Raw genomic sequence first — 72,089 nt, 5'->3', positions numbered from 1 at the left:
CCCGGCAACGGCGCCAAAAACTTGATGCGAGCAAAAGCAGGGCTGTTGTTTTCGTTTTACTAAGCTTCAGGTTTTAAATTTATAACCTCTAATTGTCTGCAAGTGCACAGATGTGCGCTGTAGTATTTAGGGTATCGATCCACAGAGACTTAGTTGTTTCAGTACGAATTCACAGCAATGCTTAAATCAGATTAGAACTAAACAATTTGGGTTTTGGTTTTGGGTTTTGGTTGTCAGTAAATCTAAACTAGAAAGAAAGTAAAAAGAAATTTAAAACGAAAGCAAATAAAAGCAAGTAATAAGCGAATGAAAGTAGAATGGAAATAAGGAATTCGAAGGTTGTAAGCAATTAAAGACAAACGTTGGACATCAAGGGGTTTCACAGGGATTCATGGACTAAGCTATGTCGATTTTAAAAAGGTGATAAAGGTAATCAACTACGTATGTTCTAGCACTCAGGCACGGAAGTATGAATAGCCTACTTTCGCAGCACTAAACAACTATCTCTCGCAATCCTGATCAGTAGGTTTCCACTCTGATCCTGGAAAAGAGAAGATGCAATAGCAGGTCAAGACTCATCAACATTCACAACTTATATACAGGTAGGTTTCCACTACTATAAAATCATTGCTCGTTTCACCCTAGTTCAGACAATCAATGAAAGCTTTCGCAACATATCATATCAGATCGACTTCTAAGTGGCCAGCAAAGAATCACGTAGTAAGATTTAAGGCAAACGAAGAACATCTAGAAGATTATAAATCCTAAATCTATCAATTCATAATAAAAGACACATGAAATTCCCTTTGAACAATCCCTTTAAACCCAACTGGGTAACTACTCAAACATATTGTAACAAAGCATCATAAACGAAATTGAAAGTGCATGAAATTAAAGAAAAGAGGGAAGAAAAACGAAGAACGGAGAAGCAGACGGAGGCGCGATGACTTCCTCCAGCGGCGGCTCCTCCTTCAAGGGCGGCAGCCTCCTAGGATTTGTTAGGCACACGAACTCTCTCTCTCTCTCTCTCTCCAAGTCTAAATTTTTAGTCTCTATTGGTCTCCTTTCGTTAGAATGACCTAAAGGGGGTATTTATAGCTTCTGGAGTGGTCTTGGACACTTAGGGCTTCAAAAATAACAAAAGGAATTGATCTGGGCTTTAATTAAGTCGTCTGGAAAGTGAACGTTGCCTGCCCGCGGTCGTGATAGTCCCACCTGCGGGGAAATAGGTGTTGGCCACGGTCCCGGCTTGTGGCACTCTTCCAGAACTGCATTTCTGTCATTCTTGCATTGGGAGTATCTGAAAATCTAACCGTTGGATTGTCTCTAAACCAAGTGCATTAGAAAGATGGTTAGATCGTCTATGTTTTCTAAAACTTTGGGGGTGATCAGACGGTGAGAAGGTCTTCATCGCTTGCCATACTTCTGACGGTCTGCATTTATCCAAAATTGCTCATTTGTTCTGAATTGCATATCTTTTGCCCAAATTTCCTGAAAATTCTTTTGAAACTCTAAAACATTGAAAACACTTTAAAACCATTGAAAACAGAGTTAAAACACCTGCATAAGATATTATTATGATCCATAAAAGTTGTCAAAATACGGGTTTATCAAGCATCTAAGCTCGGCACACTGCCGGCGATGATGTCGAATAAATCAGACATCTCATGGATTGATAACACCTGATTTTGACCCATTTTTACCATTTATTTCAAATGATTTTCCAAAGGTTTTAATTAGTTTTAGGAACTTTTATTATGATTTCCATGTATTTGTAATTTCAAGGCTCTTTTCAGGAAACTTAGGGAAAATGATGGCAAAATGGAAGAAATCCACAGTTTTAGCTCAGAGTCAGACCGTCAGAAGTTCAGCCTCAAATGAACACTTTCTCACTGTCCGATCCAGCTCAAATTTGGGGAAAATCAAAAGGAGACAACCAGATTTCCATAGCACTTTACATCACAAAGATCCAATGGTGCAATCAAAAGATACATGGACAACAAGTTGACCCAGTTCACCAGTCCCGGAAGACTCTCACCCGCGGTAAACAAATGTTTTACCTGTCCTGGAATACTCTCACCCCCGGTGGACCTTAGGACGAGCCACAAGACCCAACATCAAAGCCCACTTCGCCATTTCTCTACAGAGAAGCCCTAAATGAGACCTGGAAGACCTTAGGACCTATAAATACATTGTTTAGCAGCCCTAAACGGGTGTATGATCATGTAATGAGATTCTGAGCCACCAAAATCTGTTTTTCTAGGGTTAGGCGATGGAGATGGGGATTCTTCCCCAGATCCATTGTTCTTTCTCCTTTTTATCTTATTAACTTTTCTGTTTCATTCTTTTGCATTGTTCTATGTCTTTTATCATTCATTGCATCATGTAGCTTAGTCCCAGAGAGTCAAGTTGTTTGAAGATATCGACAAGCGTATATATCGATTTGTTCTTAGCCATATTCTGGATCTCATCTTCTAAGTTGTTCATAAAGCATGAGAGTAGATTCATGACCTATTCTCTGAGCGTAAGATCGATCAGAGCCACGAGAGTGTTGTATCAGATATTCCGTATCTAGCTTCAGAAGAACATAGTCGCTATAGGAGTCGAAAGCAACCTATAGAGAAGATGTCTAATGCATGATCTTAAGTTTAGCATGGGAGCGAGAGTTAATTGCTAGATCTAAGAGATTAGTGGATTAAGGTGACGACAGTTGGTTAATCATGCATATGTCTATTCTAGTTCAATGCAGATTCCCAGAAACAGATGAAGATAAATCACCCTGAAGCTAATTGGAAATGCCATCATACATCGATTAGGGTAAACCAGAGAAGTCTAAATCGCCACCTATGAGTTTAAGAGTCTTTAGTTTGCGTCGATATGCTTCATATGTTCTTTTAACAATTCATCCTGCATTGCATTTCTTGTGAATATTAGATTAGGTTTAGTTTAGGATCTTAACCAAAAACCCCAAAACCTTTTATTGGTTTATGAGTTTGTTTACTTCCCAGTTTGTTGTTTCTCGCAGATTAGACATCCTCCCTGTGGATCGACACCCTAAGTCCTACAACGTACATCTGTGCACTTGCAGACACTAGGGTTTTATAAATTTAAACTTTTGGAGGACTAATGGACTTGTTAAAAAACAATCCTAGGCCCGCAAGCCCATCATGGATCTCCTGTCGAGCAGAAAGGATCTCCTGTCACTGCACCACTTGCTCTGTCCGCAAGTTGGAGATCTCGGTGTGGGCTTCTTCGAGCTGCTGCCGTAAGATCAACGGATCCTCGCGGCCCCGCGTCTTCGGAGCAACCCACCAAAAATTATCATTAATTACATATATTGAATTGAAAAAAATAATAAAAATTTAAAATTTAAAATTTACAAACTAAAGAATTTCCTGTTTGAATATCGCATCTTGTTCGACAACAGTCAAAGGCACGTCTGGTGAGACTTGAGTTTGATGCTCCGCGATCCGCGCCATTGCCTCGTTGTAAATCTGCTCTAATCGTTAATCCACGAAGGAATCGTCTTTCCTTCGGTGTGTCTCCTTAAAGACTCTGGTCATAGGAGGAAGTTCTCCAATTTCATCAGCCTGAAAAATATAAAATCAGAATCATATATATTATTATGTATAGGTAATTATAATTTAAATAAAAAATTTGATTGACTTACCATGTCCAGACGTCTGCGGGCAAAAGAAGTCTGGTCGGATGTATGCGGTGTAACTCTCTTCCTACCATTTAGGCCAACTCCATTCCGAACCGCTGCCCATTTGGCGGCCGTGTCCTGTGCGTGAGGCTCCATCCAGTATACCTTTAACCCGTTCCAACATGTCGTAGACATGGCACTGGGCTTCATGTCATCTCTGATGTCGTCCCACTTGCGCTTCATATCAGAGACGATGTTGCATAAACGCTTTGTCGCCTTCTTCCTGAAGGCCGTCTTCACCGTCTCGGTTATCTCAACGTCCCATTTTGACTTTTGCTGAAAAGGCAAAAAAATATAGAAAAACATTAAATATATTTTTTATATTTGAAATTTTAGCAATAAATAAAATAAAATAAAGTAAAACATTATCGCAAAACACTTGAACCAGGTTTCGAAGATCTGACCTGACACCCTGCTCCAGTTATAGTGGGGCTCGACGAAGTAGCTCCTGATAATATCAGCGATGCTCCATGAAATGCATGTATCGATGCCGAACCTACAAAATAATGTTAAGTTAACAATTAAAATTTTAAAATGAAGAAAACTTTTATAATGAAAATAAGAAGAATTTTTTTTATTGTATAAAAAACTTACCAATAAGTGTCGGGTGGTTGTTTGGGGATCAACTTTGGCAAATTTCTCCGACCTAGTTGGACGAGGAGATCCTCCACCATATATCGAGCATACATATGTGGGTCCTGTTCCTCAGCTGCCGCAGGTGGTGGAGGTGGCGGCGGAGGTGGCAGCGATAGTACAGTTCCCAATGTTACAGGAACGTGCCGGGATGTAGAACTTTCGACATCTCCTGAGCGTTGGTGTTACTAGTCGAGCCACTCATACTAGTACCCTCGCTCAAAAACTGGGTGTAATTTAATCATCATAAAACCGTGGAGCTCCTTTGCACCTTCTACTGTATAAGTCCTTCCTACACCCCCATCATCATAACACCGGGGAGCTCTTTTGCGTGTACAAACTTTTGGAGCAAAGTAGTATGATGTGAAATGGGATGTTTCTTCCGTCAAACTTTCTGCAACAATAGAGCCTTCAACCTTATCTAGGTTTTTGGCTTTTCTCTTCAGATGTTTCATGAGGCGCTCAAACGGATACATCCACCTAAACTGCACTGGTCCGCCTAGTTCTATTTTGCGAGAGAGATGGATTGGTAGATGTTCCACGACATCAAAAAAGCAGGTGGGAATATTATCTCTAAATTGCATAGCAATATAGGAATATTTGCTGCTAATTGTGCAACTACCTCTTCTGATAAAGTCTGTGTACTAAGATCACGGAAAAATGTTCTAATTCCTCCAAGTGCTTCATGAACATTTCTTGGAAGGAGTTCGTAAAGCGAAAGGAAGTAATCATTGCATAAACACATGGCAGTCATGAATCTTCATGCCTGAAAACTTTTTCCTTTCTCAACAGATTTTGCAAGATTAGATACATACCCATCAGGGAATTTCACAGCAGATGAAACCGTGTTGAACAACGATGATTTTTTTCTGCACTCAACTGAAACACCGGAACTGGTGTTTTTCCATTGCTCAAAATATGCAACTCAATTCTATTGCATAGATCAGGCAAGTCCATCAGTGCTTTCACACTATCTTTAGTTCTTCCCAAAACGTTCAACACTGTATGCATGATGTTACCAAAAAAATTCTTCTCTATGTGCATTACATCAAGATTGTGTCTCAGCAGATGATCTTTCCAATACGAAAGTTCCCAAAATATTCTTTTCTTGTGCCAGTTATGCTGAACCCCATATCTATTCCCCCCCCCCCGGTGGAGCCGTTTCTAAACCTCCCCAACGATCTATTTGTGCATCAAGTTCTTCTCCTGTTAGATACATTGGTGGAGAAAGACGAACAGCTTTGTTCTTCTTAAACAAACGCTTGTTTCTTCAATATGGATGGTTGGGTGGTAGAAATCGGTGATGACAGTCAAACAACCAACATTTCCTACCATGCTTAAGTTGAAATGCATCAGACTTATCACGACAATAAGGACATGATAACCTCCCGTGCGTAGTCTAACCAGATAACATTCCATAAGGGAAGTCGCTTATTTTCCACATAAGAACAGTTCGCATCGTAAAATTTTGGCCTCTCGAACTATCATATGTTCTAACTCCATTATGCCACAATTGGTTTAACTCATGGATGAGTGGCTGCAAAAACACATCAAGAGCCAGCTTCGGGTGATTTGGACCAGGGACTAAGATACTGAAAAACAAAAATTCCCTTTGCATGCACATATCTGGGGGAAGGTTATAAGGCCATAAAGAACATTGTCTACCAGACATACCGAATAGACTAAATCCGTCAGTGCAAAGACCCAAATATACATTCCGCGTAGAATTAGCAAAGTCTGGATGTATGACATTAAAGTGTTTCCACGATTTCCCATCGGGCGGGTAAGTTATTTTCCCATATGTTTGTAAATGCTCTGCATGCCATCTCATCAATGTAACTGTCTTCTCAGATTGATAAAGTCTTTTTAACCTTTCAGTTATAGGAAGATACCACATCCGTTGGTACGGTATCTTAATCCGCCTAGAAGTTTGCGGCTTATATCTTGGCATTTGGCAATAACGACATTCCTGAGCTTATCATCATCTCTACAAAAGAGCATACAATTATCAACACATACATCTATAATCTCAGAAGGCAACCCAAGACTATAAACCAACTTCTGTATCTCGTAGTATGATTCGGCAGCCAAATTATCTTCTGGCAAATACTCTTTGACAAGATCAGACCAATCATTCATGCAAACTTCAGATAGAATATGATCATTCTTAATGGTCATCATCCTAGCTGCTAATGACAATTTAGACAGTCCTTCTTTACATCCATCGTATAGTGGCTGTTTTGCAGCATTTAACAGATCATAAAAGTGTTTGGTATCTGTATTGGTTTCCTCAACTATATCATCATCTGTCTCATCCTGAAATCCATCTATAACAATGTCATGCATCCTATCATGATTTGACCTTGATCATGACTACTTTGAAAATAATTTGATGCATTAAAATTATTATCCCCAACGCATTCATCCTGAATATTACTACCTCCCGTATTCCTGCCAGCTGGCTACCAAATACTATCACCATAACCTTCTCCATGTTGATACCAAACACAATATTGCAGCGTAAACCCTTTATTTAGTAAATGCTTCCACACTGTTTCGATTAAGACATGTTTTCTATTTTTGCATTTCAAACAAGGACAAAACATATTTCCACTTTCTATGGTTATTTGCATATTGCCGGCCTGATTCATAAACATTTCTAGCCCGTTCTTGTACTCTGCCGTCAAATCACTTTCCACATTTTCACGCATATACATCCACTTTCGTAGATCGTATATAGACATTTTTAGAAAATTTTAATTTTATTTAAAACTTTGTTATTTTATCATGACAAAGTTTATAAATCTATACTAAAAAACTCAAAGACTCAACACAATTGCGTCTTGATAAGTTATTTTTTTTTTGGTAGATTATGATTGAAGTGAGGAGGTATTTATAGAAATTTGGTATGAGTAGCAACAATTTTGCATTGAAATTTTCCATCCAATTTGCATTAAAATAAAATTTACATCATTATTACATCGAATCATGACGAAAATAAAATTCTTTGTAAAATGATGTAAATTTTACATCGATATTACGACGAATATATTTTTTGTTCTTCGCGAAGGAGTTGCCAAATTGATACTATCACTGCTCTTCGCGAAGGAGTGGCATATCTATTGTTCTCTCTCTCAAATCGATGTTCTTATAAGTTCAATGGAAAATCGAAGTGTTTGTTGTTACTTAGACTATTTATTTTCTATTAGACAATTTATTTTCTATTAGACAATTTGTAAACAATGCTAAAAAATAAAATAAAATGATGTGTGCTTTTAAGTGTATCAACAATGTAAATGTTTAGTTTTGGTCAGGAAAACTTAGTATAACTACGCTCTAGTTATAATGTTTAGTACGGACATTTGTTGTTCTGTTGAACACAAATAATTGTGAACTGAGAAGGAGAAGCAAGAGCGAAAAAGTTGTGAAAAAAAAAAGTGAAAGTAGTACTTTAAAGTTAGAGAATGTCGTGTAAAAGTTAAAAACCCGATGGAATGTTCGTCGGAAAAAGAGAAAGGTGATCATGTGTCAGGTAGAATATTATTATATTAATAGGAAATAAGATTAAAAGAGACTCGTTTCCAGGTGACGTCATTTTGAAGAAGTTAACCAACCCTTAACCACCAATAGACCAATTTAAATCGATTTCATAATTTGGAGATGGCAAAATACGACCACGATAATAATCAGTATTTTAAGTCATTTTCATGCTAACACTTATCAGGGATTAGTAAACAGGATTTTAAAATACTAAAAATAATGAAGAAATAATACGAATCTCACCACAGCCGACACTTAAATGTCAATCTCCTTCTATAGTCACATTGCCAAGCTTAGGCCATCAATGATGGAAAGAATACGTATCATTCTCTTCCTCGAATTTTGTTTGATGAACAAGTTGATAATTTGATTTTATAACCAATTATGAAATGTATAACCAGAATATATTCTTTCAAATTCAGTATTACTGCGAATACGATATATCCACCAAAAGTACAACTGTGTGGACGATGAGTATAACTGGAAAACAAGGCACAACTACGTTTTAAATTCCTAGTTACAATAAACGACATGTGTCCATAATAAAATAAATTAAGTCAGCCACACATGAGTTACGACAGGTGTTCTTTACCTGAACACGTGTCAGGTATAATATTATTATAATAATAGGAAATAACATTAAAGGAGACCCATTTCCAGGTGACGTCGTTTTGAAGAGGTTAACCAACCTTTAACCACCAATAGACCAATTTAAACCGATTTCATAATTTGGATATGGCAAAATACGACCACGATAATAATCAGTATTTTAAAATATGGTCGTTTTCATGCTAACACTTATCAGGGACTAGTAAACAGGATTTTAAAATACTAAAAATAATGAAGAAATAATACGAATCTCACCACACCCGACACTTAAGTGTCAATCTCCTTCTATAGTCACATTGTCAAGCTTAGGCCATCAATGATGGAAAGAATATGTGTCATACTTTTCCTCGAATTTTTTTTGATGAACAAGCTGATAATTTGATTTTATAACTAATAATGAATCGTATAACCGGAATATATTCTTTCAAATTCAGTATTACTGCGAATACGGTATATCCACCAAAAGTAAAAATATGTGGACAATGTGTATAACTGGAAAACAAGGCACAACTAAGTTTTAAATTCCCAGTTACAATTAACGCCATGTGTTTTCACTTGAACGCGTGTCTTATTGGGTGGAACAAATAGACCCCACTACAATTATTTATTATTTCCCGGGTTTATCCACGAAACTCAAATTTGGTTTCCCCCCCCCCCAAAATATACATTTCCAATTTTGAGTTTTCCCCCAAAAACAGACATTTTCAAATTTGAGTTTCCCCCCAACATCAAAATTCAATAAAATATCTGGGTTTAAGCACAAAACAACCAAACCACAAAACACTCAATTTTTTGCAAAATAACAATTTCTTGCAAGAATGCCAAGTTTCGGCTCATCGTCCGACTCAGAGATTTCAACAGGGAGCCCTCCACCCGAATTGTATGAAGATTCTCGAATCCTGCGATTCTGTTATTGTCATCGTAAACCAATCATCAAAACTTCCCACACCGTTTTGGATCCGGGAAGAAGATTCTTCGCTTGCAATAAGGAATACGTAAGGCAAGTTCAGCTGTTGATTGCTTTTAATTTCGTACCAAAAATATTTATACAGTTTGTGTCTTGTAGAATCTCGGATGTCATCTCTTCAAGTGGTGTGATGAGGCGATGCTAGAAGAGATTGCAGATGTTTGGCATGATTTGACCGAGATGCAAGGCCAGAGTGGTTGGACTAGAACCATGAACCGGATTCACTCGACGGAGATTTCCCAGCTACAAGAATCGGTAAACAACCTGAAGGAGGAAATGGTTGAGGTAAGGAGGTCTCATGCTCTCCTTTATGAGGTGGTTTGTGACTGGGTTTTGAAGGAAATGGATAGGGAATTGGAACAGACGCGACGAACTAAGATATTTAAGGAAGTTAAGGACATGGTTGTTCTATCTGTTCTTGCTGTGGCCTCGGTTTCTTTAACTATCTACCTGTTCAAGTAGTTACGATTCATGGTTCTACTCAAGACTTACTCAGTTTTCTGAAAAACATGTGGTTTCATCAAATGATACTGAGTATTACATATTTTCGATTTTCGAGAAAACATGTGGTTACATCAGATGATACCGAGTATTACATATTTTCGAGTTTCGGAAAAACATGTGGTTACACCAAATGATACCGAGTATTACATATTTTTCGATTTTCGGGAAAACATGTGGTTACACCAAATGATACCGAGTATAACATATTTTTGGTTTTCGGAAAAACATGTAGTTACACCAAATGATATCGAGTATTACATATTTTCAATTTTCGGAAAAACATGTGCTTACACAAAATGATACAGAGTATTAGGGTTTCCTTATTAGGGATTCCTTATGTATCGACTGAGATAATATAGTGGATAGAATAACACAAAGAATTTTAATAATAACTTTTTTGTAAATAAATATATTACAGATATAATTTTTTAATAATCAAATATTTTACAACGGAAGATAGTAAAACATAAAATTCATTATTTTATTATTAAAACGCCATGATTTAATTTATGGCGTGTGCGTCGGTCATCAGTCGGGCCTCCTTCTTGAACCTCTCCGGTTCCAAGACGCACATGCGTGCGACATCTACGAGGTAGTTGTCCTCTTCCTCCACCTTAGGGTGAAGCAGCATGTCATGGAGCGCTTAGAGGAGTTCCTTCACCGTCGTTCCAACCTTCCAGGTAGCGGTGACGAGTAGCGGATGGAAAACGCGGGGTTTGTCGATGTTGGGGTGCAGAATCGGCGTTTTCCATGACACCATTGGTGGCCTGAAGGGGTACTCCGGTGGGAAACGTATGGAGATTAAGAAAATTCCCCCTTCGTATGGACTACTAGGGGGGCCCAACAGCGTTGCTTGCCATTCATAAATGTCTTCCGCCACCGGCCCTGCACTGAACCCACTCGCCGAAAACCGTCGCAACTCCCTCAGATGAGTCATGATCCACGCCTTAGGGGTCATTTTGAAGTGATACAGAGAGCAACAATAGCACTAAATAGAGAAAAGATGATTTAGAAGATAGATATGAGTGAGAGAGAGAGAGCGAGTTATATTTATAAAAAGAGAAAGGAAAACCCTGGGGTGCGACTCATATAATAAATACCCTTCAACCGCTCAGCCTTATCGTGTGGAGAAGTTAAAAGTCACATCTTTTTCTCCCCTAATAAACTCAAAAATATTTATATACTTAATATATTGGTAAAAATCAAATACAGTGTTGGTAGTTGTACTAGTCTTACGGCAGTTAATGAAAGCATTAACAGCTGTAAGACTGGTACAACTACCAACACTAATGCACTAATGCAACGATTAAACACGCGACGTGATTATCTTTTAGACAGTTATTATTATATATTTATTTATTCACTGTAGAGGTTATCAATCCCCTGTCTTGTAGTACAAGGGGTTATCAATCCAAACTTGTGTGTGAGACACTAGTCTATGTTTCTTGTGATCTTAAGTCAAGATGAACAGGTAAAGGTTTTTGCTAATCTACTTAACAAGCAAGTAAACATGAAAATGAGGCAAAAGATGAGATTTAAACTAGATGAAGATGCAAGTGATGGTGAATAAACAAGCGAATGATCGGATGATGACAATATATGATAAAGGCAGAAGCTTTAGACAGGATAAAAGACTCGGGTGCTTCCAAGCTAGACTAGCAAGTTAATGAATCAGATTTATCAAGCAGTTTCATTTAACATGAACTCAAAGTATGTTAATCTTCTCATGAAAGTATTAAACATCTAAACTGATCATCTTTCATACCAAAATCCCTTTTGAGAAGCATGAATCAGTCAGCTTTAAGATTCAGTTCAATAAGTCATTTAAGAGAACAAACTATCACTCTCGCGATGAAAGACTCTTAAACCTTTAACCGAGTGGTTCAGACATTTCTACAAACACTTTTGATGCGAGATATGTCTCAGATCTGAACCTCAAGTGATGTGCTTGGATCCAGCCTAGAGATCTCGTCGGTTAAAAAATGAAACATGCAAGACTAGACCCCTAAACTCGCTAATCTATCATGAAAGCACCCTAATCTACCTATCTAAAGCCGCTTAAACGACTACTCACTGATCATAACGAGCTCACTCAGTCCTTTGCAAGACGTGTAGCTAGTCATGATAAGGAGTTTGATGCTGGAGAATAAAAGAAAATAAACAAGAACAAGATTCTAATGTAAAAACTAGATATCAGATTAGATTAATTAAGTTTCACAAAAGAGGCAAGTTCTTAAAGCTAAAAGATGATAAGATAAAAAAAGATTAGGTTTCTGGTCCTAAAATCTATTTATAGTGAAGGGTAAGTGTCGCGGGTCAGCCCGGGACAAACCGGGTACTGATCGCTCTTCTTGGGTTGTTGGGTGAGCACCACGGTGTGTGTGAGAGTGAAGCCGAGGTATTCATGCCGAGAGGTGCACGTGAGCAAAGATCAAGATGAAGATCTCGTGAAGAACACGTCAAGAACATGCATAAACCCTAGTCTTCGATCCATCTTCACGTGTGCTCTCTGACTCACCTTGTTCCTGATTCTGGAATTGTGGCAAGGGACCTCGCCATGTAATGCCGAGGAGCTTGGTATTCGAGGGGTTCAGGAAGACAGAGTCCGGCATGCCAAGGTGCACGTTTAACACTTAGTCGTTTTCATCTTTGCTTCTCTTGCCTGCACGCCTTGATTTCAATCATACCGAGAGGTTGGTACGAGGTCTAGCCCAAGAATGCTTTCAAGAGGTGAACCTCGGCCTGAGCAAAGTCGAGGTAACGATGCCGAGGCTTGTGTAAACACTTAGTGCGTATCGCAACTCATTTGGGCTCATATCGACCAACTTGTCTTGCGGAGGCAATAACTTTCGGCACACGACTCCAAATTGGACATCCTCAGGCGTTCCGGAAAGGGAATTCACAGACCTTGAACTTTTATGAAGACCAGGTAGGCTGGTTCGGACCGAAAGGGCTTCGTCCCACGCACTCTTTAGAACTCATCTGATCGGCTTTCGAATGCATGCGAGACAGGCGTTTCTTCAGGGGATCGTATCTTTCTTCTCACAGGTCCGAATTGGGTGATTCCAACTGTTCTGGGATCTTGACTCGATTATCTCCAACTTTGATGAAGACCCCGTAAGCTGGTTCGGACTGGAAGTTCCCTGGCCTTGATGATCTTTGAGGCGCATGGATGAAAATTGGGTTTAGCCGATAAAAGCTTCCCGCGGTAAGGAAAATGTCCGAGAATCGTATACCGCGGTAAGCTTTTTATCCGGTAAAAACTTCTCGCCTCGGCATAAAACCTTACCGAGTGGAATTTTCATCCGATAACAGTTTTTAACCGATTAAGACCATCCGGCAACGATTTTGGCCGATGTTCTGATTCAGCCGGTACGAGTTTTCGCCGAGAAATTCCTCCAAGCGGTTTTCACCATTTTTGAACCTCTTCTTCACCGTTTTCACTCCTGATCTTCCTCCAAAGCACCTGATAAGGACTTCAAAACATGCAAAACTCTTTGGGACCTAATGCAAATCCTAAAACCTATTTTGATGCCTAAAGACTCAATATACATGAGAAAACACATGATATGGACTCTAAAATGCAGCTTAAATGATGCAAAATATAGACATATCAGAAACGCGTATATACAATAAATAAATCCTCTCACGTGAGTAAATGTTGAGTAGACAAATATTCAGGGAACATTGTCTATACACTAAAAATATTTAAACAATGTTTAGTAATCTAGTAGTCTAGTTGTCTTCCCCAAAAATCTTGAAATTCGTGAAAAGTGAATACTATTGCCCACTCTATAAATAGACACTTGAGATATTGTACTTCAAGAATTCTTTAAGTAGTCTCATCGTTGATAATGAGATTTGGTGTGGTGGAACCTAAGTCGCCACCTTCGCCAACCGATTCTGAGATCGAGCAAGCAGAGCTGTGGGAACAATTACATCTCCTCAGAAAATCAAATGATCAAGTCAAGCAAAATCTTCCAAAGGTAATATATTCTCTCTGTTTAATGGTTTATAAAATATGTCCTGATCATGAGTGAAAATTTATATATATTTTTTTCTTGAGGAGAAGGACAAAGATATCTCAGTCGATAAAACTCCCCACACACGTTGTACAAAACCGGAACACGAATTGATTCTGGATCTGGAGATATGATTGAAGTGCATGCATTGTGGATTCGTGGAGAAAGAAATTTGAAACATGGACACATCCGAATGGGTAAGTAATTAGTCATTTTTTTGGTAAGAACAAATCTAAAATAAGTTGAAATCTATATGACTGGATTATAATCAGTTGATGTTGTTTGGTTTTTTAAATTTTAATTGTAGACATAACTCATGATTAAGTAATAATATTGAACACAAATTTAGGTTATATGATTTTTTAAACATAAAAGAGATTTTTTACGTTTTTGTTTGAAGGGAGAGATGAAGAAGATAAAGAGGAAGAGGTCTGGAATGTCATCAAAATTCACATGAAGCCTCTTTTTTTTTAATGAACAATTCATATATGTAATCTCTTTTTTTTTTCTAAGAACCTTGATGTTTAATTTTATGACATTTGATAATTTATCTTTGGAGAAATTATTTATGGTTGGTTGAAACTTTTCATCAGAAAAATTGACGATAATTTGATGATATATAACATGCCAACATTTTAGTAATCCAGACAAATGTTCGAATATCGCAGTATATGAGTACCTCATCAAACTAAGCCGGGAAACAATAAGGAAGTGCACCCGCGAGCTCGTTGAAGAAGTATATCTTGGTTGGCCAATGGGGTTGCCAGATATGTTCGATGAAAGCCACTGTCGCTTTTTACCACGCCTAAATACTCTTATCCACTGTCCGTGTGGTACAGTTAACCGATGGGAGCGTTGGTGGAATGATGAGTATAAACCAGGGAACATCTGCGACTACTGCTTCTTAACTCGCAAATGCGGAAGGTTCTTCTTATATGTGTACCGGTGAATGTGTCTGATGTTTTCTGTCTTATGTTTTTTGTTTTTTGTACTTCCTTATGTTCTGGATTCCGTATGTGCACAATTCGTAATGTTTTGTACTCCTTTATGTTGTGTACAAACATTATTCTAAAAATTTTAACTCGAACTGCTTAGGCCTACTATTCCACATATATAAGTGGTTACACCAAATAATACTAAGATGGTTACACCTAATAAAATTAGGTTATACAGTTTATATGTGGTTTCACCAATCATACCAAGTTCTCTCAATATCTGGTTTTCAATAATCCAAAATCAATAATAAAAATAGAAGTACATACCATAACACAGTTTAATCCAAATACAAATACATATATCAAATGTCATAGGAGACTTAACGTCTCTGCCTTGTGTTTGGCCCTAGCTTCGATTGCTCTTGTTTCCGTTTACCTGCACCCACTTCTGCGTTCACAACGTCAGCACCGTCTGGTTCTACCTACACATACCAAGTAATACAACATATTGTTACCACGAAATATTAAGTATTACCAAAACAATGGATATTACTCTTCAAACATCAATACCTCTTTACTTCTAAGAAGGTAGGGAGATCGGGCTACAAGCTGGTCACCTCTTTCAACTCCACCTCATTCATCTCTGGCTCTTTCTGCTCCGCCTCCTTCTGCTCCGCCTCCTTCTGCTCCGCCTCCTTCTACTTGGCCTCCTTCTGCTCCGCTTACTTATGCTTCGGCTCCTTCTGCTCTGGTTCCTTCTGCTTCTTCTTCGGCTTCTGCTTCGGCTGTTTCTTCTTCGGCTGTTTCTGCTTCCTTGCTTTCTCAGTTGTCACCAGACTTTCAAGTTTCTCTCCACCTTGTTCATGTTCATGTTCTACATCATTTCGAAAAACTTCTCCTCCCTCATCTCCTGGTCCTTCCCTTTCTCTTCTTGTCTCTTTTACATATTGTTCTACCGAGCAGAGTCTTGTATCAAAGCCATCCTTCGGGCACTGATTCGGAGAAACTGAGCGTCCATACTCTTCTGCAAGCTCTGAAGTAGTTCCACCAATCCAAGAGGCGCCACCTTCTCTGTCCCTACATTATTCTTAGTCGCTGCAGGATGGTTTACCCACTCTTTATTATCTCGGGCATCAACATCGATCTTTCATATCTCTTTCCAAAATATCGGCTTCTTTTCCTCAACTAAACGCCTCGTCCAATTTTCCGGAATGATATCACCGATTTCTTCCTCTTCATTCCTCTCCATGACTCCAGCAAGCATAATTACCTCATCCTCGGATGGTTGCAATATACTCTCGATGACCCTAGTGTTACCCAGTGTTTCATAGAGTTCTGATAAAGGGAAACCTTTTAGGGTGAATGGTCGGAACTTCTGCGTGCACATCCGGGGACAATCCCTCTCTCCTCCTCTAATATCTTCTCTGTATTTGTTCTTCAGACATGAGATGGCCTCAAAAACTAGCAAGTACACATAAACCCAACAAATTACACTTAAGCTCATAGTATTACATAGTTACAAATTCTTTATAATGTGACATACCTCCAAGGGAGTAACAAAGCTTGGAAATGTCCAGGCATCTGTTTCGACGACCCCATTGAAATGCCTCATTGTGTGCTTAATCTCCTTCATATTTACATCGAATGAATTCCTACCCCAAGGAAACCTTTTACAAGCCTCGAGATCATCCACAATCCTCATAAATAAGGGGTCAACAGATGGTGCTCCCTTACCGGTTTTTGTTTTCCCACTAATTATAGAGGATAAGAAGTAGACGACACACATCTTCAACCGATCAGGATTAACTAGCCCTCACATCGACTCTAGCTTTTTCTCAACAGCAGCAAGGGAGGGGACGGTTTCCTGGAAATATCTATTCTTAAACGAAGAACTTCCTATGCTCTCACAGTCCTCTGGGTACGGGAGACAGTTTAATCCACACAAAATGGCACGCTCTCTAAGGGAATAGCGAATTGGTATGACATTCACTACAAACCAAGCTTCCCTCTTCTTATTTGTTTTTGCTGTCCGAAGAAGAAGCAACCACATTCTAAACACTCTTTTGTTACCTAAGTCCATGACTCTTATTTTGTACAGTTCTTATCTAGCATATCTAAACACTCTTTTGTTACCTAAGTCCATGACTCCTATTTTGTAATTACCAACCGAATTGAGAACATATAAATCGATTTTTGGATTCTACACAAAACCAAGTTCAAATCTACAAAGTAATCTAGATAGAAATTAAAAATTAGAGGACGAAGACGAACAAACCTGATTTAGCGAGGCGTTGATTCAAGACAGGCAGCAGAAAATCACTCGTAGTTGTCCTAGAGAATACTAGACGAAGACGAAGACGAGGGGACGATTTCGAAATTTGATTTTTTTTTTTTAAATTTAGGATTTGACTTACCACAATTTTGACCGAAAACCCGATTTATTAGGATTTAACCCGATATGACAGACTGGGTGTGGATCTTCGTGGTTGGGTTAGTAAATATGAAACTTTAGTAAGGATCTCCAAGTATTTGACCGCTTTTCTCCCTTTTTCTTGCTTTAAAATAAATCGGAAACAAATTAAATTTTATGACGAGGAGATTTGAGAATTTCTTTAATGCGGAAGGAGTTCGCGAGATTTTTCCTCAGATATATTGAAAAAGATATGCTAAAAAGAACTTACCTGGATCCAGGATACTGTCAGGAATGAACCGGATCGATTCGGGAAAGTGTGGGAAGACGCGGAAAATGCGGGAAGATGCGGAAAGATGCTAAATTGTGATGGGTGATGGTGGTGTGTGTAGTGTGTCAAATTTTACCCTAATAAGAATCAATAAGCCGCAAGTGCACAACTGATCGATTTAGGAAACGGGAAAAGGATAAACACTAAGGAAAAATCGCTGGAAAAACTAAAGAAAACCTAATCTAAAACTCGAATGAAAATCGGCTGGAATGAAGAAAATAACCTAATGACTAAAGCTTGTATGAAAATCGGCGGAAACTTATAAAGACTAAAGCTGGGTTTTCAGGGAAATGTATCTCCGGGGATGAACGATTGAAAACATTGCTAAAAAGTAATTTAAAAATCCTATTCAAAACTTTTAGAACTCGAGTCACGAACGTATGACTACGCTACTATTGTGGTCATAACCAATTATCTCTCGCAACCTTGACCAGTAGGTTCCACACTAGCCTCGGAAGGGAAAATATGCAATCTTTCTTAAGACTCGTCAACATTCACAGCTCACCCATAGGTAGGTTTTCACTCCTATGGTAGAATTGCTCTTCTCAATCTAGATCTGGCTCGTATTGAAAACTTTCGCCACACTACAAACCTAAATCAGATTATAGTTCATGACGCTACACCCATGCATTATAATAAATTTAGAAGAAAAAGTTCTAGGATTCAGATTTAATAGCTAAGGGAATCCTCATCGAACATATGTAACACCCATCGAAAATTCCCTTAAACCCAACAATAAAACTACTCAGACATGATTAAATAAATTAAAAACATTGTATTGAAAGGCTGTATAGAAATTAATAATGAAAAATAAATAAAGAGGGTTCAAGAGATAGATCTCTATCTCCCTAAACCTAAAAACCCTCTAAAGAAAGAATAGTACATAAAACTTAAAAAGAATTCTTAACCATAAAAGAGCATACGACTTAGGGTTCCTAAAACATGTATTTATAGTGCTCAAGACTTTTCTGGGTGTCACTTAGGGTTTCTCTAAATGAAGGAATCAATTTAGGCTTGGTAATGAGCTTCAAGGCCGAGCAGACCAATCTCTGCAGTCAGGATGAACGGGACCGGTGTAAACTGGGTGCTGGTCGTGGTTAGGATTGCTTGCCTCCTGGTTGACGGGATATCTTGCTCTTCGCGTAACGTTTGATTGAACTGTTGGATTGTCTTGATGTCAAGAGTGCTGGAAAGCTGTTTGTTCCATCTTTAAGATCTCCAAATTTAAGCTGGATCAGACGGTGAGAATGTCTTCATTTGAGGGTGAACTTCTGACAGTTTGACTCTAAGCTGAAAATCTGGTTTTCTGCAAGCGCACAGATGTACGTTGTAATACTTAGGAGTTGATCCACTGAAGACCAAGTAACTGCAATACGAGTTTACTTGAGATGAGAACTGAGCTAAGATGAAAATATGGGTGTTTGTTTGGGGGTTGTGAACAGTGACGAAAATAGCAAATAATAAACTTAAAAACAAGTAAAAATAAGATCAAATCAATACGAAAAGGTGTTGGGCGTTAGGGAATTCGCCGGGAATCATAGAATAGCTAACAAGAGAATCAAACATAGAGTTTTCTATAGATGTGTTCCTGAAATCAAACTCAGACTAACCTACTCACGTAGTATTAATCACAAATCAATTCACTCAGATTTACTAAACTCCCATTCAGTTCTCTAAGTTTCTAGATAAATTAGTTTGATAATTTCACAAAACGCTTTAGATCGACTCACGCCGTCTAAGAAAATTTGTTCATCTAAATAGGGTTAATCGATTCAACAAACACTTTCGGTGAGTAAATCAACCTTATCGCAGTAGCTAGATTATCAATCCAAGCCACATAAACGAAACGCAGATTTAGACGAAGAACTCTAAAGATAAACCCTAATCTAACAAACCAGAAATCAATCCTGAATCCCTTTGAAAAATCCCTTAAAACCCAACAAGGGAATTACTCAATCATAGTGTATAAAAACATCACAGAAGTATTGTAGTTTGCTGGAAATTAAATAAGAGAAAGGTAAAGAACGAAGAACGAGGATGAAGATGAAGATCGATGATGGATCCTTCGGCGACTCCTTCTTCTCCCGAAGATGGCAACTCCGAGGCGTGCGGCTCTCTTCTGCTCTCTCTCCAAGACTTGGTCATTAGAATGACCTAAAATGAGTATATATAGCCTTCTAATTCGTTGGAAACGTCTAGGGTTTGAAGAATGAGTAGTGGGCTGGACTTGGGCTTGAATTAGGTCACTTTTGGACGTCAACGTTGTCTGGCCGCGGTCGCGGTGGTCCTGACCGCGGGGAATCATGGTCTGGCCGCGGTCGCGGCCTATGCTCTCCTTCGAGACTGCATTTTCTGTCTTGAGTGCATCAGGAATATCTGAAGATCTAACCGTTGGATTGTCTTCAAACCAATTGCATTAGAAATCTGGTTGTCTCTTCTATGTTGTCTCAAATTTTGGGGATGCTCAGACGGTGAGAAGGTCTCCATCGAGTACCATACTTCTAACGGTCTGCATTTATCCAAAATTGCTCATTTGTTCCAAATTGCACATCTTTAGTCCAAGTTTCCTGAAAAGTCTTTTAAAACTCTAAAACATATAAATCACTTAAAAACCATTGAAAACAGAGTTAAAACACCTGCATAAGATATTAAAACGATCCAGAAAAATGGTAAAAATCCGATGTTATCAGAAACTAAGCAAGATTAACTAGATGATTAAAGACAAACAAAGCAAAGCAATAACAAGATGATGATGATATGAGTATGATGGAAACTAAGGTTCTAGACATGATAGTTGATCAGAGTGCATTGGTGTTAAACTAGAGAGCTAATGACAAACAATCAAACAATTCCAATCAACTTAGAACTCAAAACTAGAATAATCCTCTCATGAAGGTATTAATCTCTACACTAATCCATATTCAAACCTAATTCCGATTAGTGTAATATGAATCAGTGTGCATTATTGAACAGCTCTTTTTTTGGTCAAATATTAAACAGCTCTAGTATGTCATTTATGCATTAAACAATTATTCCTATGATGAACAAAGCATAAACCTCTAATTTGCTGCTTTAGGCATTTCATCAAACGCCTTTTGGGTGGAGAAATACCTATGATCTAGACCAAAATGATTATCAGAGATCTATCTTTAGGAATAGCTAATTAGAGAAAGAAAAATGCATGATCTAACTCCCAAACTCCCTAATCTAATACCTTTGCACCCTAATCTACACATCTAGAACCTTATGAAAAGACTACTGACTAATCATGGTTAACACACTTAATCTTCTACAAGATATGTTGTTAATCATGATTAGAAGCTTTGAACGACGAAAAGAAATGATAAGATGTAAAGAAAATGCTTTAAATCTGGTTAAACTCAAAGAAGATTCTTCATAAATGATGGGGTTTTCACAAAAGAGGCAAATTTTAAACTAAGATAAATGGTAAGTAGGGTTTTCAGCCCCAAAAACTATCTATAGAGAAAGTTTCGGACCGGGTCAGCCCAGGATAAAATGGGTAATGACCCGGTTTTCTTGGGTAAAAATAGGTGTGCCTCGGGTCAATGTCCAGATCTCTAAGCCGAGGCCTCCAACCCGAGGCAGTGAAATCTGGGTTAAGCCTCAAGAACACGTGCATGCCTGGGGTTGATTCTTCTTGGGGCTTATATCTCGAGGCATGTTTGTTCTTGCTCAGGATATGTGAAGAGAAGAGGCCTCAGGGTAGAATAGGTAGAGGCCAGTGGTCGAGGTTTTGCGCCATTTCGTTCGGCTTTGGCCTCAGGTTGAAATCATGTCGAGGGGTGAACCCGAGGTTCTGCATGTTTTCATTCGGTGCTTGCCTCAGGTTCCCTGATGAGCCGAGGCTCCATGTCGAGGCTGGAAATGCAGAGGTGACTCGGGTTGGTGTAGACCTAGGCATACAGGTCAAGGCTTCATCTGACACTTAGTCGTTTCCAGATCCAAACCCACCATGAAGTATAGAGCTTGACACTTAGCCGTTTTGAAGATGAAGTTGCCGAACGTGTCTGCCTCGGGTTGATCAGGTCGAGGCCTTCATGTTGAAGCGTGCCTAAAGAGAGTTGAGAAGACATGTCTCGGGTCGGATTGAGTTGAGGCATTTTTTTCGAGGCGTAATTTTCACTTGAACACTGACAGCGTCAAGACCACTCAGGATCCAGGAAGGATATGTGTAACTCTTGAACCATTGATCAGAATGACTCGCCAACAACTTCAGAAGGAAGTCAACTCAATTAACTTGAACTTTGGTGAAGACCCCGATTGCATCAGGCGATAGCAAGGTTTTCCAAACGGCTGATCTTTAAGGCGCACCTGAATGATCCGGAAATGGTTCTTAGACATGTTCTTCTCCTACTTGCGATAACTTTCAGCTCACTGCTCCAAATCGTTTTATTCTAGATTTTCTGGAAACTATACTCAATTACCTCAAATCTTGATGAAGACACCGGAAACTGAATCGGCTGGGAGAGGCTTCGTCTCAGGTCATCTTTGGAGCATCTCACATACCGCAGTAAGCATTTTTGGCCAAGAAAAACCTTCCTGCGGTAAGGTTTTTGGCCGAGAAACTCCAAACTACCATTTCCCTCATTTCTTCACCTTTTTTCACCATTACTTCAACTGATTCCATCTTTAAGTCCTTAAACTCTAAAACAAGGACAAAACATGAAGAATCTATCTAAAATGTATTCGTGAGACTCTATTCTTAGACTAAAAATGCATCATAAACATGCAAATATATGAATACATCAACTCCCCCTAACTTATTCTTTGCTTGCCCTCAACCAAACTAGAACAAATGAGAGAGAGGTTGAAGGATTGGGAGTTCATATTCCAAAATGAGAGAGTTGATCACTAAAATAATTCAAAGTTCATTGTCCTAGTTGCTAATTCTGAAATGCAATGCAAACAAGATTACTCATAAAACATTTTTCATACTCATCACAAAGTGAATCAAGCCAAAGAACCAGCCTTCACAAACATTCCTAGTTCTAACCATTTGACATTCATTAAAGTTTCATGTGGATCATGTTCATGCAAATCATGTGAATTCATTTGGCTTGGGACTAGGTTTGGAGATTAAAATGATCTCAATAAAGTCACTGGCTCAATGCAAGGGGATCTCTCAAGAAATAGTAGACTTTAGTAAAATGCTAAGGGTAAAAATCAATGGATGCATACAAAAACCATGAAGTTTCTCTTCTTAAGCTACCCTCTCCCAATGTCATTTTGCCTTTATTAAACACCAGATTTTTTTCACCACTTTTCATTATATCTCTAGGGGAATGCTCTCTTTTCTTTTTAAACACTTGGTGAGATTTTATTTCATTTAGACACTTAGCTCTTTTCTTTATTTTAGCCTCTTTCTTTTTTACTCTTTTCTTTTATAAGAAATTATTTCTGGTGGCTCTAAACCGCATGAGAGATAGTTAACAAGATCAGCAAAGCATGGGAGGCTCCTTTCTCTGACTGTATTCGCTTGTTCAACCACCAAGTAGGACTTGATCAGCATTATATGCTCCTCAAGTAAAGAATCATCTAGAGGGATATCTGAGTCCACTCTTAACCGTGAGAGATGATCGGTAGATCCATTCTCAATGCCTTTCTTGTCTTGCACCTCCATGTCAAATTCTTGTAACAGGAGAACCCACCTCAAGAGCGTCGGCTTAGCATCCTTCTTTGTCCCGAGATACCTCAAAGCCGCATGATCTATGTACACAACAACCTTTGAACCCACTGGATAGCTTCTGAACTTGTCAAATGCGAATACTATAGTCAGCATCTCCTTTTCAGTTTTAGCATATTTCTCCTGACCCGAGTCCAAGGTCCTGCTTTCATAGTAAATCACATGCAGCTTCTTGTCCTTCTCTGACCCAAGACTGCTTCCACAGCGTAATCAAAAGCATCGGTCGTCACTTCAAAGGGTAGGGTCCAATCTGGTGCCTGAACTATTGGTGCACTAACAAGGGATTGTTTGATCTTTAAAAATGCCTCCATACACTCCTCATTAAATACAAACTCAACTTCCTTGCAAAGCAGCCTTGTTAGCAGGCTAGCTATCTTAGAAAAGTCTTTGATAAACCTTCCATAGAAGCCGGCATTCCCTAATAAGCTCCTGATTCCTTTGACCTAGTTTGGGGGCTCCAAGTCCACCATCACCTCCACTTTGGCTTTATCAACTTTTATCCCTGCCTCAGAAACTTTATGCCCAAGCACAATGCCCTCTTGCACCATAAAACGGCACTTTTCCCAGTTTAAAACCAAGCTGTGCTCCTCACACCTTCTTAGGACCTGAGAAAGATTAGAAATACAAACAGAGAAGAAGGATCCATAGACTGAGAAGTCGTCCATGAAAACCTCTACTTTCTCTTCGATTAGATTCGAAAAGATGCTCATCATGCAACACTGAAATGTGGCAGGGGCATTACACAGCCCAAATGGCATGCGCCTATATATAAAGGTCCCGTAGGGACAGGTGAATGTAGTATTCTCTTGGTCTCTTGGATCTATGGGGATTTGAAAGAATCCATAGTAACCATCTATAAAACAAAATAAAGGATGGTTTGCGAGCCTCTCTAGCATTTGGTCAATAAAAGGTAAAGGAAAATGGTCTTCCTAGAGGCTGCATTCTGTGACCTGTGATGGTCTGTGTAGCTATCAACTCATCCTTCTCATTTTTAATCACTGTCATTCCTCCCTTTTTGGGCACCTCATGTACTGATGAAACCCATCTAGAGTCTAAGATTAGATATATGAGCCCAGCCTCTAGGAGTTAAAGAATCTGTTTTTTCACTACCTCTTTCAAGTTGGGATTGAGACGCCTTTGGTGCTCAATGGATGACATAGATTCCTGTTCAGGTGAATCCTATGTGTGCATAGAGAGGGTGAGATACCCTTTATATCATCCAAAGAGTAGCCAATGGCTCTCCTATGTTTCCTCAACTCATCTAACAATGCATGCTCTTGATCCTCCAACAGCTTATCGTTAATGATAACAGGGTATGAATAGTTTGAGCCAAGAAAAGCATACCTCAGCCTGTTGGAAGAGGCTTGAGCTCAACAGGGGGCGCCTTTGCTTCATCCAAATCCTCATTAAAGCAGCATTGCTCATCGGCTACTCCCTCGGCATTGGTTTATTCATGCAGTTTACCCCTGCCCTCGGCTTGTGATCCCACGGCCATGCAACCCCGAGGTGTTCCCTGACTTGAATTGTAACCTCTGATCCCCAAAACCTCGAGACCGCTTGCCTCTAGCTCCAAAAAACTTGTTTCTGAATCAAGTTCCTTCGGCTGATCCAAGAACTGCTTGTAAGCTTCAGTCTCTTCATTCAAGTACCCATGTTCACCTTGATATTTTGTCAAAACGACTTGGAGATGATCCTCTGTGTTTAGTTCCTCAAGGAGCTCATCGGCAAGCTCCTCCATTGTCTCGATGTAAAAGACTTGTCCACCTATGGTCGGCTTCTTCATCATCTCTTTTACATCGAATTTCATGGTCTCTGATCCAATGTCCAGCTCGATCATACCACCTCTGACATCTATGATGGCTCCTGCTGTGGCCAAGAAAGGCCTTCCCAAAATGATAGGACCAACCGGCTCTTCATCCATCTCCAATACTATAAATTCTGTTGGGATCTCAATCTCAACAATTTTCAGAGGCAATTCTTCAAGTAATCCAATGGGTAACCTTACTGACCTATCAGCAAGTACTAGATAGATCCTTGCTGGCTTGTAGCTGTTGTAACCCAACCTTTTTGCAATGGTATAAGGCATTAAGCTTACTGAAGCTCCCAAATCACACAAACAGCTAGCAAACTTCAAAGGACCTATAGCACAAGGTAAAGTAAAGCTCCCTGGATCAGATAGCTTTCTTGGAATTTTTCCTCTGAATAATACCACTGCACTAATGACTCAGAATGACCATTCCTTGTAACTCCATGGTGTTTTTCAAAACCGCATCTTTTAGAAACTTTCCAAATTGTGGAATTATGAGAAAAGCTTCTATGATCGGCATGGTCATCTGAGTGTTCTCCAAGTGCTTTTCAAACACTGCTCTTGCTTTGTCTAGGATTTGTTTCTTGAATCTCCCTGGAAAAGGATGCTTAGGCTGATAAAGAGGTGGTGGAATATGAGGCTTCTCAGGTTTAGGTTCCTTCTCCACCTCTTTAGCCTTTTCTTTCTTTGAAACCGCATCCTCTTGCTCATCCCTTGGGGCTGCCTCCCCACCGATTTGCTCATTGTCCTCAATGAGCACTCTGTTCTGTTCTGTTCTGGACCGACTGTTCTGGACAGTTTTCTCAGCTAAAGGTGATGGCATTAACATATTTTTTTGGGATTGGGTTCTTGTTTCCCGGGTAAAACTACTTGTCCTCTTGATGTGGAAGCTGGATTCTGCTTAAGCTCCCTAATCTCTTGTTGCATGGACACATACTTGGAACCAAGATCAGTAAACCCACTCTCAAACCTTTGGTATCTTTGTAACAACTGCTGAAGCACACCACACAAGTCTGGACCCATTGGCTGCTGTTGATGAACCGCTTGAGGCTGAAACTGTTGCTGAGTGAACCCTGGTGGAAACTTCGGTTGCTGAGGCTGAGAACTGAAGTTACTGCTCTGAACCGGTTGCTGTTGCTATCCATAGCTCTGTTGTTGCTGCACAATCTGTTGTTTAAGCTGAAAAGAACTTTGAAATTGGGGCTTAGGGGCAAAGCTTTGCTGGTTCTGCTGAGAAGGATACACTTGATCTTGAGGATTGGCCACATTGGGGTTCCTATATGAGAGATTCTGATTTGAGTTATAATTGTTGAACCTCTGATATCGGTTTTGGTTCCCTATGTAATTGATTTCTTCTTGTGTTAGCCCATCCTCATTTACATTCTCAAAACTTGGTCCTTGCTCATAAAACTCGCCTACAAAGTGAATAGGCTTTTGTGTGGCCACCAGCACCTTGTCAGGCTTGTTCTGAAGCTCCCTTATATCCATTTCCATACGCAGCACTTTGCTAGATCCCTCTGTTATATTCGCTCTGTCGAAATCTTCTCCATATATATCATTACACACCACAAGATTCTCAACTAATTCCATTGCGGCATTGATCTCCCTTCCAAGAAAGTTCCCATTAGAAGCTGTGTCAAGTTTGTTCCTTATCTTGGGGAGGGCACCTCAGTATAGTGAACTAAGAAAAGATGCCTCTGAGAAGGCGTGGTGAGGACACTGATTGGTGTAGCTGCGAAACCGTTCCCAAGCTTCTCCAAAGCTCTTGTTTGTGTGCTTTGTAAAGCTGGAGATTTGGTTCCTTAGCTTAGCGGTCCTGGAAGTAGAGAAAAACTTAGACAGAAACACAAGCTTGCACTGCTCCCAAGTTTGTATTGTCCGTCTTAGAAGATTCTTCTCCCATTGATGCACCTTGTCCCCTAAGCTGAAGGGAAACAATCTGAGTTTAAAGCTGTCCTCCGAGACACCGTTGATATTAGTGAGATCATATACACGGTCAAACTGGTCTAAGTGCTCTAAAGGATCCTCCACTGGTAAGTCGTGAAACTTAGAGTTCTGCACCATATTGAGCAAGGAAGCTTTAACTTCGAAGTTATTGTTTTGAACCGGTGGTGCTTGAATCCTTGCTCGGTACTGGTGTGCATTGGCTCTATCGTTCTCACCAACAAATACTTGTGGAGGCTGTCTTTGAGCTTGTGGCTGAGGCTGAGGAACGCTCTGAGCCTGTTGCTCATTGCGGTTAGCTTGTTGTTGATTATGCTGAGCTTGCCTTTCATTTCGCTGAGCCATGTTCTGATTTACATAGGCTTGTTACTCGTTCCTCTCAGACTGCGCCTGGTTTAAGTGAGCCTGATGCTCGGTTTCTTAAGCCTGTTGCTCAATCCTTGATTGATCCTCCATACCCAACCGTTCCTGATTCACAGCCCTCTCTCTAGCTCTTCTTTCAAGCAGGTTTATGTTGTTGTTGTAAGGCTGATGAGGCTCTGAACTTCTGGAGCGTGTTCGTATGTACCTGATCACTCAAAGACAAAGCTCAAAGGTTGATCAGTAAAACAAAAAATAAAGACTTGATCTCAAGAACAAGCAAAAACTAATGCTAAATCCACAAGCCGGCAAAGGCGTCAATTGATAACAAGGTTTTTCAGGCCTTTAAGGGTTATCAATCCCCTGTCACTGTAGAACAAAGGGGTATCAATCCACGTTTGTGGTTTAGACACTAGTTTATAAAGCTATACTTCTTATTCAAGTCAAACAGGTAATGGTTTTGGTTTCTAGACTAGTTACAAAACAAGATGAGAAAACAAGAATTAAACTAAAGCAAGATGCAAACAAGTAAATAAGATAAGCAAGATAAGCGGTTGATGATATGAATCATGAATCAGCAAGCATTAAGAATCAGTTCAATAAGTCATTTAAGAGAAACAAACTATTATTATCATGATGAAAGACTCTTAAACCTCTAACAAACCTAGTTCAGGTATTTCAACAAACACTTTCTAGGCGTGAAAGTACCTCAGATCTAGACCACATGTGATGTTCAAGGATCTAGCATAGAGATCAGTTTGTTAGAGAATGAATGATGAAGATCTTGTTCTCTTTGTTTCTTTTCATCATCATCAAAGCTTCTAATCATGTCTAGCATCACTTCTTGCAAAAGATTAGGTATGCTCTTCATGATTAGTGAGTAGTTCCATTATGAGGTTTTAGATAGGTAGATTAGGGTGTTGAAATGCTAGATTAGCGAGTCTAGGTTCTAGATCTGCATCATTCATTCTCTACTAAACCGATCTCTAAGCTGGATCCATGAACATCACATTTGGTCTAGATCTGAGGTGTTTCATGCCTGAGAAGTGTTCGCTGAAATACCTGAAGCAGGTTTAGTAGAGGTTTAAGAGTCTTTCATCATGATAATGATAGTTTGCTTCTCTTAAATGACTTACTGAGCTGATTCTTAATGCTTGCTGATTCATGCTTCTCAAAAAAGATTTTGGTATGAAAGAGGATTAGTTTAGAAGCTTAATACCTTCATGAGAGGATTAACTTGTCCTTGAGTTCATGTTAAATGAAGTTGCTTGACCATTTAGTTCATTAACTGATAACACCGGATTTTGACCATTTTTATGGATCACTTTAATATCTATTACAGGTGTTTTTACTCCATTTTCAAAGGTTTTCAAACGATTTCTACGTTTCCGGAATTTTAAAAGACTTTTCAGGTAATTTGGGAAAAGAGGCACAAATTGGAACAAAAAGACTATTTTGGATAAATGCAGACCGTCAGAACTCTCATAGAGAGACGAAGACCTTCTCACCGTCTGATCACCCTCAAAATTGGACAACTTATAGAAGAATCAACCAGCTTTCAAATGCACTTAGTTTGGAGACATTCCAACGGTTGGATCTCAAGATATTCCATTAGCCCCGGAGCCACTCGAAGACGGCCAGCAAGTCACGCGACCGCGACCAACAGCCTATTTCCCGCAGTCAGAAGCCTCCCGACCGCGACAACCACCAAATCCCCGCGGTCACGTCACTCCCGACCGCGGCCATCAAGCTCCGAATTAAAGCCCATATTTCTGAAGCCCAAAGTCATTCTCAGCCTCAATTCCGAAACCCTAGAGACCTGGAGTATTGAAGACTATAAATACTTGTCATTTATTTCGTTTTTAGAGAGAGCCCTTCATACTTTACAGAAACCCTTTTCCTTTAGCCGTTTTTATGCGATTTTTGTAGAAGATTGTTCAAGTCCGAGTTCTGCAATAGAGAAGCTTTCTTCATCTCTTTTCTTTACTGTTCTTCATTACTTTTATTAAAACCAATGACGATGTCGACCTCAGCCATGTCTGAGTAGATCCCGAGTTGGGCTTAGGGTTCCCGAAATGGGCTCTCATAATCGATTAAGACATCTAGGTTTATAGATCTGAGATTTCGACCTGTTCTCTGTTTATTCTTGTTCTTATTGCATGTATGCTTGATTGATCACCTAGTATCTGATCTAGATAGTTAGTGTTGCGAAAGTTTTCATTAAGTATCAGCCCTAGAATGAAACAGGCGATTTTTCCGTAGGAGTGGAAACCTACCTGCGGCGAGATCGTGAGTATTGACGAGTCTTGTGCAGCTCTTGCGTTCTCTCCCTTCCAGGGCCAGAGTGGAAACCTACTGGTCAGGGTTGCGAGAAACAGTTGGTTATGATCACGACAGTGACGTAGTCATACCGCCGTACTCTAGCTCTAGAACCACCTATATATCGATATCCGTCAATCCCAATCTATCTACCCTAGTGTTAAAACCGATTATGATCCCTTAGAGTTCCCAAAAGCTCAGCTTTTTTAGCCATAGTTTACAAACCAATCGATTTTTACTTGCTTATTTCGATCTGCATTTCAGTTGCTTTAGTTCGATATTTTACTTGCTTTACTTGCCTTTCATTCGATTTCTTTACTTGCTTTCTAGGATAGATTTATTTGCTTTCTTTTGTTTTAGTTTAATTCGTGACAAACAACCAACCTTTAAAACCAATCTAGTCTAGACATAAAGTTAAAAACCGTAGAAGAATACCAGGCACACAAATCTCTGTGGATTCGATCCCTAAATATATACTACAGCTGATTAGCTGTGCACTTGCGGCTTTCATTTGTTTTTGTTAAGGGTAAAACTTGTTCCCTCATGCAGTTGACTCGACATCAGTTGTCACCTTCCTACAGGAGCAGCACCAGTTCGCAGCCGACACATCGGAGGATGAGTGATTGATCAGCACTTCACTACCATCACGGTTCTATCATCATTTTCTTTTCTTTTATCTTATTTTATTTCGCTTTTATTCACCATCTTCTCACCAACTTTTTCACACTGGGGACAGTGTGATTTAAGTCTGGGGGAGGATGTCTATCCGTACTAATCATTTTATTGCTTTTGCTTTTAAATTTCAAGCACTTTTTAAATTTTAATATGTAACCTATTCGACATTAAGTATTTTTCAGGAATGTTTGACGCAAAACTCTGATGATTTAGACCTGCACACTTCTACACTATGCATGATAGCTCATATGTGGTTAGCACTAGACTAGGCGGTAGCTAGAGTACTTGCACTACGAACTCCCACCAGAGGACTTCTATTCATGGAGATTCTTTCTGACAGGATATACTAGCTCAATTTATTTGGACTTAATATTGATATCTAATTTTCTCATCGTTGATTTTAGGCAGGCATCGACATACACATCCAGGACGTCTTTTACCCTCACTTTTACCACTGTTTGTCGTCCTAGATGACCAGTTTATCTTTATCTGGTACCATACCCTAAACCCAAAACCCTTGTTTTCAATCCTCATGCATTCTCTCTTTAGTTTATATCAGCAAATATGTGCAAAAACGTCGGAGAGAAAAGGAGCGACGCAGTTTTCAGTTACTCACAAAAGGAGACTGAATGGAATTGGGAAGGAAGAGTATCAGAAACCTCATAAAGCTTTACAAGATAGATATTAATTGGTAATTTCGTGCTCTCTAAGACTCTATATCTAAAGGTGTTCCCTTTCTTCAAACAAAAAAAAAAAAAAAAAGAGGGAAACAAAAAGCCTAATGAGTCTTAGATTGACGAAATTTGTGGAGCAATAAGCAACCACTATTCGTTTAAGGAGCTATGCTTTTGAAAGATTTACAAAAATCTAAGTCTGGGGGAGTTAGGAGAGAACCTGAGGAAGAAGATCAGGAATCTATGGCAAGAAGAAAGTGACTGAAAACTGTGGTTACCAACAGCTTCACTCTCTCTTGCGGTTTTGCATAATATCCTGCATCCTCCAGATCTTCAGGTAACCCGTAAACACTTTAAGCCTTACCCCTGGAATAATCCTGTTTGACACGTAAACTAGATTGCCTTGCCCAGACTTTCTTTGATGAGAACCACCGAGCTTTTTAATGAATGTTAAGAGCTAGTTGACTGGAAGTTAGATCTTAGTGCATAGATTTCCGCATGACGGATTAACGGACTAGTTATGCCTGTATTGCTAGTGAGAATTTTCTAGGCTATTCCTGATTGATGCATACTGATTAATATTGGTCTAGAAGTTTGGTCTCTGAGATTTTGTTTAGTTCTTGCGTTTTCAAACCTCTCACCGAGATTTAGCCTTTGTTTTGTTTGAGGAGAAACAAAAGACTAAGTCTGGGGGAGTTGATAACACCGGATTTTGACCATTTTTATGGGTCACTTTAATATCTTTTACAGGTGTTTTTACTCCATTTTCAAAGGTTTTCAAAGGATTTCTGCGTTTCCGGATTTTAAAAGACTTTTCAGGTAATTTGGGATAAAGAGGCACAAATTAGAACAAAAAGACTCTTTTGGATAAATGCAGACCGTCAGAACTCTCATGGAGAGATGAAGACCTTCTGACCGTCTGATCACCCTCAAAATTGGACAACTTATAGAAGAATCAACCAGCTTTCAAATGCACTTGGTTTAGAGACATTCCAACGGTTGGATCTCAAGATATTCCATTAGCCCCGGAGCCACTCGAAGACAGCCAGCAAGTCACGCGACCGCGACCAACAGCCTATTTCCCGCAGTCAGAAGCCTCCCGACCGCGACAACCACCAAATCTCCGCGGTCACGTCACTCCCGACTGCGGCCATCAAGCTCCAAATTAAAGCCCATATTTCTGAAGCCCAAAGTCATTCTCAGCCTCAATTCCGAAACCCTAGAGACTTGGAGTATTGAAGACTATAAATACTTGTCATTTATGTCGTTTTTAGAGAGAACCCTTCATACTTTACAGAAACCCTTTTCCTTTAGCCGTTTTTATGCGATTTTATGTAGAAGATTGTTCAAGTCCGAGTTCTGCAATAGAGAAGCTTTCTTCATCTCTTTTCTTTACTGTTTTTCATTACTTTTATTAAAACCAATGACGATGTCGACCTCAGCCATGTCTGAGTAGATCCCGAGTTGGGCTTAGGGTTCCCGAAATGGGCTCTCATAATCGATTAAGACATCTAGGTTTATAGATCTGAGATTTTGACCTGTTTTCTGTTTATTCTTGTTCTTATTGCATGTATGCTTGATTGATCACCTAGTATCTGATCTAGATAGTTAGTGTTGCGAAAGTTTTCATGAAGTATCAGCCCTAGAATGAAACAGGCGATTTTTCCGTAGGAGTGGAAACCTACCTGCGGCGAGATCGTGAGTATTGACGAGTCTTGTGCAGCTCTTGCGTTCTCTCCCTTCCAGGGCCAGAGTAGAAATCTACTGGTCAGGGTTGCGAGAAACAGTTGGTTATGATCACGATAGTGACGTAGTCATACCGCCGTACTCTAGCTCTAGAACCACCTATATATCGATATCCGTCAATCCCAATCTATCTACCCTAGTGTCAAAACCGATTATGATCCCTTAGAGTTCCCAAAAGCTCAGCGTTTTTAGCCATAGTTTACAAACCAATCGATTTTTACTTGCTTATTTAGATCTGCATTTCAATTGCTTTAGTTCGATATTTTACTTGCTTTACTTGCTTTCCATTCGATTTTTCTACTTGCTTTCTAGGATAGATTTATTTGCTTTCTTTTGTTTCAGTTTAATTCGTGACAAACAACCAACCTTTAAAACCAATCTAGTCTACACATAAAGTTAAAAACCGTAGAAGAATACCAGGCACACAAATCTCTGTGGATTCGATCCCTAAATATATACTACAGCTGATTAGCTGTGCACTTGCGGCTTTCATTTGTTTTTGTTAAGGGTAAAACTTGTTCCCTCACGCAGTTGATACGACATCATTAACTCGCTAGTCTAGTATGGAAGCACCCCAGTCCTTTATCCTGTCTAAGACCTCAGCCTCATCATTCATACATCAACTGCTTATCTATCTTGCTTACTTGTCTTTTTATTGCATATTTTCTTAGTTAAATCTCTTATTTTTGTTCATTTTCTTGCACTTTAACTAGTCTAGACATCAAAACCATTTCTTGATTGCGCTTGACTTAAGTTATAAGCATCATAAACTAGTGTTTAACCACAAGCTTGGATTTGATACCTTTGTACTACAACTACAAGGGACTGATACCTCTTCAAGACTGAAAAGTCTTAATTATCAATTGGCGCCGTTGCCAATTTGTGGATAGCATTAGTTTTTTCTTGTTCTTGAGATCAAGCCTTTATCATTCTTGTTATTACTGATCGTTTTCAAGTTCTGTCTTTGAATGATCAGGTACATGCAAACTCGCTCTAGAAGCACAGAGCCGCATCAGTCTTACAACAACAACATTAACTTGATTGAGAGAAGAGCTAGAGAAAGGGCTTTGCATCAGGAACGGTTTGGTATGGCTGATCAGGAGAGGATATAGCAACAGGCTCAAGAAGCAGAGCACCAGGAATGAAAAACAGGCCTATGTCAATCAAAACATGGCTCAGCGTAATGAAAGGCAGGCTCAGAAAAACCAGCAGTAAGCCCACCGCAATGAGCAACAGGCACAGCAAGTTCCTCAGCCTCAGCCGCAAGCTCAAAGGCAACCTCCACCAGTTTTTGTTGGTGAGAACGACCGAGCTAATGCACATCAGTATAGATCAGGGATCCAAGCACCACCTGTGCAAAACAACAATTTTGAAGTTAAAACCTCCTTGCTCAATATGGTGCAAAACTCCAAGTTTCACGGTTTGCCAATGGAGGATCCTTTGGAGCACTTGGATCAGTTTGACCGTGTTTGTTATCTTACCAAGATCAATGGCATATCAGAGGACAGCTTTAAACTGAGATTGTTTCCCTTCAGCTTAGGGGATAAAGCGCATCAATGGGAGAAAAATCTTCCAAGGGGAACAATACAGACCTGGGAGCAGTGCAAGCTGGCGTTTTTGTCAAAAAATTTCTCTACTTCCAGGACGGCCAAGCTAAGAAATCAAATCTCAAGCTTCACCCAACATACAAATGAAAGTTTTGGAGAGGCTTGGGAACGGTTTATAAGTAATACTAATCAGTGTCCTCACCACAGCTTCTCAGAGGCTTCTCTTTTTAGCACTTTATACTGAGGTCCCCTTCCAAAGATAAGGAACCAACTTGATACAGCATCAAATGGGAACTTTCTTGGGAAGGAGATAAACGCAGCAATGGAGCTTGTGGAGAATCTTGCGATGTCAATCGATACTTATGGTGAAGATTTTGACAGGGCTAATCGAACTGATGAGTCTAGCAAAGAGCTGAGAATGGAAAAAGATATCAGGGAGCTTCAAAACAAGCTAGACAAATTACTTGTGCCTACACAAAAGCCAATACACTTTGTAGGCGAGTTTGATGAGCAAGGGCCGAGTTTTGACAATGTGAATGAGGATGGTCTCACACAAGAACAGATCAACTATATTGGGAATCAACAAAGGTATCAGCGGTTCAACAACTATGGAACCAATCAGAACCTCTCATACCACAACCCCAATGTTGCAAATCCTCAAGATCAGGTGTACCCTGCTCAGCAAAATCAACAAAGCTATGCTCCTAAGCCTCAGTTTCAGAATTCTTTTCAGCCCAAGTAGCAGTTTGGTGGGCAACAACAGAGCTATGGATAGCAGAAGCAACCGGCTCAGGGCAGTAACTACAACAGCCAACCGCAGCAACATAAGTTTCCACCAGGGTTCAGTCCACAGCCGATGGGTCAGTAGTTACAGCAGCAGGCGCAGGTTCAGAGTCAGATGGGACCAGATATTTGTGGGCTTCTACAGCAGTTACTACAGGCTCAACAAAGGGTCGAGAGTCAGTATGCATCCATGCAACAAGATATCAGGGAGCTTAAGCAGAATCAAGCTTCCACATCATCAAGAGGACAAGCTTTATCTGGAAAACCGGAACCAAATCCCAAAGAATTTGTCAATGCCATCACATTGAGGACTGGAAAAGAGCTACAAACTCCTGAGCCTAAGCAAAATCTCATTGAGGACAATGAGCAGATCGGTGGGGAGGCAGCCTCAAGATAAGAGCAAGAGAATGAGGTTTTAGAGAAAGAACCGGTTAAAGACAAGGCTAGAGAGGTGGAGAAAGAACCTGAACTTGAAAAGCCCTATGTTCCACCACCTCCTTATCAGCCTAAGATACCTTTTCCAGGGGGCGATTCAAGAAACAAATCTTAGACAGGGCAAAGGCAGTATTTGAAAAGCACTTAGAGAATACTCAAATGACATTGCCGATCATAGATGCTTTTCTAGCTATACCTCATCTTGGAAAGTTTCTAAAGGACGCGATACTTAACAAGACAAAGGAGCTTCAAGGGATGGTCATCTTGAGTCATGAGTGCAGCGCCATTATTCAGAGGAGATCAGTGCCAAGAAATTTATCAGACCCTGGTAGCTTTACTTTACCATATGCAATCAATCCATTGAAGTTTTCAAGCTGTTTATGTGACTTGGGAGCTTCTGTGAGCTTAATGCCTTATTCAGTTGCTAAAAGACTTGGGTTCAAGAGCTACAAACCGGCAAAAATCTCTCTTGTTCTTTCGGATCGATTAGTAAGATTACCAATTGGTCTACTTGAAGACTTGCCCTTGATAATTGGTGAGATTGAGATCCCCACAGACTTTATAGTCTTAGAGATGGATGAAGAACCGATTAATCCCATCATCTTAGGGAGACCCATTTTAGCAACAGCAGGAGAGATCATAGACGTCAGAGGAGGCATGATCGAGCTACACATTGGGTCTGAAACCATGAAGTTCGATGTGAAGGAAATGATGAAAAAACCAACCATTGGAGGTCAGATCTTTTACATCGAAACCATGGAGGAGCTTGCTGATGAGCTCCTTGAAGAGCTGAACACAGAAGACCCTTTACAAGTGGTCTTAACAAGAACAAAGTGAGCACTGGTTCTTAAATGAAGAGAGTGAGGTCTACAAGCGATTCTTGGATCAGATGAAAGAACTTAAAGCTGAGACGAGATTTTTGGAGCTCAGGCAGAGTGGTCTCGAGGTTTTGGACATCAGAGGGTCCAATACAATAGGGGAGACACCTCGGGGTTGCATGGCTGCGGCATCACAAGCCGAGGGCAGTGGTAGACCGCGAGAGAATGCCAAACCCGAGGGAGCTGTCAAATAGCAATGCAGCTTTGATGCTGATTGGGACAAGACAAAAGCAACCCTTGTTGAGGTCAAGCCTCTACCAACAGGGCTGTTGTATGCTTTTCTTGGCTCAAACTCTTCATATCACGTGACCATCAATAATAACCTGTTGGCTCATGAAGAACATGCATTGTTAAATGAGCTTAGAAAGTTCAGGAGAGCTATAGATTATTCTTTGGCCGATATTAGAGGCATCTCTCCTGATATTTGCACCCACAGGATCCACCTAGAAGACCAATCTATGTCTTCTATTGAGCATCAAAGACGTCTTAACCCGAACCTTAAAGAGGTGGTTAAGAAGGAGATACTCAAGCTTCTTGAGGCAGGGATAATCAACCCAATCTCTGACTCAAGATGGGGGTCTCCTGTCCATGTGGTGCCCAAGAAAGGTGGTGTCACGGTGGTAAAGAATGAAAGGGATGAGTTAATAACCACAAGAACCATAACCGGTCATCGTATGTGTATTGATCACAGAAAGCTTGATTCATCATCTAGAAAGGATCATTTCCCATTGCCATTCATAGATCATATGCTTGAGAGACTAGCTAACCATCCCTACTTCTGTTTTCTTGATGGGTACTCAGATTTCTTTCAAATACCCATAGATCCCCGAGACCAAGAGAAAACTACATTCACATGCCCTTACAGCACATATGCATATAGACGCATGCCGTTTGGCCTATGTAATGCTCTGCATGATGCACATATTTTCTGACCTTATTGAAGAGAAGGTTAAGGTCTTTATGGACGACTTTTCTGTCTATGGCTCCTCCTATTTGGATTGTCTTGCTAATTTTTCACAGGTCTTGAAAAGGTGTGACAAGCATAGGCTGGTTTTGAACTGGGAGAAGTGCCATTTCATGGTACAGGAGGGCAATGTGCTCGGTCATAAGGTCTCTGAGAAGGGCATAGAGGTCGACAAGGCTAAAGTAGAGGTCATGGTGAATTTCGAGCCTCCAAGCTCGGCTAAAGGGATAAGAAGCTTTTTGGGGCACGCCGGCTTCTATAGAAGGTTCATTAAAGACTTTTCTAAGATAGCTCGGCCACTAACAAGGTTGCTTTGCAAAGAGGTTGAGTTTCTTATTGATGAGCAGTGCATGGAGGCATTTCTAAAGATCAAGGAGGCCCTTGTTAGTGCACCGATAGTTCAGGCTCCCGATTGGTCTTTGCCCTTTGAGGTGATGACAGATGCATCTGATTACGCAGTAGGAGCAGTCTTGAGGCAGAAAAAGGATAAGAAGCTGCATGTGATCTACTATGCAAGCTGCACCTTAGATTCGGCTCAAGAGAATTACGCAACAAACTGAAAAGGAGATGCTGGCCATTGTGTTTGCATTTGATAAGTTCAGGAGTTACCTGGTGGGTTCAAAGGTTGTTGTGCACACAAATCATGCGGCTTTGTGGTACCTAATGACTAAAAAGGATGCTAAGCCGAGGCTTCCCAAGGTGGGTTCTTTTGTTACAAGAATTTGACATGGAGGTGCAAGACAAGAAAGGCATTGAGAATGGAGCTGTCGACCATCTTTCACGGTTAAGAGTGGACTCAAATGTGCCTCTAGATGATTCTTTACTTGAGGATTATATAATGCTGATCAAAACTTATTTAGAGGTGATAACACTGTATTTTGACCACTTTTATAGATCATAATTGTATCTTATGCAGGTGTTTTAACTCTGTTTTCAATGGTTTTAAAGTGTTTTCAATGTTTTAGAGTTTCAAAAGACTTTACAGGAAATTTGGGCAAAAGATATGCAATTTGGAACAAATGAGCAATTTTGGATAAATGTAGACCGTCAGAAGTATGACAAGCGATGAAGACCTTCTCACCGTCTGATCACCCCCAAATTTGAGACAACATAAAGGATCCAGCCATATTTCTAACGCACTTGGTTTGGAGACAATCCAACGGTTAGATCTTCAGATAATTCCAATGCAAGAATGACAGAAAATACAGTTCCGGAAGAGAGCCATGTGCCGGGACTGCGGCCAACACTTGTTTTCCCGTGGGTAGAGCCACCGCGACTGCGAAACTTGGTCGTTCACTTTCCAGACGACTTAATTAAAGCCCAGATCAATTCGTTTCGTTATTTTTGAAGCCCTAAGTGTCCAGGACCACTCCAAAAGCTATAAATACCCTCTTCAGGTCATTCTAAAGAGGGGAGACAGAAACCTAGACATACTTGGAGAGAGAGAGATTTTTGTGTAACCCTAAGGAGGAGCCGCCGTCTTCGAAGAAGGAGGACCGCCGCTGGAGTGCAATCATCGCGCCTCCGTTCGCTTCTCTGTTCTTCGTTTCTCTTCCTTGTTCTCTTTAATTTCCTGCACTTTCAATTTCGTTTATGATGTTTTGTTACAATATGTTTGAGTAGTTACCCAGTTGGGTTTAAATGATTGTTCAAAGGGAATTTCATGTGTCTTTGCTTATGAATCAATAGATTTAGGATTATTAATCTTCTAGATGTACTTCATTTGCCTTTAATCTTACTGCGTGATTCTCTGCTGGCCACTTAGAAGCCGATCTGATATGATATGTTGCGAAAGCTTTCATTGATTGTCTGAACTAGGGTGAAACGAGCAATTATTCTATAGGAGTGGAAACCTAACTGTAGTTGAGTTGTGAATGTTGATGAGTCTTGTTCTGCTATTGCATCTTCTCCCTTCCAGGATCAGAGTGGAAACCTACTGATCAGGGTTGCGAGAGATAGTTGTTTAGTGCTGCAAAAGTAGGCTATTCATACTTCCGTGCCTCGAGTTCTAGAACATACGTAGTTGATTACCTTTATCACTTGGTTAAAACCGACATAGGTTAGTCCATGAACCCCTACGAAACCCCTTGAGCCAAAACGTTTGTTTTAATTGTTTACAACCTTCGATTTCATTTGCTTTTCATTCGCTTATTACTTGCTTTCATTCATAATCGATTTTTACTTGCTTGCACTTGATTTGTTTTCAATTGCTTTTTACTTGTTTTCTAGTTAAGATTTAGTGACAACTAAAACCAAAACCTGTTTAGTTCTAGTCTGATTTAAGCATTGCCGTGAATTCGTACTGAAACAACTAAGTCTCTGTGGATCGATACCCTAAGTACTACAGCGCACATAGGTGCACTTGCAGACATTTAGGGGTTATAAATCTAAAACCTGAAGCTTAGTAAAACAAAAAAAACAACCCCACGCTTTTGCTCGCATCAAGTTTTTGGCGCCGTTGCCGGGGACTTTGACTTGTTTCGTTGCGAATCCCAACTTAAATCCATTAGAACACTTGTTTACTTTTACTCTTTCTTTTGAATTTTTTTAGGTTTCTCTGCGATGAGAGACCGGGAACATGTTCCCGGGACTCTTGGTGATCTACCAAATCGTGTGGATGGTGATCCAAGCGATGATGACCTGACTGATGACGAGTTTGAAGAACCGATCTATGATGACAATGAGCTAATCGGATCAACAAAACATGAAGATGATGATGAACTGATTGGAAGTTTCGATTCACTCGAGAAATTCTTGGGAGATCGAAGAGCTATTCAACCAGCCTTACCAAAGGATGGCAAAACCGAAATTAAGGTACCCTATATCCATTAACAAAATCAATTCTATGGTTATTCATTCGAAAACCCGATAGACCATATCGAGACGTTCGAAGAATTATGTGCAACCATTACAGCAAATGGGGATTACCACAAATGTAGTCTTTTCCCATTCTCTTTGAGAGACAATGCCAGCAAATGGCTAAAATCTTTGCCACCTGCTTCACAAAAAACGTGGGCAGCGTGTAGAACTGCTTTCCTAAATCGTTTTTACACTAGAAATCGTTCAAATCTCTTAAGGAACAAGATAAGAACTTATAAACAAAAAGAAGATGAAGATCTTTTAGATACTTGGGAAAGATTTAGGGAATACCAAAGAGATTGTCCACACCATGGATATACCGAGGAATACCTGCTGGGTATCTTCTATCGCGGTATAACTCCAGAGTTACGACACTCTTTCGACACAGCAAGTAATGGAGATTTCTCAACTAGATCTGTAGAAGATGCTCACGTTTTCATCAAAAATTTTGCAAACAGCATCCGAAATCAAGTAACATTTGGTAATTCTGCACTTCCTGAGAAGAAAAAAGAGATCTCGGAAGTTATAAAGTGTCTCCATCACATAATGAGTCATCTTGGATTGCAACAACCAAACAAGGCACACAATACGTGTAACTTTGAAGGTTGGGACAACCCAATGGATTCTTATGATCAAGGGATGGTGAACACTGCAGAAGTTTATCAAATTCAAGACTTTCCATTCGTTTCTGATCACCGCGGGTCCATTCATCCGGACCGCGGCCAAGCAAGCTTTCACCGCGGTCGTGCTGGTTCTGACCGCGGCCAAGACTCGTTTCACCGCGGTCGCGAGCCTTCTGACCGCGGGAAACTTTCTTCCGAACTTGCCTGGACATCACCTTCCGAACCAATCTTGGCTATTCAATCTAATCCTGTTCCATATCCTAGTTTTCCCTCTTTTGAAGCTGAAAACCTAAACAAAAAGATTCTAGAGCTTGAAAAATCTAGGTCTCAAGAGATTAGAGATCTTAGATCTGAGCTAAAAACGATGCAAGAAGATTTCAATGAAAAATTTTCCACCCTTCTTAGTCTAATGATCAAAACTAATTCTAAAAACTTAAAACATTCTGAAAAGGAGCCAAGTGAAAATTCTTTCGAAAACTCAAGCGAAGCAGATCCCTCCGATCATGTGAAAGCTATCACACTTAGGAGTGGATTAGCTTACAAAGAGCCTGAATTTCCTAAGATCCCGAAGATGAGGAAAAGGGTAAGGAAAAGGAAAAAGAAATAATCACGAATGAAGATGTTGAAAAAGAAGTGGTAGGAGAGAAGGATGGAGAAAAAGTAAGAGAAGATACGTCCCGGGAAATTCTCGGAGAAGACCCAATTCGACCTCCACCAACTTGTGTCTATAAACCTAAACCTCCATATCCTGGAGCCTTAAGAGCCCCTAAGAAAGAGAAGAAAAAGCTAAGCTGAAAGAGTTGATCGATCAATTAAATGTGAGATTACCTTTCGTAGAAGTTTGTGCTATGATTCCCGCTTTAAGGAAATACATGAAGGGTATTCTAACAAATTCTTTAACTCTTTAAGAAGGCGTTATGATGATAACCCATGAATGTAGTTCCATCCTGCAAAGCCGAATCCCTGAAAAGAAAAACGATCCTGGAAGCTTCGTACTTTCATGCACCATCAATGATGTAGCTTTTGAGCGTGCTCTTTGTGATTTAGGTTCTAGCATAAACATGATGCCTCTTTCAATAGCAAAACGTTTAGGACACCACACTTTCCAGCCCACTAAAATTTCTCTAGTATTAGCTGATCGTTCTGTTAGACAACCCGTAGGTATCTTAATAGATGTTCCCGTCGAAATCGAAAAATGTTCCATACCCACCGATTTCGTAGTTCTAGAACTAGAAAGAGAACCTAAGGATCCACTTATTCTTGGAAGACCATTCATATCTACAGCCGGAGCCATAATCAATGTTCCTGAAGGAAAAATCGACCTTCATCTAGCTGGCCTAGTTATGCAGTTTGACATGAACAAAAGTTTCGATAAACCGACTCTGGATGGAAAAATTTGTTGGATTGATGAGTTAGACGGAATTATTGAGGAAGTCTATGAAGATCTGCTTCTAGACGACCCTTTAAGTGTCACGCTTTCACCCGCAAAAGACGAACGCAATTTCCTTGAAGAAATTTCAAGTGAGTGCACACGTATGCTTGATAAATCCGAAACTTATAAGAAACCTCTAAACTATCTAGATCTTAAGGACCAAACAAACATTCCTACACCTCCTAAAGACACTGCTGCAGCAATTAACGATCCTTGGAGCGAGCTTAAAGCCCCTAAAGTTGAGCTTAAACCTTTTCCCGTCGGACTTAAGTACGCTTTCCTTGGACCAAATTCTACTTATCCTGTCAAAATAAACTCTGGTTTGACGGAAGAAGAAACCACAATGCTGTTGACTGAGCTCAGAAAGCATAGAAAAGCCTTAGGATATTCACTTGATGACATACCTGGAATCTCTCCAGATCTTTGTATGCACAAGATAAATCTAGAGGATAATGCTAAAAACTCAATCGAAAGTCAAAGGAGACTGAACCCTAATCTCATGGATGTTGTCAAGAAGGAGATTATGAAGCTTTTAGAAGCTGGAATAATCTTTCCTATCTCAGATAGCACTTGGGTTAGCCCAGTTCATGTTGTTCCGGAAAAAGGAGGAGTCACTGTCATTAGAAATGATAAAGATGAAATGATCGCTACAAGAACAGTAACTGGACATCGTATGTGCATCGATTACCGGAAACTGAATGCAGCAACTAGGAAAGATCATTTTCCACTTCCCTTCATAGATCAAATGCTAGAAAGAATAGCTAATCACCCCTACTATTGCTTCCTTGATGGATACTCCGGATTCTTCCAAATTCCTATTCGACCAGAGGATCATGAAAAAACGACATTCACTTGTCCATATGGCACGTTCGCTTAACGGCGTATGCCTTTTGGATTATGTAATGCACCTGCTACCTTCCAGCGGTGCATGATGTCGATCTTCACAGACTTTATTGAAGATTTCATGGAAGTATTCATGGATGATTTCTCTGTGTATGGATCTTCTTTTGAAAAATGCTTAGCCAATCTTGGTAAAGTTCTGCAAAGATGTGAAGATAAGCACTTAGTATTAAATTGGGAAAAATGTCACTTCATGGTACGAGACGGAATCGTGCTTGGGCACAGAATTTCGGGAAAAGGAATTGAAGTTGACAAAGCTAAAATCGAAGTCATGACCAGCCTACAACCTCCCATAAACGTAAAAGGAATTCATAGTTTCTTAGGACACGCAGGATTCTATAGGCGATTCATAAAAGATTTTTTCTCAAATAGCTAGACCTCTTACGCGTTTGCTTTGCAAAGAAACGAACTTCGAGTTCGATGATGAGTGCTTAGCCGCGTTTCATAAGATCAAACAAGCCCTTGTTTCCGCTCCAGTCGTGCAAGCACCTGATTGGGAACTTCCATTCAAAATCATGTGCGATGCAAGTGACTATGCAGTCGAGGAGTGCTTAGCCAACCAAAAGATAATAAACTGCACGTAATTTACTACGCAAGCAGAACTCTTGACAAAGCTCAATGCAATTATGCTACAATAGAGGAAGAACTTCTAGCTGTCGTATTTGCATTTGAGAAATTCCGTTCTTATCTCGTAGGATCTAAGGTTATAGTTCATACTGATCATGCTGCAATCAAGTATTTAATGTCTAAGAAAGACGCTAAACCTCGGTTGATAAGATGGATCCTCCTACTGCAAGAATTCGATATCGAAATTCGAGATCAAAAAGGCGCAGATAAGGGAGTTGCAGACTATCTTTCACGAATTCGAGTTGAAGAAAGATTGCCTTTAAATGATAGTTTGCCAGAATAAAACATCTATGCAATAGATACTACCCCCACCAATGCCAATACCGCACCACCACGCCAACTCATGCGATGAGCAGATGCTTTCAACACCCCATGGTTTAGGCACATAGCGAATTACCTAGCAGCTGATGTAGAACCACCACAATTCTTTGGTTATAGGAAGAAAAAGTTTCTGAAAGACGTAAGACAATATTTTTGGGATGAATCCTATCTCTACAAGATATGTGCTGATGGGTTATTCCAAAGATGCATGGCTGAAGAAGAGATGGAAGGAATTTTATTCGAATGCCATAGCTCGTCTTACGCAGGACATTTCGCAACTTTCAAAACCGCTTCAAAAATCTTACAAGCAGGTTTTTGGTGGCCTACTTTGTTCAAAGATACTCAAGCTTATATATCGTGATGCGATAAATGCAAAAGGATGGGTAACATAAGCAAAAGGAATGAGATGCCTCAAAATCATATTCTCGAAGTCGAAATTTTCGATGTCTGGCGAATAGATTTTATGGGACCCTTTCCAACTTCTTTTGGAAACCAATACATCTTAGTAGCAGTAGACTACGTCTCTAAGTGGGTTGAAGCAGTCGCTAGTCCCACTAATGATGCAAAAGTCGTCATGAAGCTGTATAAATCTGTGATATTCCCGCGTTTCAGAGTTCCTAGAATTGTCATTAGGAACAACACCATTCAATCTAGTTTATGGAAAAGCATGTTACCTTCCAGTAGAACTCGAGTATAAGGCGCAATGGGCTATCAAGGAGATGAACATGAACATGAAAACAGCTGGAGAAAGAAGACTACTTCAACTTCACGAGTTAGAAGAAATCCGACACAATGCTTACGAAAACTCGAAGATCTACAAGGAGAAGACTAAAGCATATCATGATAAGAAGATTATTCATAGAACTTTTGCTCCTAACGATAAGGTACTTCTTTTCAATACTCGTCTTAAGCTTTTTCCAGGAAAATTACGTTCAAGATGGTCAGGACCCTTCACGATAGAGGAAGTCAAGCCATACGGAACCATTGTCCTGTGGGACAGAACCGGAAACTCATTTACAGTGAATGGACAGCGTGTAAAGCCATATCTGGCTGAAGAAAGAGAAGACGAAAGAGAAGTGATGTTTTTGATTGATCCATCATCGGCCAATGATAAGACCAAGGAGTGTCACGACCCCGGTTAAGTCTAATCGAGCAACAATGTCAAGCTAACGACTTGAAACAAGCGCTTAGTGGGAGGCAACCCACTTGGTATTTTATCTATTTCCCTTTGACCTTTATTTTCTATTTCCATTGCTTTTCTTCTGTTTCATTTAATTTCAGGTTTTCAATAAAAAAGAACAAATAAAAAAGACGAGCAGCACTCTCCAGCACGGTAAGTACACTTAAACATTTCAACTTTTCTATTTTCTTTACCATTCTTTCCGAGATTTATTACACTGAGGACAGTGTGAAATAAGTCTGGGGGAGAATGTTCATCCATTACTAATGAAATTTGATTTGTTTTGAGTTTGTTTTGGACACATAAAAATTTTCAAAAAGTTTTTCATAAAAAATTTTCAAAAATCGTTTTCAAAATGTTTTTCAAAACGTTTTCAAACCAGGAACACAATAAACATTACTATGATGAATTAGACCAGTGTGCTTCTACGCCATTTTCTCGTTTTTTGCTCTTTTTGTGATTTAGCCCTAGACTAGGCGGTAGCTAAGTACTTGCATTACAAAATCCCACCAGAGGACTTCTATTCATGGAGATTCTTTCTGACAGGATATACTAGCTCACTTTATATGACTTAATTTTGACTTAATTTTTCTCATTAAAGCATTAGATCAGGGAAATGAATCATACATTCATGACTCCTTTACCCTTTTAACACTCTTTGTTGATCCTGAATGGCTAGTTCATCTTTAGCTAGTTCCCCACCGAACCTAACTTCTTTCAAACCACATGCATTCTTGTTTTTCATTATCCTATATGCAGATATGTGCAAAAACCTCGGAGAGAAAGAGGATCAACGCGATTTTCAGTCACTGAAGACGAAGATCTGCGATTTCATTGGAATGATTCAACAAAAGAAGAAAATTCAGTTTGCCTTGGAAAAACTTCAAAATCTTGGTACAATTTCGTCCCTTAAACTATCTCTCTATAAAAAGTTGTTTCCTCTTTCCGAACAAAAAAAAAAAAATATCCGAAAAAGAAAAGAAAAATAAGAAGGGAAAGGAAATTAAAACCTTAGAGAGTCTAGGAGGATCGAATTTAATACTTGAGGCAAGCGTGATTCGATTATTTAGAGTTTTGGAGATTATTTTTATGATTCCTGTAAAAGATCTAAGTTTGGGAGAACAGCTGTTTACAACAGAGGAGGAAGGATTATGCAACCACATTTGGCAAAGGAGAAGTGACTGAAAATCTGCGGTCATCAACAGGTCCTTCTCTCTCTTGCGGTTTTGCATAATATCTTGCATCCTCCAGATTCTTCAGGTAACCCTAAACACTTAAACTCCACCACTTAAATAGCCTCTAATGCCAAAGGCCGTCTGCCCAGAATAATGCCTTTGATGAGAATTCACCATTACACTTAATGAATGTAGAGAGCTAGTTGACTGGAAGTTCGATCTAAGTGTGTAGATTTTTCGCATAACGGATTAACGGACTAGTTTTACTTGTATTTTGGTGAGAATTTTCTAGACTAGATCCAAATAGATGTTTCACGATAAATTATGGTTTAGAAGGACGGTCACTGAGATATTGTTTAGTTCCTGCGATTTTCAAAAATTTCTTTCCTGACTTAAGTTTGTTTGAAGACAAACAAAAAGGTAAGTCTGGGGGAGTTGATAACACCATATTTTGACCACTTTTATGGATCATAATTGTATCTTATGCAGGTGTTTAACTCTGTTTTCAATGGTTTTTAAAGTGTTTTCAATGTTTTAGAGTTTCAGAAGACTTTATAGGAAACTTGGGCAAAAGATATGCAATTTGGAACAAATGAGCAATTTTGGAGAAATGCAGATCGTCAGAAGTATGACAAGCGATGAAGACCTTCTCACCGTCTGATCACTCCCAAAATTTGAGACAACATAAAGGATCCAACCAGATTTCCAACGGTTAGATCTTCAGATAATCCCGATTCAAGAGTGACAGAAAATGCAGTTCCGGAAGAGAACCATGTGCCGGGACCACGGCCAACACCTGTTTTCCCGCGGGTAGAGCCACTGCGACCGCGGGACTTGGTCGTTCACTTTCCAGACGACTTAATTATAGCCCAGATCAATTCTTTTCGTTATTTTTGAAGCCCTAAGTGTCCAGGACCACTCCAAAAGCTATAAATACCCTCTTTAGGTCATTTTAAAGAGGGGAGACCGAAACTTAGACATACTTGGAGAGAGAGAGATTTTTGTGTAACCCTAAGGAGGAGCCGCTGTCTTCGAAGATGGAGGAGCCGCCGCTGGAGTGCAATCATCGCGCCTGCGTCCGCTTCTCTGTTCTTCGTTTCTCTTCCTTGTTCTCTTTAATTTCCTGCACTTTCCATTTCGTTTATGATGATTTGTTAAAATATGTTTGAGTAGTTACCCAGTTAGGTTTAAAGGATTGTTCAAAGGGAATTTCATGTGTCTTTGCTTATGAATCGATAGATTTAGGATTATTAATCTTCTAAATATTCTTCGTTTGCCTTTAATCTTACTGCGTGATTCTCTGCTGGCCACTTAGAAGCCGATCTGATATGATATGTTGCGAAAGCTTTCATTGATTGTCTGAACTAGGGTGAAACGAGCAATTATTCTATAGGAGTGGAAACCTAACTGTAGTTGAGTTGTGAATGTTGACGAGTCTTGTTCTGCTATTGCATCTTCTCCCTTCCAGGATCAGAGTGGAAACCTACTGATCAGGGTTGCGAGAGATAGTTGTTTAGTGCTGCAAAAGTAGGCTATTCATACTTCCGTGCCTCGAGTTCTAGAACATACGTAGTTGATTACCTTTATCACTTGTTTAAAATCGACATTGCTTAGTCCATGAACCCCTGTGAAACCCCTTGAGCCCCAACGTTTGTTTTAATTGTTTACAACCTTCGATTTCATTTGCTTTTCATTCGCTTATTACTTGCTTTCATTCATAATCGATTTTTACTTGCTTGCACTTGATTTGTTTTCAATTGCTTTTTACTTGCTTTCTAGTTTAGATTTACTGACAACCAAAACCCAAAACCAAAACCAAAACCTGTTTAGTTCTAGTCTGATTTAAGCATTGCCGTGAATTCGTACTGAAACAACTAAGTCTCTGTGGATCGATACCCTAAGTACTACAACGCACATCTGTGCACTTGCAGACATTTAGGGGTTATAAATTTAAAACCTGAAGCTTAGTAAAATGAAAACAACAACCCCGCGCTTTTGCTCGCATCAAGAGGTTGAACAGGCCAATACAATCAGAGAGAGGAGCCTCCCATGGTTTGCTGATCTTGTTAACTACCTCTCATGCGGTTTAGAGCCACCTGAATTGGATTCATATCAGAGGAAAAAGTTCTTTAAAGATGTGAGGAGATATCATTTGGATGAGTCATACTTATTTGTGCTCAACAAAGACCATCTTTATAGAAGGTGTTTAGCTGAAGAGGAGGTTCAGCCTGTGTTACAAGAGTGCCACGGTTCTGCTTATGGTGGGCACTTAGGGGCTTTCAAGATGGTTGCCAAGGTTTGAAAATGTGGTTTTTGGTGGCCGACGATGTTTAAAGATGCCCAAGCTGTCGTCTCAAGCTGTGAATCGTGTCAAAAGCATGGAAATATCTCTAAGAGAAGTGAGATGCCTCAGAATCCAATCTTTGAGGTGGAGGTCTTTGATTGTTGGGAAATAGACTTCATGGGGCCGTTTATCTCTTCACACAGTAACCAGTACATTTTGGTGGCTGTAGACTATGTCTCTAAATGGGTTGAAGCGATTGCAAGTCCCACAAACGATTCAAAACTGGTGTGTAAGCTTTTCAAAAGCATCATCTTCCCACGGTTTGGAGTGCCTAGAGTTGTAATAAGTGATGGAGGCACACTTTATTAAAAAGACTCTTGAGGACTTGTTAAAGAAGCATGGTGTCAAGCACAAGGTGGCGAGCCCCTACCACCCTCAGACCAGTGGCCAAGTTGAGGTTTCAAACAGGCAAGTCAAGGTGATTCTAGTGAGGACTGTGAACAATTCAAGGAAAGACTGGAGCAAGAAACTAGATGATGCTCTTTGGACTTACAGAACCGCTTACAAGACCTCCATAGGAACCTCACCGTTTAACCTCTTGTATGGAAAGAGCTGTCACCTACCGGTTGAGTTGGAGTACAAAGCCTTGTGGGCAGTGAAGTTATTGAACTTTGACATCAAGACCGCTCAAGAAAAAAGGGTTCTACAGCTTCATGAACTTGAGGAGATTCAGTTAGATGCTTCTGAGAGCTCTAAAATCTACAAAGAGAAGACCAAGGCGCTTTGTGACAAGAAGATACACAACAGAGAGTTCAGAAAAGGGGACCAAGTGCTGTTATTCAATTTTAGACTCAAGTTGTTCCCTGGAAAACTCAAGTCTAGGTGGTCCAAACCGTTTAGAGTTCTTGAGTGAAACCATATGGAGCCGCTGTCTTAGAGGGAAAAGACGGACATGGCTTTGTTGTGAACGGTGATAACACCGGATTTTGACCATTTTTATGGATCACTTTAATATCTTTTACAAGTGTTTTTACTCCATTCTCAAAGGTTTTCAAAGGATTTCTATGTTTCAGGATTTTAAAAGACCTTTCAGATAATTTGGGATAAAGAGGCACGAATTGGAACAAAAAGACTCTTTTGGATAAATGCAGACCGTCAGAAGTCTCATGGAGAGACGAAGATCTTCTCTCCGTCTGATCACCCTCAAAATTGGACAACTTACAGAAGAATCAACCAGCTTTCAAATGCACTTGGTTTGGAGACATTCCAACGGTTGGATCTCTAGATATTCCATTAGCCACGGAGCCACTCGAAGAAGGCCAGCAAGTCAGGCGACCGCGACCAACAACCAATTTCCCGCAGTCAGAAGCCTCCCGACCGCGGCCAAACACCAAATCCCCGTGGTCACGTCACTCCCGAACGCGGCCATCAAGCTCCGAACTAAAGCCCATGTATCTGAAGCCCAAAGTCATTCTCAGCCTCAATTCCGGAACCCTAGAGACCATGGAGTATTGAAGACTATAAATACATGTCATTTAGGTCGTTTTTACAGAGAACAATTCATACTTTACAGAAACCCTTTTCCTTTAGCCGTTTTTATGCGATTTTTGTAGAAGATTGTTCAAGTCCGAGTTCTTCAGTAGAGAAGCTTTCTTCATCTCTTTTCTTTACTGTTTTTCATTAATTTTATTGAAACCAATGATGATGTCGACCTCAGCCATGTCTGAGTAGATCCCGAGTTGGGCTTAGGGTTCCCGAAAGCGGCTCTCATAATCGATTAAGACATCTAGGTTTATAGATCTGGGATTTCGACCTGTTTTCTGTTTATTCTTGTTCTTATTGCATGTATGCTTGATTGATCACCTAGTATCTGATCTAGATAGTTAGTGTTGCGAAAGTTTTCATTAAGTATCAGCCCTAGAATGAAACAGGCGATTTTTCCGTAGGAGTGGAAACCTACCTGCGGCGAGATCGTGAGTATTGACGAGTCTTGTGCAGCTCTTGTGTTCTCTCCCTTCCAGGGCCAGAGTGGAAACCTACTGGTCAGGGTTGCGAGAAACAGTTGGTTATGATCACGACAGTGATGTAGTCATACCGCCGTACTCTAGCTCTAGAACCACCTATATATTGATATCCGTCAATCCCAATCTATTTACCCTAATGTCAAAAACCGATTATGATCCCTTCGAGTTCCCAAAAGCTCAGCGTTTTTAGCCATAGTTTACAAACCAATCGATTTTTACTTGCTTATTTAGATCTGCATTTCAATTGCTTTAGTTCGATATTTTACTTGCTTTACTTCCTTTCCATTCGATTTTTCTACTTGCTTTCTTGGATAGATTTATTTGCTTTCTTTTGTTTTAGTTTAATTCGTGACAAACAACCAACCTTTAAAACCAATTTAGTCTAGACATAAAGTTAAAAACCGTAGAAGAATACCAGGCACACAAATCTCTGTGGATTCGATCCCTAAATACTACAACTGATTAGCTGTGCACTTGCGGCTTTTTCATTTGTTTTGTTAAGGGTAAAACTTGTTCCCTCACGCAGTTGACACGACATCAAGTTTTTGGCGCCGTTGCCGGGGAATATTTGTTTTGCTGCCTTTTGTTATTTTTCTTGTTTTAACTTCTGTTCTAGACACCTGATCTCTAGTTCTTTCTTAAAGTTTCGCTGAATTATCATTCCCTTCTTTTGTTTTTCTCTGAATTGCATGAATACCAGGCGCAGACCTGTAGAAAACATTCCAATTCTAGACGAGATAGACAGACACGAAAGAGAACTTCGAAGACTTAGACGAACGCAAGGAATGGCCAACGACGACCAGCCTGGAGATCCTATTAACCGAGCTTTAAATATGGACCAAGACGGGTCCGAACATGGAGAAAATGAAGAGAATGATCACAGAGGAGGTGATCATGCTCGACAAGATGGAGAGGAGGATGAGGTTCCTCCAAGAAACCACCAGAACCGCGAGAGAGAAGAACGTGAAGACCTTGAAGCACCCATCAATGCAGCCGATGGTGACCACCAAGGGATGCAGCCGAATGGGCGCGTTAACCGCCCTGTACAGCAAGCAAATCAACACCGAAGACAAGCCCAAAACCATCGCATAGCTGATTTTGATGCACCTACTCAAAATTTTCAGAACCGATCTGCAATTCAAGTTCCATTTCCGAACCAGAATGAGTTTGAAGTCAAGCCTCAAATCATCTTATTGGTGAAGCAAAACCAATTCCATGGAGTTCCTTCTGAACACCCAATGGACCATATCGAGCTCTTTGAAGAAATCTGCAGCATGATGAGAACAAACCAAGTTCCACCAGACTATTTAAAGTGTAAGTTGTTCCCTTTTTCATTAGCAGATAAAGCTCACCGTTGGTTGAAATCTTTGCCTGCAGGATCGATTACTAATTGGGAAGAATGTAAAACTGCTTTCTTGAACCACTTCTATACTAAGTCAAGGTCGAATCAGTTGAGAACAAAGATCTCAAACTTTCAACAAGGGCCAACTGAATCTTTCTATGAAGCCTGGGAACGTTTTAAGGAGTACGAACGTGATTGCCCTCACCATGGATTTCATGGATCAAGCCTGCTGAGCACATTTTACCGAGGTTTGCAACCAAAATACAAACTTTCACTTGATACAGCTAACAATGGAGATTTTGGACAACAGACGATAGCCCAAGGAAGATCCCTCATCGAAAATTTGGCTCAAGCCAATAGCAATGATTGTCCCAAATACGATCGATCGATGAAGCAAACCGGAACAGGCAACAAGGAGATAACCGAGTTGAAGAACATGATGAGCCAGCTTCTGAAGAGCAACAATCGCCCAATCCATTCTTGTGAGACCAACAATGGCGTAGAAGATGAAGGACCTAGTGATATTGATCACATTAATCAGGCCTTTCAAGAAGAAGATGTGAACTATGTAGGAGCACTAGTTCCATATCAAAACCGTTCCAACAATGGCTTCAACAACAACTTCCGGAATGCAAATTACAACAATCTCTCTTACCGCAATCCAAATGTGGAGAATCCTCAAGATCAATATTACCCACCTCAGCAAAAATCCTTCCAAAACAAGTTTCAAGGTGGAAACTTCGGAGGAATAGTACCATATCAACCGCGACAACCATATAACTACCAAGGTACAGGTTTTAACAATCAATTTGTACAACAGCAGGGAGTCACGACGAACCAGCTAGCTTCACAAATCGGTAGACTTGAACAGTCCATCCAACAGCTCGTTATGACGAACAAAAAAGCATTTAAAGACGTGAACGTGAAAGTCAACTGCATGTACAATGATCTGAACGGTAAGTTCGAATCTTTATCTTCGCACGTCTAAAAGCTAGACGTGCAAGTCGCCCAAACAGCCGACTCTATGAAGAGGCAAAGTGGAGTTCTTCCAGGAAGAGTTGAAGATCACCCTAAGAAGTTTTGCAACGCCATAACCACATTGCCCGAAGAAGAGGCCAGAACCGATGGAATGAAAGAAGAAACCCCAATCTTTGTACCACTGTACAAAGATGTCGATGCCAAGCAGCCACCATTTAAGGTACCTGAACGATCACCGTTTCAAAGGCTTACAAAAGCCGATGATCCGGGACGTTTTGTTTTCCAATGTTTCATTTCAGGAATCAAGTTTACAGACTGCCTCTGCGATTTCGGAGCCAATGTCAACATCATGTCTAAGACATTTGCCGAGAAATTGGGCATAAAAACCGTAAGGACATCGACGGTTAAAGTTATTTTTGGAGATTCATCTCAAAAAGATACTGAAGGGGCGATTCATGATCTACAAATTCTAGTGCGAGACAAGATCGTTCCAGCAGATTTTCAAGTCCTGGAGATGGATAAAGACAAGGAGAGGCCACTCATTTTCGGGAGACCATTCCTAGCTACAGTAGGAGCAGTAATCGATCACGCAAACCGGCATGCTGTTTTCCTCAATGTGGTCGCAGAATGTACTATCCGACTATCTTAGACGATTTTCCAAGCAAAGGAAACAGGCCAAAAGAGAAAGAGAAGGAGAAGCCGAAAGCTTTTGCAAAGATCAAGATCATCATTCCACCAGATGCAACAGAAACTAGTGAGAACCAAGTCCAAGAGCTGATCGAAAACACAAAAAGGGTTTTAAACAATATTAAAGTCCGAAAGAAGAGTAAAGGAAAGAAGCCGGCTCCTCAAGGAGAAGAAGTAAAACCTCCAGCTACCGGAAGTGATAAGGGCACATCAAGTGGAGTGCCATTCAAATCAGCCTGATTCTTCATGCCTACGTCGAGCTAAACGACTTAAAACAAAAGCGCTTAATGGGAGGCAACCCATTTAGGTACTCTTTCTTTTAGTTTTCCTTTCCTTTTTACAATTTATGCTTTCTTTTTCTTTTAAGTTTCAGGTATTTTATAAAACAAAAACACAAAAAAATTCAGAAAATTAGAAAAACCAAGAAGAAAAAGGAAGGTTTTTAGCTGCTCGGCCCGGCAAAGACGAGAAGATTGGAAAAAGGCCGCAGGAGGAAGAGCCGCGGTCGCGACCGACCGACCCGCGGCCAAGGAAGCATCGACCGCGGCACCGTGAATGTGACCGCGGCCGAGACCTTGATCACTGCGGTCGCGCGTCTCCTGACCGCGGCCGTTGGTCGTTGAGGTGACGACGCGGATTTCCGCCGCTTTTCGAAGTTTCCCGGTGATTTCTGGAGTATTCCCGGTAAAACCGGTAAAGATTCTCCGTAAGTTTTAAACTTTCCTTATTTGCAAGACAAGAAAGGTAAGTTCCCGTAAACTTAAAAATTTCCCGGAAATTTTCCGTTTTTGCCACAAAAACGCTTTTTAAAAAAAAAGAAACACACTTTTTGGATCAAAACTCCTTTTTCTCTTCTCTTCCAAAAGACTTGGAGATTTAGGAGATAGAACACATTTTTCAATTCTTAAGCTTTTTAAGAGGTTCTTCGCTCAAACCTCACTCTTTTTCAAAGCTGATTTCAATTCTGCCATCAAATCTCTCTTTCCAGCAAGGTATGAACCTCAAAATCGCCATTTTTAATTGATTTCAGAACTTAGGGTTTTCTTAAAAGGCCAAATCTCTGTTTATTGATGGTGGAAATAACTTAAGAAAAATAGATTATCCTTTTAGGTTATCTCAAAATCGTTTTTAACAGCTAGTTTAAGAGAGATTGCGATTTTCGAAACTTGGATTCTACATGCTTTATAAAAATCGAATTTAGAACAGCAAAATTGATGAATCTGATCAAGTCTTGTGTGATTAGTGATTAGTATTGGGTAATCTTTAAATTTTACATGGAAATTGCTCATAAAAACCAATTTTTAGAAGATTTCTATGTTGAGAACATCAAAAATCCGAATCTAGTCATGAACTACTTGATTTCTTTGATTTAATGTCAATTCTGCTTGCTCATGGTTTTAATTAATCTCTTTATACTAATGTTAGTATAACTGATCTTAATGTGTTAAAATCAGCATCCATATTCACTCTTTTTCCAAGAATCATTTCGTTTTGCAGAAAAATGGAACAAACCAGATCCCGAAGAAGCTGTCGCACTGGTGACATCTCTGAGGACATTCCTGATGATGCTACTCTAGGAGAGTACATGCTAAACCAAGCCAGACCGAGAAGGAGAAACTATGTGATGAGATTGCTCCAGCACTCAAGAGAAATACGAGCAGCTCCCGAGCCACCACAGATTCGATACATTGGCAGGGAGACAAACCCGAGGATGGACTATGCAAGACGTTTCAAGAAGCTGAACATCAAACCCACGCCTTGCATTGATTATCATACACTTGAGATGCTTGGAATCAGAGAGGATGTGATCTGGTACATCGATGCACTTAAGCTGAGACCCTACATGGAGCTGAACCTTCCGACTTATCCTGAGCTAATCTGCGAGTTCTTAGCAACTATTACACTTCACCACACGAAGAGGAGGAACCCCAGAGCATCAGATGGCATCTTGTCATTCTCTATCCGCGGACAGCCTTACTCTCTCACCATTTCTGAGCTTTGTGAAGCCCTTAAGCTTCCATACACCGATGGCATTTACCTTGAAGATGAACCCGATCTTAACTTGTGGAGAGAGATGGGTCATGGAGTCTATGATAGCGGGAGATCCAAGTCAGCCCTTCTTACTCATCCTGCAGTGACAGTTGTGCACAAACTCTTAGCACACATGATTTTCTCTAGAGCCAATATGGGATGTGTTTTGAAGACTGAGCTCATTACACTTCGGATTCAATTTATGGACGACCCACGACTTGCTTGCTTTGCCTGGATCATAGCACAGAACATGGTCAAGGTGAAGCATGATTTACATGGTTGCGAGGACGCTACTCCAGCTTACTGGAGTGCTATTACAGCAATACTACAGGCTGTAGGATTCGATTTCTCATCTGATGATCCACTTCCCGATGTCTGGTATGACCTACTTTATCTCTCTCGCGATCACACTATCTCTCGTGCCCGCTTTCATCCAGACAGGTTTGGTTACAGTATTGCACTGGCACTGAGGAGCACCGAGTCAGCTTGCCTTCAGCATTTGTCCAGAGATTGTGTAACGGAGGACGTCCGCGATGGACTCCGGAACCCGATGATTTTCTGCCATCTGTACCTCGTCTACCATTCACCATTGGCCAATACATAGTGTCCAAGGCAAAGCGTGATGCAGCTGCAGCTCGTGCTCACTTTCAACCATCTGTTTCGACCGGCCACACCTCATCATCTACATCATCTGTTTCCGATCTGGAGCGCAGAGTTGAGAGACAGGGACGACGCTTTGAGCGCGTTGTCACCTTCCTACAGGAGCAGCACCAGTTCTCAGCCAACACATCGGAGGATGAGTGATTGATCAGCACTTCACTACCATCACGGTTCTATCATCATTTTCTTTTCTTTTATCTTATTATATTTCGCTTTTATTCACCATCTTCTCACCAACTTTTTCACACTGGGGACAATGTGATTTAAGTCTGGGGGAGGATGTCTATCCGTACTAATAATTTTCTTGCTTTTGCTTTTAAATTTCAAGTACTTTTTAAATTTTAATATGTAACCTATTCGACATTAAGTATTCTTCAGGAATGTTTGACGCAAAACTATGATGATTTAGACCTACACACTTCTACACTATGCATGATATCTCATTTGTGGTTAGCACTATACTAGGCGGTAGCTAGAGTACTTGCACTACGAACTCCCACCAGAGGACTTCTATTCATGGAGATTCTTTCTGACAGGATATACTAGCTCATTTTATTTGACCTTAATATTGACATCTAATTTTCTCATCATTGATTTTAGGCAGGCATCGACATACACATCTAGGACGTCTTCTACCCTCACTTTTACCACTCTTTGTCGTCCTAGATGACCAGTTTATCTTTATCTGGTACCATACCCTAAACCCAAAACCCTTGTTTTCAATCCTCATGCATTCTCTCTTTAGTTTATATCAGCAGATATGTGCAAAAACGTCGGAGAGAAGAGGAGCGACGCAGTTTTCAGTCACTCACAAAGGAGACTGAATGGAATTGGGAAGGACTAGTATCAGAAACCTCATAAAGCTTTACAAGATAGATATTAACTGGTAATTTCGTGCTCTCTAAGACTCTATATCTAAAGGTGTTCCCTCTCTTAAAAGTCTGGGGGAGTTAGGAGAGAACCTGAGGAAGAAGACCAGGAATCTATGGCAAGAAGAAAGTGACTGAAAACTGTGGATACCAACAGCTTCACTCTCTCTTGCGGTTTTGCATAATATCCTGCATCCTCCAGATCTTCAGGTAACCCGTAAACACTTTAAGCCTTACCCCTAGAATAATCCTTTTTAACACCTAGCCTAGATTGCTTTGACTAGACTTTCTTTGATGAGAACCACCGAGAGCTAGTTGACTGGAAGTTAGATCTTAGTGCGTAGATTTCCGCATGACGGATTAACGGGCTAGTTATGTCTGTATTGCTAGTGAGAATTTTCTATGTTATTCCCGATTGATGCATACTGATTGATATTGGTCTAGAAGTTTGGTCTCTGGGATTTTGTTTAGTTCCTGCGTTTTCAAACCTCTCGTCGAGATTTGGCCTTTGTTTTGTTTGAGGACAAACAAAATACTAAGTCTAGGGGAGTTGATAACACCGGATTTTGACCATTTTTATGGATCACTTTAATATCTTTTACAAGTGTTTTTACTCCATTTTCAAAGGTTTTCAAAGGACTTCTATGTTTCCGGATTTTAAAAGACTTTTCAGGTAATTTGGGATAAAGAGGCACGAATTGGAACAAAAAGACTCTTTTGGATAAATGCAGACCGTCAGAACTCTCATGGAGAGACGAAGATCTTCTCACCGTCTGATCACCCTCAAAATTGGACAACTTATAGAAGAATCAACCAGCTTTCAAATGCACTTGTTTTGGAGACATTCCAACGGTTGGATCTCAAGATATTCCATTAGCCCCAGAGCCACTCGAAGATGGCCAGCAAGTCATGCGACCGCGGCCAACAACCTATTTCCCGCGGTCAGAAGCCTCCCGACCGCACCCAAACACCAAATCCCCGCGGTCACGTCACTCCCGACCGCGGCCATCAAGCTCCGAACTAAAGCCCATGTATCTGAAGCCCAAAGTCATTTTCAGCCTCAATTCCGGAACCCTAGAGACCATGGAGTATTGAAGACTATACATACATGTCATTTAGGTCGTTTTTACAGAGAACAATTCATACTTTACAGAAACCCTTTTCCTTTAGCCGTTTTAATGCGATTTTTGTAGAAGATTGTTCAAGTCCGAGTTCTTCAATAGAGAAGCTTTCTTCATCTCTTTTCTTTACTGTTTTTCATTACTTTTATTAAAACCAATGATGATGTCGACCTCAGCCATGTCTGAGTAGATCCCGAGTTGGGCTTAGGGTTCCCGAAAGAGGCTCTCATAATCGATTAAGACCTCTAGGTTTATAGATCTGGGATTTCGACCTGTTCTCTGTTTATTCTTGTTCTTATTGCATGTATGCTTGATTGATCACCTAGTATCTGATCTAGATAGTTAGTGTTGCGAAAGTTTTCATTAAGTATCAGCCCTAGAATGAAACAGGCGATTTTTCCGTAGGACTGGAAACCTACCTGCGGCGAGATCGTGAGTATTGACGAGTCTTGTGCAGCTCTTGCGTTCTCTCCCTTCCAGGGCCAGAGTGGAAACCTACTTGTCAGGGTTGCGAGAAACAGTTGGTTATGATCACGACAGTGACGTAGTCATACCGCCGTACTCTAGCTCTAGAACCACCTATATATCGATATCCGTCAATCCCAATCTATTTACCCTAGTGTCAAAAACCGATTATGATCCCTTAGAGTTCCCAAAAGCTCAGCGTTTTTAGCCATAGTTTACAAACCAATCGATTTTTACTTGCTTATTTAGATCTGCATTTCAATTGCTTTAGTTCGATATTTTACTTGCTTTACTTGCTTTCCATTCGATTTTTCTACTTGCTTTCTAGGATAGATTTATTTGCTTTCTTTTGTTTTAGTTTAATTCGTGACAAACAACCAACCTTGAAAACCAATTTAGTCTAGACATAAAGTTAAAAACCGTAGAAGAATACCAGGCACACAAATCTCTGTGGATTCGATCCCTAAATACTACAACTGATTAGCTGTGCACTTGCGGCTTTCATTTGTTTTGTTAAGGATAAAACTTGTTCCCTCACGCAGTTGACACGACATCAAACGGGCAAAGGGTGAAACACTACCTGGTATCAGAGATCAAAGATGGAGCTACCTCAGTTCCTCTTCTTGAGCCCCAAAATACCTAGAGGGTATGAAAAGTCAAACTTAATGACGTTAAACAAAGTGCTCTTGGGAGACACCCAAAGCTTATCCTTGTATATAATTCTTTTTTAATCTTTCTTTTTATGTTTATATGGAGATTTTTGAAGTTTTTGCTAAGTAATTTCAGGTCTAAGCAATGTTCTAGGTGTGTAACTTGAAGTAACAGGTGCAAGAAAGCATTTGAAAGACGCAACCTTGTGTTTAAAGGCAGGAGTTTTGTTGGCCTCGGTATCGACTTTAGGTATACTTACGTCGTGGACATCTTTTACGTGTGTGAATATTTCAAAACCTCGGCCAAACTACTTGTCTTAGTAACACCGGGGCCGTGTGAAAAGAAGAAGCAATGAGCAAAAAGACTAAGTGTGGGGGAAGGCCCCCGGTATAGACACCTCGGTATAGACATACCAAGGCCCAAAGTCCGAAAGAAAATGACAAAAACCTCGACCAGAGGTCGCAACTTGTTTACACCGAGGCCGAGCTGCTTAAACCCTGATAACACCTGATTTTGACCACTTTTCACCATTGATTTCAAATGATTTTTCAAAGGTTTTACTTTGTTTTAGGAACTTTTATTATGATTTCCAAGTATTTGTAGTTTCAAAGCTCTTTTCAAGAAACTTAGGGAATATGATGGCAAAATGGAAGAAATCCACATTTTTAGCATCAGAGTCAGACCGTCAGAAGTTCAGCCTCAAATGAAGACTTTCTAACCGTCCGATCCAGCTCAAATTTGGAGACAATCAAGAGGAGACAACCAGCTTTCTAGAGCACTTTACATCACAAAACTCCAACGGTGCAATCAAAAGATACATAGAGAACAAGTTGACCCAATTCACCAGTCCCTGAAGACTCTCACCCGCGGCAAAAGCATGTTTTACCTGCCCTGGAAGACTCTCACCCCCGGTGGACCTTAGGACGAGCCACAAGGCCCAACATCAAAGCCCACTTCGCCATTCCTCTTCAGAGAAGCCCTAAATGAGACCTGGAAGACCTTAGGACCTATAAATACATTGTTTAGCAGCCCTAAACGGGTGTGTGCTCCTGTAATGAGTTTTTGAGCCACCAAACTTTGTTTTTCTAGGGTTAGGCGATGGAGATGGGAATTCTTCCCCAGATCCATTGTTCTTCCTCCTTTTTATCTTATTAACTTTTCTGTTTCATTCTTTTGCGTTCTTCTATGTCTGTTATCATTTATTGCATCATGTAGATTAGTCCCAGAGAGTCAAGTTGTTTGAAGATATCGACAAGCATATATATCGATTAGGATCTCTATTGTTCTTAGCCATATTCTGGATCTCATCTCTTATAAGTCATTCGTAAAGCATGAAAGTAGATTCATGACATATTCTCTGAGCCTAGGATCGATCATAGCCACGAGAGTGCTTATCAGATCATCCATACCTAGCTTCAGAAGAAAATAGTCCCTATAGGAGTCGAAAGCTACCTATAGAGAAGATGTGAGCAGACGAATTCAGTGTTCATAGTATGATCTTAAGTTTAGCATGAGAGCGAGAGTTAATTGCTAGATCTAAGAGATTAGTTGATTAAGGTGACGACAGTTGGTTAATCATACATGTGTCTATTCTAGTTCAATGCAGATTCCCAGAAACAGATGAAGATAAATCGCCCGGAAGCTAGTTGGAAATGCCACCATACATCAATTAGAGTAAATCGGAGAAGTCTAAATCGCCACCTTTACATCAATTAAGTGTCTTTAGTTTGAGTCGATATGCTTTAGATGTTCTTTTAACAATACATCATGCATTGCATCTCTTGTGAATATTAGATTAGGTTTAGTTTAGGATCTTAACCAAAAACCCCATATCTTTTATTAGTTTATGAGTTTGCTTACTTCCCAGTTTGTTGTTTCTTGCAGATTAGACATCCTCCCTGTGGATCGACACCCTTAGTCCTACAACGTACATCTGTGCACTTGCAGACACTAGGGTTTTATAAATTTAAAACTTTTGGAGGCCCAACGGGCTTGTTAAAAAACAACCATAGGCTCGCAAGCCCATCAAACCCCCAAGCACCAAGTGTTCTACCCAGAAACAGGTCCCCTCAGTATGATGCCCTCGTGGTGGAGCATGCCGAGGTGCCTGGTAACGAGAATAAGCAAAAACGGAACACTTGGGACACTTAAGTCAAAGAAGAAAGTTTTGCGGTCAATGGAAAAGGCTTGAGGGACAATACAATTTCTGTGTTAGCACGAGCTATAAGCCCTCGGTCTGGTTCCCTTGGGGTGGAACATACCAAGGCCGCTTGTGTCAAACCCAGAAAAATGAGTCACGGTTGTACGGCCCTCGCCTTATCCACACCACGGTATTTTAAAGGCTTTGCGCGGCAAAACGATTTTAAACGCTCGGTCAAAGTATTTTAGGTGCGGTCAATGGCTGGAGTCTGAGAGGAAGGGGGGACCAGTCCCACAACAGTCCAAAGGCGAGATGAAAAAGAGACTCCAGCCCATACCTGCCTCCATACCGAACCAAAAGTAGAGTTTGCCTTCTTCACCCTTTTCTCTGCATTTCACGAGCATATCTCTCTCATTTCTCATTCATTTCACGCAATTGTAACTGCTCTGAGCTCATTGGAGTGTTGTCTATCCTGCATACGCATTTCACTGAGCTTGAATCTTGTGTTCCCAAAGGTATTTTTAACTTTAAAGAACTCATCTTTTTCCATTATCGTTTGCGAGCTATCTTGTTTGTAAAATATGGAATCGATTCTTTTAGGTTGCTAAAAACTTTGGGAACAATTTTAGAAATTCCATCAGGACAACACATGAAAAACTGGTTCTTGCATTGACATCCACTTGTTCTTGAGTTTTTAAAATTCTTGAGAAATTGTGCTTTAAATCGGCTTTAATGGTGAAATGGTTTCTCGGCTGAGTTGCTTGCTTTTCTCTGTGTTTAGCAACTGTTATGACTAATTCTTGATCACTCTGAGCCTGAGAATCTATTGCGCTATTAGTTTTAGAGAGGGCTCTGTTCTTATTTGTTGTCTTGAACTTGTGTCGACGATATCTACTTGGTGCTTATTCACTCTTTGAGGATTCTCTTGCAGATGACTGAGAGAACAGTGGCCCTAGCTCAGAAGAAAGAATCCCAGAGGAAAGTTAACAAAGGCAAAGCTGTGGCCTCAGCAAAACCTGCAGGAAGAAGCAAGAAGACCTCTAAAAGCACCAAAAGAACCGAAGGCGATCTGGCTGCAAAGCGAGCAAGAAACGATGAGCTTGCGCTTGTGATGGTGCCTAAGCCGAAGAATAAGGGAAAGCAGATAGCTTTGGCACCTGATGATGAGAGAGCTGAGGCCACGGTTGAAAGAGAAGCCGCACCTGAACCTGTTCCCGAGTCTTCTCGAGAGGTAAAGAAGGAGCCAAAAGCCGAGTTTGAAGAAAATCATTTGCCCACTGCTGGAGAGTACTTGGACCAGTTTAACAAGGTACAAGTGGCTCAAGGTCGATTCCCTGATATTGAGCTGTTGAGAAAGCTGGAGATTCTCGATGATGTTAAGCTCATTTTTCAAAACATGGGTTTAGCATCATTCTTTAAGATGAGAGACGTTGCCTATGAGGGTATCACTCAGCAGTTCTTAGCCTCTTTAGATGTGTTCATTTACCCCAAGAGAGATCCCAAGAGATTACATGGGAGAGGCTTTGGTCACATTGAGTTTGAGATGGATGGAGTTAGTTACAAAGTAAGCTTCAAGGAGTTTGATGAAATCTTTGGCTTTGTGATGAATGAGAACTCTATGGAGAAGTTTGTGTACCCCAAAGAAGAGACTGCTGCTCTGTGGGACACCATTGCCTTTGGACCGTATGTTGGAGGCAAGAGCAAGACAAGCTGCTTAAAAAATCCGGCCATCAGATATGCCAACAGAGTCTTAGCATGCATGTTTTTCTCAACCTACAACCCCGGGGTCATTCATTTAAACGAGCTAGATCTGTTGAGACTTGGCTTGAAGCCACTCATTTCTCACACAAGGAACAAGAAGGAGTTTGAGGGTCCAATCTATGTGGCTTCTTTGGGAGCATTCTTTGCCATTCAAATGCTCACTTACCGGCATAACGTGTGGTGTGACCGAACGAAAAAAGGAATGAGGAGGCTTCAGAACGGTTGGGTGGTAACAAAGATCCTAAGAGCAAGAGGCTTTGTGTTCCCTGATACAAACGCCAAACCGAGTCTCATTGATGAGAAGTACCTGAGCAAGAGTGGTTTCTTTGAAGGCAAGGTAGGGAACCGATGGGCTTACAACTTCAAGCTGTTGCATAGAGATGACACACAAGTCCTCTTGCCCAACCGAGCCCTCACAATGCTATAGGAGAGACGTAATATCTCATTCTTTCTTCTCAAAGATCAGCTTTACAATCCATCAAGGGACCCTCCATTGGGCAAGGGAATAAAAGAGGAGATGGCCGAGTCAAGTAGACCTCAGAACAAGGCCAGAGCTGATGGTTGTGAGAATGAGGAACCACGGGTATTTGAGAGACGAATGGGAGCAGGCAGATACCACTTTGACCCTTATGTTTGGGGTGAGCCTGAGTATCACACAAGGAAGCTGTACTCGAGGGTCAATGGCCTTCAGAAGTGGTGCAAATGGCAGGACAAGACAATTCATAAGCTTGTTGCATGCGTGAGACATCTAAAGAAGAAAGTGGAGAAGCTCACGGTGCCTGCCTCACCTGACAAACACTTGGCCACCTCACCTGCACCAGTTAAAAGAGAAGAAGTTGGTGAGAGCTCCACTGCGCGTGACCCTGAGTACCCACCAGGAAAAGAAGATTGGATCAACCCGGCCACGGCGTTTCTACCGGATTCACCTGAAAGCAGTCCACCGAGAGAGCCAACACCATCTTGCTCCACCTCCAATCCTCCGTATTACGTGGGATCTGACCTTAGTGACTAAGGTAACTACTCCAAACCCTTGTACATATGCATCTTGTTCATATCATTTCGCATCTTTCTTGTTTTGCTTTTGCTCCTCTCTTACACTTTTATAACACAAGGGACTGTGTTATTTAAGTGTGGGGGAGGAGCTTTGTGTCTACTGATCATGTTTTCTTTGTTCTTATTTTCTCTTTGCATTTTGAGTCTCATATAGTTAGTCTAAGTGCATATAAAAACCAAATATTTTCACAAAAAAATGTTCATTCTAGTTGCATTTCACTTATTTAGGGTCGATTCTAGCTGCATCATATAGGCTGCATCAATGCATTGGGAGTAATGATAGGTTTTTCCTTGAGAGATCATCGCTTTGAGAACTTAGATATTTCCATGCTTGTTGGTTCTTTGTTGCATACGAGACTTGAAACAATCAGAATCTATGAAGCAAGTTTGAATTTGAACTCGGCTCTAATAAGTGAGAACCAATGAACCTGACTTGTAAATATCTTGTCATGCATTGTTTGAGTGAGCATTGTGGATACACATATACATATTTGAGCTAGAACCCGTTTTTGCCACTCTTTTCCTTAGCTCAAGTAGCTGAATCCGCATTAGGATCAGTTTTCCACATCCTGAACCCATCCTTCTTTCAAGCCTAAAGCATTTCGTGTGTGAATTGTGAGGTCACCTTGGATCAAAGCTTAACAGAAAGTGTTAGGTTTAGAGCGACAAGCGCAAGTCTCATGAGTGTCAAGTTCCCACATCAAGGAACTATTAGGTCTAGGCTGTGAATAAGTGTGGGGGAGAGGTGCCTTTGAGTGAGAGTTTTGAGAGAAAACATCTTTGAGAGAGAAAAGAGATCAATGTGTGAAAATAAAATAAATCGGTCTTGGATCTTGTGTTTTTAAAAAGAAAAGAGAGCTCTAAGTGTCTAAAAGAAGGTATATAACCTCTGAGTGAAAAGAAAAGAAGCCAAAACGGCTCATGTGTTTAAAAAGAGAAAATGAGAGGTTAGATAACCAAAGTTGTGAAAAAAGAGCTGTGTGTAAAAAGAAGATCCCAAGCCGAGAGTCTAAAAGTAAGAAAACCCTTTTTGAGAGATGAAAGTGAGTGAGAAGAGAGCTGAGAGGTTCATTGTGAGAGTGCGAGCTTGAGATGTCTTTGGGTAAGGGAAGTGAGCTGAGTCTTGCTCTTGTATGCGCCCATTGCTCTTTACCATTAGCATTCTGCCGAAGCTTTGATCATTCATAGAGAGATCCTTGATTACTTTGAACCCTGCTCGTGCATTTGCATTTGAATGAGATCATTTTCATCTCATAGCTTCATCCTTAGCCAAACATTACTCGCTTGGACTTGCATCACTGGACTCACTTAGTAAACGCTTAATGAATGTCAAAGAGCTGAGTGATGAGAAGAACTTGTGGAGATTGTTGTTAAATTTTGAGCATCAAAGTAGAGTCTTGCATTGCACTTGGAATTGGCGACTTGGAATCTGAGTCTCTTTGTGATTGTGTCTCTCTCCCATAAGGAATATGAACTCCCATTGCATCCAACCTCTTTCTCTCATTTGATATTTTGCTTGAGGACAAGCATAGGACAACTGTGGAGGAGTTGATATGTCTATAATTTACATCAATTAGGTCGCATTTTAGAGTCCAAATCATGTCTTTTCTCTTACATTTTTGGTCTTTAGGCATTAATTTAGACCTTAGGGTTTGCATTAGGTCCCAAAGAGTTTTACATGGTTTGGAGTCTTTATCAGGTGTTTTGGAGGTTGTTTGGAGTTCAAGAGGTGTGATCAAGAGTTGAAACGGTGAGGAAAAGGGTTAAAAATGGTGAAAACGGCAAAAGCATGTACCGGCTGGATTAAAAATGCTATTGGGTGATTTCTCTTGGCCAAAAATCAGTATCGGGTGAGAATGCTGTCGGGTGAAGTTTTATTCCGAGACAGGAGATTTTTATCGGCTAAAATCTTACCGCGGTATATGATTCTCGGATATTTTCCTTACCGGGAGAAGCATTTCTCAGCTAAAACCTGTTTGCACGTGCGCACTTCAAAGATTGCAAATCCGGGGAAGCTTCTGGTCCGAATCAGTTAACGAGGTCTTCATCAAATTTGGAGATGATCGAGTCAAGATTCCAGAACAGTTAGAGTTACTGAATTCGGAGCAGTGAGAAGAGAGATATCGTCACCGGGAGACATACTTGTTTCAAATGTATTCTAAGCCGATACGATGAGCTTTAGAGATTACTTGGGACAATGCCTTTCCAGTTCGATTCAGTTGTCGAGGCCTCCATCATTATTCAAGGTTTTGAGTGCTCTTTCCAGAACACCTGAGATCACCCGAGTTGGAGTTCTGGCCTGAAAGATATCGTCTCTGGAGTGAACAAAGGTCCAAGAGCTGTTTTCCTACCATTCCAATGCGATGCAAAGATGAGAAATCCGGGGAACCTTCCACTTCCCAAGCTCCGATGGTTTCTTGACCAAAGTTTGAGCTGAATGAGTGATCTTGACCGTAGAGTTGGTTTCAAGTCGTTTGGAGTCGTGTGCTGAAAGTTATTGCAACCGGGAGACAAGTGGGTAGGTATAAGCTTCAAGAGCTGCGATACGTGCTAAGTGTTTATACAGGCCTCGGTGCCGTTCCCTCGACATTGCCTAAGTCGAGGCCTATTCCCTGAAGCTTTTTGTTCCAGACCTCGTGCTAACCCCTTGGTGTATCAAGACCGAGGCACATATGCTGAGAAGACAAGCTGAAAATGACTAAGTGTTGAAGCTAGACCTCGACTTCAAGACCTCGGCATTGCATGTCGGACCTCATCTCCCTTGATCCCTCGACTACCAAGCCCCTTGGCATGCCTATGCCGAGGTCCCTTGTCACGAACCCAGATTCAAGAACCAAGCTGATCTAACGAGTGCATGTGAAGATGAATCAAAGACTAGGATTCATGCATGTTCTTGGTGAGTTCTTCATGAGTTCTTCATCTTGATCTTTGTTCATGTACACCCCTCAGCGTCTACACCTCGGAATTGGACTCTCACACACCGAGGACCTGACTCATGCACCCAAGAAGACCAGTTTAGTACCTGGTTTGTTCCAGGCTGGTCCGCATCACTTAGCTTCACTATATATAGTTTTTAGGACCAAAACCCTATGGATTTTATCTCTTATCCTGTTTTATCTTTGAGAACTTGCCTCTTTTGTGAAAATTGGCCTCTTTAATCAGATATCTCGTGTTTACGTAAAGATCTTGTTCTCTTTGTTTCTTTTCATCATCACCAAAGCTTCTAATCATGTATAGCATCACTTCTTGCAAAAGATTAAGTGTGCTCTTCATGATTAGTGAGTAGTTCCATTATGAGGTTTTAGATAGGTAGATTAAGGTGTTGAAATGCTAGATTAGCAAGTTTAGGTTCTAGATCTGCATCATTCATTCTCTACTAAACCGATCTCTAAGCTGGATCCATGAACATCACATGTGGTCTAGATTCTAAGGTGTTTCACGCCTGACAAGTTTTCGCTGAAATACCTGAACCAGGTTTAGTAGAGGTTTAAGAGTCTTTCATCATGATAATGATAGTTTGCTTCTCTTAAATGACTTATTGAGCTGATTCTTAATGCTTGCTGATTCATGCTTCTCAAAAGGGATTTTGGTATGAAATAGGATTAGTTTAGAAGCTTAATACCTTCATGAGAGGATTAACTTGTCTTTGAGTTCATGTTAAATGAAGTTGCTTGATCATTTAGTTCATGAACTCGCTAGTCTAGTATGGAAGCACCCGAGTCCTTTATCATGTCTAAGACCTCAGCCTCATCATTCATACATCAACCGCTTATCTATCTTGCTTACTTGTCTTTTTATTTGCATCTTTGCTTAGTCAAATCTCTTATTTTTGTTCATTTGCTTGCACTTTAACTAGTCTAGACATCAAAACCATTTCTTGATTGCGCTTTACTTAAGTTATAAGCATCATAACCTAGTGTCTAACCATCAGCTTGGATTTGATACCTTTGTACTACAACTACAGGGGATTGATACCTCTTCAAGACTCAAAATTCTTAGTTATCATTGAGGTCCTTGGTGTGTGAGAGTCCAATGCCGAGGTGCTGATGTCGAGGGGTGCATGTGAGCAAAGATTGAGATGAAGAACTCACCAAGAACATGTATGAACCCTAGTGTTTGATTCATCTTCACGTGCACTCGTTAGAACCTCTTTGTTCTTGATCTGGGTTCATGACAACGGACCTTGGTATAGATACACCGCGGACGGCTCATCTTTGCATCGCATCAGAACGGTAAGGAAGCAGCTCCTGGACCCATGCTCACTCCAGAGACGGTATCTCTTAGCATACAGCTCCAAATCGGATGCTCTCAAATGTTCTGGAAAGAGGACTCAAAGATATTCAATTGTGATGAAGGCCCTAACAACTCAATCTAACCTGAAAGGCATCGTCCCTCGCAATCTCGGAAGCTCATCGGATCGGCTTAAAACAGATGCGAGACAGGCGTGTCTCCTGATGGCCTTAACTCTCTTCTCACTGGTCCGAATTCAGAAATTCTAATTGTTTGGGAACCCTAACTCAATCCTCTCCAACTTTGATGCAGACCCTGACAACTGATTCGGACCGGAAGCTTCCCCGGACAGTCAATCATTGTTGTGTGTCGGCGTAAACAGATTTTGGCCGAGAGATACATACCGCGGTAAGGAAAATGGTCGAGAATCTTAATCCGCGGTAAGCTTTTTAGCCGATAAAATCTCATCCTGCTCGGCATAAATCTTCACCCCATAAGCTTTCACCCGATGCTGGTTTTAGCCGAGAAAATTCCATCCGATAACACTTTGGCCGATTAAACTTCACCCGATAGTGATTTTGGCCGAGAAAACTTGCCGGGTTGGATTTTTAGCCGCGAAAAAGCTTCCTTCAGTACACAACTTGGCCAATAAACACCTTTAGGCAGTTTTCACCATTTCTGACCCATTTCTCCACCTTTCCATTGCTGATTACACCTCTTCTGCTCCAAAGAGCTCCAAAAGTACCTGATAATGACTCCAAACCATGCAAAAACTCATTGGGACCTAATGCAACCCCTAAGGTCTAAAACAATACTTAAAGACCTAAAATGCATAATATGATTTGGACTCTAAAATGCAACATAAATGATGCAAATTATGAACATATCAATCGCGTCATCCCCGTCCTCTTGAAAAGGATTTGACCTCAAATCTTGATCATTTGCAAAAAATGGAACTAAATCAAAAACATTGAAACTTGAACTCACATTATACTTACCTTGCAGGTCAAGTTGATAAGAATTTTCGCTGATTCTTCTTATGACTTTGAAAGGACCATCGATCCTTGGCATGGGTTTGGACATTTATTTTATCTGAAAATCTTTCTTTCCTTAAGTGAACCCATACTTGATCTCCTTCTTTAAAGATATCCTCTCGTCGGTTTTTATTTGCTTTTCGGACATATATACTACTTTGTCTTCTCCTCAATGTTTTCCCTGGCTTTCTGATGGATCTGTTTAATAACTTCAGCCCTTTTCTTGCCATCCATTCTTATTATTTCACTCAAAGGAAAAGGAGTTAGATCCAACAGATATAAGGAATTAAATCCATACACAATTTGAAATGGAGAGAAATTAGAAGTAGAATGCATGGAGTGATTATATGCAACCTCAACGTGAGGTAGAGAAGTGTAGATTTTTCTTGAGATTATAAGACTTAAGATTTTTCTTGATTAATGCTCGCAGAAGTGTAGATAGAGTTATATAAACTACTTCAGTTTGCCCATTGGTTTGTGGGTGGCAAGTAGTCGAAAACACAAGCTTTGTTCCTAGTCTAGACCACAATGTTTTCCAAAAGCAACTTAGGAACTTAGTGTCTCTATCTGATACAATAAACCTAGGCATGCCATGTAATCGAACAATCTATTTAAAGAATAGGCTCGCTATATGAGATGCATCATCAGTTTTGTTGCAAGCAATAAAGTGTGCCAGCTTAGAGAATCTATCTATAACAACAAAGATTGAATCTTTACCTGTTATAGTCCTAGGCAATCCAAGAACCTTACTAATTTTTATGCCGATCTGATCTGATTTGACCAACCTATTATCTCTCACAGCAGAACACGTCGGATCAGCCTTCTAGATTGATGTAGTGCCTTCTCAAGCTTGACTCCGGCAGGGCTTCACCGCTATGATCTCTCTGTCTTCTCTCTGCCACAAGCTCCATTTATTTATAGAGTGGAAGAGATAACCTTATGTCTGATCGCAGAAAATCGGAATTGTCCTTAATGAGATTCTTGAAATGTCACACTATTCATGCCTACAATATATATTTTTGTTAGATTTAAAAATTCAAACCATGGTAGATGAGAAATAAAATATATGTTTTTAATAGTATTTAAAATTAAATTAGTTACTAATATAAAATTAACGTAATATATCAAATAAATAAGATAAAAATATTTGGTTAGAAAAAAATAATATAAAATTGTATAGACTGTTTAGATTGGTAAGTTTGGTGGAAAGAGCATTTTCATCCAATTGGTGGCAAAATTTCCAAAAAACTAAATACCAAATCTTCATGGCAATATTTTTAACACATATTGGCTATTTGGATATACACTTACTGAATCCTTTTTTAAAAGTATATTAAAAATTTAATATTAAATTATGACAGAAAAAACGTTTGGGCTCTATGCCATGGCCTATTCGGGCTATGCCATGGGCCGGTCATGATGGAATATGCCAATAAGAAAATAAACCGAAAAGCTAAGTAACGGATCTTCTGGGCTTGGTCAAGGCCAGATCTCAATCTCAGTAGTCTCCTCGTTTCTTCCTTTTTCAAGAAAATAAATAATTTATAGAAAGTGGAGGATCCGTCGGTTTAGCATCTTTCTCTCCTCCTTTTAATTATAATTCATCCTCAAGGTAACATCGATTTCTATGAGATTCTGATCTGATTAGCCATGGACAAAGGCATAGGTCTTTACCCACTTCATCATTGCAAAACTATTCACCTGGTTCGTACAAATTGATCCATAGATATGTGGTTCAAATTCTCTTGACAAGTTTTCTGATGTGTTTTATTTTGTTTGTTTATATAAAGGTGAGACATGCGCAGGGGATTCATAATGTGGCTGGAGAAAAAGACCATAGTGCTTACTCTTCTGAGAACTATTTTGATGCTCATCTGACCCCTCTTGGTTGGCAACAGGTATATCTCTGTTCTGATCTTAATTTTAGTGCTCTAGTACGATGCTGATCATCATCACTATCTATGGCAGGTGGATAATCTACGGAACCATGTTTTAGAAACTCAACTTTTAAACAAGATTGAACTTGTCATTGTTTCCCCTTTGCTTCGGTAAACGTTTCTTATTCCCCAAATGTTTAACTACAACCTACAAAAGCAAACGAAATTAAGGAGAATTTCATTTCCATTTACATTTTGCAAACATAATATAT

The 72,089-nt window shown here is 40.3% G+C and overlaps 3 protein-coding genes and 4 non-coding genes across 7 annotated transcripts in view; 4 read left to right on the top strand and 3 right to left on the bottom strand.

Annotated features, from left to right (window-relative positions):
- The first annotated feature begins 26,871 nt into the window (after positions 1-26,871).
- LOC112086950 lies at positions 26,872-26,977 on the top strand. The gene has a single exon (XR_002899803.1). It is a non-coding gene; the product is annotated as a small nucleolar RNA R71 (small nucleolar RNA).
- Positions 26,978-34,536: 7,559 nt separating this feature from the next.
- Positions 34,537-34,643, bottom strand: LOC112086875. Its single transcript, XR_002899729.1, has one exon. It is a non-coding gene; the product is annotated as a small nucleolar RNA R71 (small nucleolar RNA).
- A 2,756-nt stretch (positions 34,644-37,399) lies between these two features.
- On the top strand, positions 37,400-38,053 carry LOC112086670 (uncharacterized mitochondrial protein AtMg00860-like). Its single transcript, XM_024155641.1, has one exon. It carries the CDS (start codon positions 37,400-37,402, stop codon positions 38,051-38,053), a length of 654 nt encoding a protein of 217 aa, XP_024011409.1.
- A 2,508-nt stretch (positions 38,054-40,561) lies between these two features.
- On the bottom strand, positions 40,562-40,669 carry LOC112086963. The gene has a single exon (XR_002899812.1). It is a non-coding gene; the product is annotated as a small nucleolar RNA R71 (small nucleolar RNA).
- Positions 40,670-48,582: 7,913 nt separating this feature from the next.
- Positions 48,583-49,807, top strand: LOC112086669. Its single transcript, XM_024155640.1, has 4 exons — positions 48,583-48,906; positions 48,988-49,179; positions 49,268-49,494; positions 49,594-49,807. Exons 1-4 carry the CDS (start codon positions 48,583-48,585, stop codon positions 49,805-49,807), a joined length of 957 nt encoding a protein of 318 aa, XP_024011408.1.
- Positions 49,808-52,367: 2,560 nt separating this feature from the next.
- LOC112086910 lies at positions 52,368-52,473 on the bottom strand. The gene has a single exon (XR_002899764.1). It is a non-coding gene; the product is annotated as a small nucleolar RNA R71 (small nucleolar RNA).
- A 19,024-nt stretch (positions 52,474-71,497) lies between these two features.
- The window catches only part of LOC18016398 (phosphoglycerate mutase-like protein), a 2,085-nt gene continuing 1,493 nt past the window's right edge, over positions 71,498-72,089 (top strand). The window contains exons 1-3 of the mRNA XM_006402185.2: positions 71,498-71,644; positions 71,731-71,838; positions 71,909-71,988. Coding sequence (XP_006402248.1) covers positions 71,591-71,644; positions 71,731-71,838; positions 71,909-71,988 — 242 coding nt within the window. The 5' untranslated portion in view covers positions 71,498-71,590. The remainder of the gene's footprint in view (positions 71,645-71,730; positions 71,839-71,908; positions 71,989-72,089) is intronic.

Source organism: Eutrema salsugineum, unplaced genomic scaffold (genome assembly GCF_000478725.1).
Source record: "Eutrema salsugineum unplaced genomic scaffold, Eutsalg1_0 scaffold_2, whole genome shotgun sequence".
NCBI classification, from domain to species: Eukaryota; Viridiplantae; Streptophyta; class Magnoliopsida; order Brassicales; family Brassicaceae; genus Eutrema; species Eutrema salsugineum.
This window is presented reverse-complemented; position numbering and strand designations above follow the sequence as displayed.

Bases quoted from the DNA above. Each gene is read 5' to 3' on its own strand.
- LOC112086670 (XM_024155641.1), top strand. From the start codon at position 37,400: ATGCATATAGACGCATGCCGTTTGGCCTATGTAATGCTCTGCATGATG.
- LOC112086669 (XM_024155640.1), top strand. From the start codon at position 48,583: ATGAAAACAACAACCCCGCGCTTTTGCTCGCATCAAGAGGTTGAACAG. The intron at 48,907-48,987 runs GTTTGAAAATGT...TCGTGTCAAAAG, and splicing joins CTTTCAAGATGGTTGCCAAG to CATGGAAATATCTCTAAGAG. The intron at 49,180-49,267 runs GTGTGTAAGCTT...TTTATTAAAAAG, and splicing joins CCACAAACGATTCAAAACTG to ACTCTTGAGGACTTGTTAAA.